Genomic DNA, 71,064 nt, shown 5'->3' on the forward strand with positions numbered 1-71,064 from the left:
CGCAAAAGAGTGGGACCGGAAAGATATACAATTTTCGCGATATTTCCTCGAAAGGGGATCATTTCCCGACCCCGAAACCACCATTACATTTTTGAGATCGAATTGCAAAACCGATTCAGAGGTTCTCAAAGTTGTGAAAATTGAGCACCTACGTTGTCATCTGTTTTTTGGCCAATAAATCCCATCCAAAAGGGGGTAGGGGGTGCGTGTGGTCTCAAATAACTCGTATTGGGTCACTCTTGAAATATCTACCCGCATGACCGTTCTCATTTAGTGATACCCCACATTTCAGTGGTTCCCAAAGTTGAACTTTTGTATTCCAAATTTTTAAAGTCACACATTCAAACGAATATTGTCAGTAAATAAATTTAGCAATCAAAAACTAGTCCAGATAAAAAGTTGCGAAATTTTACGAAGATTTCAAAAATGTGTCATTTTTTTTCTTAACATTGATAGGGGCCGAGCTGAGGGGGTTGGAACGTCAAAAAACGTGATGTAACAATAGTCCGCAGTGACTTATTAAGCAAAAAAATAGGGGGTATCGTGAATCTGTAGGTGGCAAGCTGATTTTTGGTATACTGATCCATTTTGATGGCCTGAAAACGAATCCGAGGAGTTCCCTGCTGTCCCGGGTGAGCTTTCCCCTAAATTGTGGATCTTAGCCCCCCAAAATCGGTCGCCATAATGTTGATGGTTAATATTGATTGTAATACCTTCAATCGTTTCAAAATGGTACAGGGGGTGGTTTTCGTTGTTTTTCTGAGGTACAGAGCGGAGCACAATGTCACCCCGCCTCCTCCTCCCCCTTCACTATTCAGTTATTTGCCTATATACGCACTGGGATGAATTGAAATGCACTAAAAAATGTAAAATTGTCGAATGGAATGTTGATACGAGTTTCAAAAACCAGTTTTAGCGTATTGTGACCATTTCTCCCCCTTTGTGGATCTTAGCCCCCCCCACAAATCGCTTTTTGACCAATATATCGAAAAGTATTGAGTCCAGCTCAAAAATAGTTAGGACGAATGCTGTTCTACATCTAATTTCTCATCAGATGACCCATTGATCAATTTTCCAGTCCCAAGGGGGTTGGACCTACCCCTTCTGGCCTCTCACCATTCAATTATTTGCCAATATACGTATATGAGGTGAATTGAAATTTACTTTAAAAAATGTAAAAATGTCGAATGGAAAGTTGATACGAGTTTTAAACGTATCGTGAACAATTCTCACCCTTTTTGTTTTACAAGCCCTCAAAACTTTTTCGTATGTCCCTCTGAAGTGGAGTCAACCTAAATCATCGAATACCTATGTACCTTCTCGTTCCTATACTTTTCAAGTCTGTGTGTATGAAATTTCCAATTCAATCGCCAATAGGCAAAGTAAAAATTTGAGAGTAGGTAATTTTATAAATTAGATGCATTAAAAAATTTCAAAATTTTATTGTAAATTCAATCAATGAAAAATGGAAACGGGTAACGAGAGAGAGGTGGGCGATGCAGCATCGTGTTCCTAGTTTAAATTCTGAACCAAAATGCCAAGTTTCGCTGTGCTTATGCGATATGCTCATGTTTCAAGTGTGTTAGAATGAATGGTACTTTTGGATGTTGGTCGGTGGAGCGAGCAATGAATTCTTTGAGCATTCACAAATCTGAGCTTCTAAACAGTGGTACTGACTCTCAGAAAATTGCAATTTTGGTTCAGCATTGAACATAGAACACAATGCTGTATCTCCCATATCTCTGCTGTTATGTACTTGTATCAAAGTGATGGGTTTGGAGGAGTTGATTTTTGGTAGCCCCTCGTAGGGAAAAAATCTGAGATCTGGTCACAAGTTGAGCTGTCTCAGGTTTGGGTACGATTTCGAATCTGTACATACGAAAAGGTATTTTACAGCCCAAAATTTTTCAAAAACTCTAAGTTGAGCTACATACAATTTCTAAAGTTCCAGCCCAATCGCATTTTTTGATCATTTTCGCACAATTCCATTCGTAATTTTTACATTTTTAAAAGTACTGTCAAAACCCCTAATTTCGGACAGGGTACGTAATTTCGGACACTTGATGTTTTTGCTATTTTATTGATAAGAACTAAGGGTACAAGTAAAAATGAACACTTCTTCTATTAGTTTAGATCACGGACAATCTCCCTGATGTAAGAATTTTCATTTTACACTATTTCTTTAGTCATCAAAATGGACTTTACAAAGTGCTTCATATAAAGAGTGAGGAAAAAGTTATTCACAGCGTCTATCCAAATGCTTTCATAACCATGAAAATCGCTCTAAAATATCAAGAAGTCACTGGTAATGGAAAATAAAATTCATTCCTCAAATTTCACGTTTTGTTTCTATTATTTAAATCCTAAAAACTGAAAAAGTCGCGAAACGGATCATTATTTCGGACACTTTGGTTCACGCATTACTCAGTTTGGAAGGGTAACACTGACGCACTTGCAAATGTGTTTTTTTCGAGTTCAACGGTATTTTATTCAAGTGTTTTCAGTTTTGATGAAGAATTGCACTATTATTTCACTCATTTTCCTAAAAACCATACTGAAAAGTAAAAGTCTGAGCCGTAAAATCATCAACAAGGAGTTTGATAAGAAATTTTTCAATGTTACCAACTTATTTTTCTAACAAGAAAGCGTAAAATGAGAGTGCTGAACATTTCCTTGTAAAATCTTTTTTTTCTACATTTCACATCATGATTCGAGCTGTTTTTGATCGTAGTCGTTTTTCAGGGGTAAATAATTTCTTTTCCAACTAAAATTTTCGAGTTCGCACGTTAAAGAAAAAGTGTCCGAAATTAGGATACCTTGGACCTAATTTCGGACACTTTTCGAATTCAAATTAAACAAGCAAACTCACGTAAAATTTATAAATTGATGCTCAAAAACTGTTCACACGGTGACATTCTATGAGAATGTGAAGACAAACACCAAGTTGAATCGCTCGTTTTAAAGCCTTTTACGAAAAACGTGAAAAAGTGTCCGAAATTAGGGGTTTTGACAGTAAATTTCAATTCACCTCACATACGTATATTGGCAAATAATTGAATGGTGAGAGGTCAGAAGGGGTAGGTCCAACCCCCTTGGGACTGGAAAATTGATCAATGGGTCATCTGATGAGAAATTAGATGTAGAACAGCATTCGTCCTAACCATTTTTGAGCTGGACTCAATACTTTTCGATATATTGGTCAAAAAGCGATTTGTGGGGGGGGGCTAAGATCCACAAAGGGGGAGAAATGGTCACAATACGCTAAAACTGGTTTTTGAAACTCGTATCAACATTCCATTCGACAATTTTACATTTTTTAGTGCATTTCAATTCATCCCAGTGCGTATATAGGCAAATAACTGAATACGTGAAGGGGGCGGAGGGGGCGGGGTGACATTGTGCTCCGCTCTGTACCTCAGAAAAACAAAGAAAACCACCCCCTGTACCATTTTGAAACGATTGAAGGTATTACAATCAATATTAACCATCAACATTATGGCGACCGATTTTGGGGGGCTAAGATCCACAATTTAGGGGAAAGCTCACCCGGAACAGCAGGGGACTCCTCGGATTCGTTTTCAGGCCATCAAAATGGACCAGTATACCAAAAATCAGCTTGCCACCTACAGATTCACGATACCCCCTATTTTTTTGCTTAAGTCACTGGACTATTTGTTACATCACGTTTTTTGACGTTCCAACCCCCTCAGCTCGGCCCCTATCAATGCTAAGAAAAAAATGACACATTTTTGAAATCTTCGTAGAATTTCGCAACTTTTTATCTGGACTAGTTTTTGATTGCTAAATTTATTTACTGACAATATTCGTTTGAATGCGTGACTTTGAAAATTTGGAATACAAAAGTTCAACTTTGGGAACCACTGAAATGTGGGGTATCACTAAATGAGAACGGTCAGGGGTAGATATTTCAAGAGTGATCCAATACGTGTTATTTGAGACCACAAGCACCCCCCTACCCCCTTTTGGATGGGATTTACTGGCCAAAACAGATGACAACGTAGGTGCTCAATTTTCACAACTTTGAGAACCCCTGTATCGGTTTTGCAATTCGATCTCAAAAATGTAATGGTGGTTTCGGGGTCGGGAAATGATCCCCTTTCGAGGAAATATCGCGAAAATTGTATATCTTTCCGGTCCCATTGTTTTGATAATTTTCACTTTGGTACCCCTACTACTCGGATTTGCGATTCATCCGCCTTAATCGTATCGGAATGTTGAACTTATGAAAAAATTAAATTTTCAGTTACCGATCTTGATTATCTACAACACCTTTTGGAGCAATTTAAAATTTCTGAAGAAAAATCAAATATCTCTAGATAAGCTGAAAAATGATGGCATTCAATTCGAGAGTTAAATTCTACTATTATAAACGGTGTTTCAGATTTATATCTCAGTGAGTGCTCTTTTTGCAAAAAAAATTAATAATCCCAATAGGCTGATTCCGCCATTTTTGAAAATTTTCCAAAAAATGAAACATCAACTTCAGCAGATGAAAATTTGGTTCTGAGGTTCGGGTGACATGCTGTTTCAGTGAGCCAAATTTAAGCTCGGTTGGAGTTGACAAGTTGTAAAGGTTCCCTTGTCAGTAATACTGCTTATTTCAATTTTTGCAAACTTTTTAAATTTGAACTTGATTTCTAAGAAGGTGCACATGTTTTCTCTTACACTTAACCTAATCATGTTTCAAAAAAAAATCTAAACATCAACCTACTCAAATAATAAATTTGCATAAAATTGTTTATCCCTCGTATCTGATCAAACCTAATAAACCTCGAGTATAACAGACATTTGATAGGACACCCTGTATAATTTAAACGACGTTACTATCTCGTATATACGAGCACGACTACGAATACACAACGACGAGTGCAGAAGAGAAGAGAATCAATCGAAATACGTAGTTTATTTTCGCTTAGTAGGGAAATTTATTCGTAGAGCTTAATTGTCATTGGGAAAACGTTTGGTTGGTAATTTTTTTCCCCGACCAAAGAGAAAAGGCGAAAGGCAGCGAACGCTATACTATATACACTGCGCGATGAGAAACTGAACCGTTAACTCTGAATAAATAACTGATAAAATATTCAATGAAACTTGCCAAGAAGTTTCTTAAATAGATGCAATATGATTAATTTTTTTCTTCTTTCTCTGCCTCTCTCTCTTTCTCTCTCTGTGTGTTTCTTCATCTTGTTGTGGCAATTTATTACTTGTAAATATTGATTTTTATTAAAGACTTTCGATGAATAAGAATGCTAAAAAAGAAAAAGCGATAGAATAAATCCGTTTCCCAGGCCCCAGCACCCCCCCCCTCTTTGCCTTTTTAGACTTTGTTCGTGGTAGTATATTATATTGGTCCAGTCTGGTATATGTACTTATACTGTACCCTGTATAGTTATATTAAGGTTTTCGTTATTATCGTAAATATCGAAAACGATATTGCTTTTCAACTTTTAGCCGTTATCGTGCTACATCTCACGGAGGCTTTTGAGTTTTCAGTTTTCCTATACATAGTACTACGTATAATATTAACATACGCGCTACTTCAGCGCTTCTGTTTTTAACAGCGTTCACATTCGTTTACTGTACCAGGCGTCCGACGACGAGTGATTTCCATTTCAAGTATAGGGATATGTACTAGACTAGGGGATCGCCTCACATAATACGAGTTGAAAATTAACGCCCTGCAGCCCACACGTATCCGCATTTTGGCTCAAATATTATACGATTCGGAATCATTAGTTTGTCGAAAAATTATATCTACTCGAACAAAAATACATAGAACGTAATGCAAATATTACCATGTGGGGGTGTTTGTGTTTTTTTAGCGAGCGAAATTATACGAGTTAAATGGTCCTTCGGGTCGGGTTCGATTTTAATTACACGATTAACAATAAATATTCGCTACAGGCTACCTATACGGTATACACCTATATGATATGGAAATAGTGTTACGAAAATGTACATTTTATAATAGGTACGTAGGTACTACGATGCAACACAACGGGACAATTACAAAACGGAGTAATTTTCATCGATGGTTTTTTGCATTTCGTATTAAATTTTTAATTATTATCGAATTCGAATCGCGTATCGTCGCGCTGTAAAAGAAGCAATAATTAAAAAGCTATCTTTCGAGGGCGAATTAAATTCGAAACTGAGAGATATAGGTGATAAAAAGGGCAACAGGGGGGTTAGGACAGGGCAAAAAACACGAATATTTAGATCGATCGTCGCGTTTACCATCCCTCCTATTTGGATTTCAAAAGCATAGGCACACATACGAAAGGCAAGAGGAAACTGGAAGTAGGATGAATATCGTTATCGGTATATAATTTTGAAAAGTTGGCAGGCAATTTAAATAGGTATAGCGTAGAGATGGAATTATTATAGTACAACGAGAGAGAGCGAGAGGGCGAGTTAATTCATCGAGAATCTATGTGCGTTTGAAAGATTAAAACGTAAATATGCGTGGGACTGTCAAAATACTCGATTTTTCCTCATTTTGTGTGTAAAACTCTAGCCCGGCTTCTTGTAATGGGAAAACTTTAAGCCAAGAGAAGTCATTAATGTTCGTTATATCGTAAATTTCTACCCTCAACGCCGATACCGTTCGGGGACTTTGCTATTTTGCATCCTCGCACTATATATGTACTATACTTGGTAACAGATTATACCTAAAACTGAATATACAACGTATATTTAGAACAACTATACCACCGTACTCGCGTATATTATGAGGAAAAAAAAGGGTAAGATATGCATATAGAAAAAAAGTTTTTATCCTTATGCGAGAACCCGATGCCAATCTTTTTTCTTGTATCGTCGTCGTCGTCTAACCCATCCTTTTTCTCTCTCTCTCTCTTTCTGTTCTAGGCTTGTATGTAGGTACTTCGCCAAACTACTGTCCTAAGTCTACCCCGTAGTACCAAAAAACACACCACACGTATTACTACAGCAATGGGTAAGTTATACTATACCTACCTTTTACAAAAAGGAAACAAAAATATTTGTTTTAGATAAATGTTTATTCGAGACGGCATTTCATTATAAAATACTTCGCGTGGTCATGGGCGTTTGTGTATATGTTATCTCGTACTCGTAGGCCTCCGACCAAATATCAGCTTCAGCCGATATTTATGCTTCCTCGTCGGTAGATTTCAATTTAACCAGAACCAGAATGCAGATCACGTTGGAAATATTTACGGCTTATGCAAGCATATGTGCGTAACCGGAGGGATAGAATGGGATAGAATTTTAGAAACGAACTAGCATCGTAAAATTAGGAGTGTTGGTTATTTGGAAGCTATTCGATTTCAAATGTTTGCTAAGACTTTCTTCAACCTTCCGATGCAATTTCTTTATCGTCATAATAAATCTGTGAGTCGATGTAAGTATCAGAAGTTTTCCATTTGACCTCTGGGACTGGTTCCTCTTGATGATCTGAGCTACTACCAAGAGACTACCTCTATTGACGACAACCCATGCCCTAGTCTATCTATCTATCTATCTATCTATCTATCTATCTATCTCCTTCTATAACTACTCATTTGGTTTGAAAATTCATGATTTTTGAAGAAGTGAGGAAATCTGAATAAAATGAAACAAAGGAAAAAGATAGCAATTGAGAATGAGAATATGAACTTCTAAGTGTAATAGGTAAGTAAATTGAGAAAGTAAGTAAACCAGAAAAAAACAGAAAGAATGAAGAAAATTAATATACAAAATAAAAAGTAACATCCAGCTTATACTTCGCAGCCAATTATTTCTCCTTTTAATTATACTCACAAAAATTTATAATCTTTGAAGAAGTGAGGAAATCTTAATAAAATGAAACAAAGGAGAAAGATAGGTAGTGATTGAGAATGAGAGCATGTATAGGCACCTATATAAATAAATTGAGAAAGTGGGTAAGCCACAAAATAGCCAGAAAGAAAAGGGGGAGGCCAGGGTTTGAGATTTTTTTGTTGAGTCATTCTAATGAGGGTTGAAAAATTTTACATAACCAAGGGGGAGGCCAGGGTTTTAGATTTTTTTGTTGAGTCATTCTAACAAGGATTGAAAATTTTTACATAACCAAGGGGGAGGCCAGGGTTTTAGATTTTTTTGTTGAGTCGTTCTAATGATGGTTGAGAAATTTTACATAACCAAGGGGGAGGCCATGGTTTCAGATTTTTTTGTTGAGTCGTTCTAATGAGGGTTGAAAAATTTTACATAACCAAGGGGGAGACCAGGGTTTGAGATTTTTTCGGTGAGTCGTTCTAATGAGGGTTGGAAAATCTTACATAACCAAGGGGGAGGCCAGGGTTTGAGATTTTTTTGTTGAGTCGTTCTAATGAGGGTTGAAAAATATTACATAACCAAGGAGGAGGCCAGGGTTTTAGATTTTTTTGTTGAGTCGTTCTAATGAGGGTTGAACAATTTTACATAACCAAGGGGGAGGCCAGGGTTTGAGATTTTTTCGGTGAATCGTTCTAACTAGGATTGAAAAATTTTACATAACCAAGGGGGAGGCCAGGGTTTCAGATTTTTAAGTTGAGTCGTTCTAATGAGGGTTGAAAAATTTTACATAACCAAGAGGGAGGCCAGGGTTTGAGATTTTTTTGTTGAGTAAATCTAATGAGGGTTGAGAAATTTTACATAACCAAGGGGGAGGCAAAAGTATGAGATTTTTTCGCTGAGTTGGTCTAATGGGGGTAGAGAAATTTACACAACCAAGGGGGAGGCAAGGGTTTTAGATTTTTTTGTTGAGTCGATCCAAATGAGGGTTGAAAAATTTTACATAACCAAGGGGGAGGCCAGGGTTTGAGATTTGGGGAGGCAAAGGTATGAGACTTTTTTGCTGAGTTGTTCTAATGGGGGGTTGAGAAATTTTACACAACGGGGGGGGGGGGAACAACGGTTTTAGATTTTTTTGTTGAGTCGTTCTAATGAGGGTTGAAAATTTGCTGAGTTGTTCTAATGGGAGTTGAAAAATTTTACATATCCGAGGGGGAGGCAAGGGTTTGAGATTTTTTCGTTGAGTCGTTCTAACGAGGTTTGAAAAATTTTGCATAACCAAGAGGGAGGCCAAGGTTTTAGATTTTTTTGTTGAGTCGTTCTAATGATGGTTGAAAAATTTTACATAACCAAGGGGGAGGCCAGGGTTTCAGATTTTTTTGTTGAGTCGTTCTAATGAGGGTTGAAAAATTTTACATAACCAAGGGGGAGGCCAGGGTTTGAGATTTTTTCGGTGAATCGTTCTAACTAGGATTGAAAAATTTTACATAACCAAGGGGGAGGCCAGGGTTTCAGATTTTTAAGTTGAGTCGTTCTAATGAGGGTTGAGAAATTTTACATAACCAAGGGGGAGGCTAGGGTTTTAGATTTTTTTGTTGAGTCATTCTAACAAGGATTGAAAAATTTTACATAACCAAGGGGGAGGCCAGGGTTTGAGATTTTTTTGTTGGGTTATTCTAATGAGGGTTGAAAAATTTTACATAATCAAGGGGGAGGCAAAGGTGTGAGATTTTTTCGCTGAGTTGTTCTACTGGGGGTTGAGAAATTTTACATAATCAAGGGGGAGGCAAAGGTATGAGATTTTTTTGCTGAGTTGTTTTACTGGGGGTTGAGAAATTTTACACAACCAATGGGGAGGCAAGGGTTTGAGATTTTTTTGTTGAGTTGTTCTAATGAGGGTTGGAAAATTTTACATAGCCGAGGGGGAGGCCAGGGTTTGAGATTTTTTTTGTTGAGTCATTCTAACGAGGATTGAAAAATTTTGCATAACCAAGGGGGAGGCCAGGTTTTTAGATTTTTTTGTTGAGTCGTTCTAATGAGGGTTGAAAAATTTTACATAACCAAGGGGGAGGGCAGGGTTTGAGATTTTTTTGTTGGGTCGTTCTAACTAGGATTGAAAAATTTTACATAACCAAGGGGGAGGCCCAGGTTTGAGATTTTTTTGTTGAAAAATATGAGCGCATTTGAACACGAAAATAAAAAGTAAGGTAAAAGTCATGAAACAAAGAACAAAAAGTAATGGAAAATAAATACATAAGGAATAAAAGAAAAAAAATTACTGAATTAAACAAAATCTAAATTGAAACCGCATCAATCTTGATAAAAACTGAATGAAAACAAAAGAAATCAGATCAAACCGAAACCAAAACCAGGAAATAGGTAATTGTAAGAAAAGAAAATGTAAAAACAAACACGATGAAAATGAATTTATGAAAAAATGAGCAAAAAATAAAACAATAAAAAATGATCAGAAAAATTATGGGAATTGATAAATCCAATAAAAAATGATCAGAAAAATTATGGGAATTGATAAATCCAATAAAAAATGAAATATATAAAAAAGGAATGAAAAAGAATAAATGTCAAAAATTGATGAATAAAAACAAGAAGAAAAATGATGATATAAATTTTAAAACAATTGGAGAAGAAAATTGATACAAAAATGGAACTGAAAACTAAAAATGGAAACCTTGAGATGAAGGAGTTTTTACATTGGAGAAAATTGTTGCCAGTTCATTAACAATTTTGAACCTTCAGGGGAAATATTTTCAACTTTTTTGTGGGGAGGGGCCCCAGCGGAGGTTAAACACAAAAACCAAAATCAATTGAAGAGCTCTATTCCAGGTCAAGTCATTTTTAAAAAAAGCACGTTTTACGGAGATTTTTACTTCAAAAGTGAGTTAAGTCATCGATTTTTCAAAGTGATTTTTTCCACAAGCAATTGTTCAATGTTCAAAGAAAGGAAAAGGTGCACCGACCTTTCGAAACAGAACAAATTTTAGCAACAAAAATTTTAAACGCATTTTTTGGTGAAAAAAATGACTTAACCCACTTTGGAATAGAGCTCTTCAATTGCACAACTTGCATCCAAGTATTCAAACCTAAGAAAAAAACAGGACGAGAAAAATTCTTGAAGCGGAGGGGATAAAATTGGGTGATTTTGGCAAAAATTGCCTGAAAAATTGTCTCTCAAAATTTGAGCTTAAAATTTTCCAGCAATAAAAATTTTCCAATTTCAAAATACAAGAAATAATTCAATTTTTACAAGGTAGGCTGTGTCCGTTTAATAATTAAAGAATTGGTATTAAAAAATTATTAAAACACACGCATAAACGCATCTGGAAACAGAAGATGGACCCCCTCCCCACTGGTAAATTTGATGAGAGCAATAAAAAAAAAGATTTTATTTTCAACGAAATTCATCGTTTTTTCATCATTTTGTTAGGTGACTTCACTGATTCTGTTTTACAAGTCTGAGACAGCTGCTAAGCTGCTGCAGAGTAAGTATCTCCTTTTACATCCGATAAATTTTTTGCTAGCTTGTTGAAAGTGCCCGCATACACCAACACTTTTGCCGGCCATGCAACCATTATCTCAAAATAAAAAAATACCCCAAGTTTGCATTGTGAATAAATCATTTGGTTTAAAAAATAAAACCTTTTTGGGAATTTTTTTTACAAAAAAATGACAATTTTCAGTTTATAGCAATTCAATGGCCAAAAAAAAGAAACGAGTTTTAACCAATTTTTAGTTTAAAAAAAGTGACACTTTTCACTTTTTCAGCATTTATTTTTGACATTTTGAGGTAACGAAAAAAGTTTAGAAGGCGAGATTTTCCACGGAGTATGGTAAAAAGCAAAAACTTTAGTTATTTTTTGGCAAAAATCGAATCTTTGTGGAAATTTGTGGTGAAAAATGTTATGCTTTTTTGCAATTTTTGTCGAAAAAAAAGGGGCCTTGGATTTTAAATAACAATAATGATCTAAGTCTAAGCAGAATCTCAAACACTATCTTTTGGAATTGCAGACCTACTATTTTTCCTAAAACAAGTTAGGTAAGGCTAGAGCGAGAAAACCAAATTTTTTTCAAAAATATCCTCTCTTCAAAGACCAAAATATCTCTCTTCACAGACACCTCTGGAGCCAAGTTTTAAACTGACAACAAAAAAAAATGCAAAAATAAAACTGAAGATGAAAAAATGAAAATAAAAAATAAAAACAAGAAAAAATGATGATGAAACTGAATTTAAACAAAGAAAATTGAACGACGTCTAAACAAAGAAAAACTAAAATTGAATCAAAAACTGAAAACTAAAAATGGAAACCTTGAGATAAAGGATTTTTTATATTGAAGAAAATTGTTGCCAATTTATTAACAATTTTGAGCTTCCAGGAGAAATATTTTCAACTTTTTTGGGGGGTAGGAGGAAAGGCGAGCAGCCCGAGCGAAGCGAGGGCGCGAGCCGGGGTTAGTAAAAATTAAAATAATTTTTTTTCTTTTAAAATTTTATTTGCTCAATTTTACTGAAATTCCACCAATTTTTAGTTCCTCAAGGAGGTTGCAAAACCCGATTTTTAGGCATAAAAAAAATCGAAATTAGGGGTAATTTTCTGAAAATTTTTCATGGTCTGTAATGATTTTATGAAAATGGGAAGGCAAAATTACTGCTCTAGCAAAAAGAGAGAGACAATTTTTCGAAAATCCAAACAACGAAAAACCCTCCACTTTTGAATGTTTAGAGTGTCCACTCATTTCTGGAAATGATTTTCCCTGACTTTTCCCGGTTTTCCAGACCAATTTTTCCATTTATCCAGACCTTTTTTTCAAAATAAAAACACCGTATTTCGATTTTAGTTGGTTGGAAATCATTGCACTTGAATGATTTCCAGAATCCATCACAGATCTGATTTAGGTATCTACTTACAGCATTTTTGCGTAGTCAGGAAATCTCTGGCAAAGATGAAGTTCTTATCAGAAATTAATTTTTTTTTGTTGCAAATACGAATAAAAAATCAATTCTGATAGCCAAAATTCCAATTCTGATCTATTGCCAATCTACACAACGAAAAAATCTAGCCTTAAAGCATTTTCCGAATCAGGTAAGAATTCAGTTTTGCTAAAAGTATAGGTACCTACAGTTTATCTTTCATCGAGCCATTTCGAAAAATTCGACACCACTCGATTGATTTTTTTTTGCCAATACTTTGAAATTTATGAAAACATCAGTAAATTTCGAATTAGACTTATTTTAGAAATGAATTGAAACGTTGAGTAAGTTTGACTTTTTTCTTCCTTTAGGAAATAACGACGACGGAACTCTTTTCGACGCTTTTGAAAGTTTTTTCAACTCTTTCACAGTTATGTTTTCATCTAGGTAAATTTCTCTTCGTGTTTTCTTTTCATCTTGGAAAAATGAAAATGTTCGAGCTGCCTACGTTCTTTGGTACAAATATAAAGCAAAGTATCGCCGTCGTGTCAGTCGCGGTCGTGTTTGTTGATTAAAAAATCAAAGTTTTCGAAAATTTACGAAATTTTTGACGCGTTTGAGAATAAATTCGAAATTCAGCTAAAGATAGCTTCATCGTCCTACACGTTGTTTGTGATATTTCCGAGCTTTTGTCAACTTTATAATAAATTAACGACGATGATTTTATAAAACTGACACTCCCAGCGTCATCCGCGTCTTATATGTACCTGTGCAATTCGCGTTTTGGAACTTATTTTTTAATTAATCTTAAAGTGACGAATTTATTCGTAGGTATGGAAAAACTTTCTCGTAACATCTTTATACTTTTATAGGGTGGTCCTTATTTTCGAAGTTGGAATTTTTCTGCTCCCACCCCCCAAAGTTGTTCCGTTTCACCCCCCCCCCCTATGTAAAAAAAAGTGGTGCCAGAATGCCCCCCTCCAATTTTTCAAAAAATTGAAAAATAGACAATGATGCAATTTTTTTAAATTTTTGATTGTTTTCAATCTATTGCACCCCAATATTCCCCCTTTGAACCAAAACAGCCCCCAGAAATTTTTTATCCCCTCCCCTGTGAGAAAACAATAATTTGCTATTTTGCTATACCTAGGTATTAGGGTGGAGCGGAAAAATTGATAGTCTCAATTTCGCTGAAATTGAAGTATGTTGGAGATTGTGAGTTGAAATGGCCCCAGAAAAATTGTCAGCCCCCGTGCTCCTGCGGTGGAACTGTGGGCCCCCCAAAGTAGGGCCATTCTGGGGAAAAACGCTGTCTTTTGAATTTAAAAGTACCAATACCCACATTTTTTCCGAAAACGGGTAGCCCTCAAAAGGTGCGATTTGAGATGATGAATCGAATGGCGTAATCTGTTTGATTTGACCCCCCCCCCACTAACCCCTCCAAAAAACGCTCGAAAAGTCGCGAATCGGCGTTTTTTTGCTATTTTACCTAATTGAAAATAGGCTACAGTCGATTCAAACTTTCAACGTGATTTTATGACTGATTATCACTTTTTACATTGAAACAAGTGAATTTAGCTCGTATTCCAATCTCCACTTCTCCCCCTTTCCTGAGGGCGCCCCCGTCCCAAATTCAAAACTCCCATACAACCTTGAATACCGTTCCAACAAAAAAAAAATCATGAAATATAAGTTGTTTCTTGGAGAGTTTTCTAAATTTTGGTTCTTACAAAAATTTCATTTGTCGCTACCCTTGGGCCCCACGAGTTTTTATTCATTTTTTGCACTGATGGCATCGTCTCGATAGGGAAATTCATCGATAGGAAATCGCAACAGAAAATTTTATGATGCAAATATTGATGATGTTGAATTGTTCAATAGAGGTTAATTTGATTTTTTAAATTAAGTAACTACTTAATACTTTGAAGTGTTATTTTCTTTGTGACCCGATCGCTGGAACACAGCTGAAAATCGTGATATTCTTTCTCATTTAGTTTTGTTTCATTTCATCGGACAATCGAACATCCTTATGCACTCACTCGTCCTTGAAAAAATGGTCAAACATGGTGGTCACATTGATTTTTGTAAATATTTCATAAAGCCGAGAGTTGAGAAAAAAAATCATTTTTTACCTTCCTTCTCCTCCCCCCTCCCCCACAGCAATCATACTATATAATTATAATATTACTTAAGCTTCTAGACGCTTATAACAATCTCGCTGAATTATTAACATTTGCGCTGCATTTCCATTATTTACTTAGACTAAATCTAAAATTTAAGAACCCGAGTCTAGGTAACGTAATAACCATCAAGAAAACAATATTGCTCGTCGTAAGACTCGCTTAGTTTAAATTTAGTCAGTAAAAAACTCGGATGTAACTTCGGTATAGTGTCGAATAACAACAGTGATTGAAAATTTCTACACAATGGAAGTGATCAAAGATGTGAAAAAATTGATAAATCAAGCGCTTGGAAAAGAGAATATGTTCGGATTCAAGACAACATTAGCTAATCAGATGTATTTACTATTCTGCCTCATCGGTAATGTATATTTCACTGAAAAAATACATCGAAAAACGAAACTGGTATGGTTCTGCTGCGCTAACGGAGTATTGCTATTTGTTGGCTTTTCATTCATATTTTGCCTAATATTTGCTAAACCAATGGAAGATATTTTATTACTGGTTTATATGGTGTACGAGGTCACATACACTTCGATGGAAGTAATTGTGAAGCCTGCAATCGCAATATTTTGGTACAGAGATGAAATAGAGCAAATGATTTCCATGGCTGATAAAATACTTTTGAAGCAACAATTAACCAAAGGAAGTTATGAAAATGACCTCGATGTAAATAAAATAATGAAGTATAGTTCTGTTGTACTCGTAATGTCAATTTTACTGTATAATACGATTACTTTAACAGATCTGATTTTATTTTATGAAGAAGAAAAGGTCAAAAATTATATGTATTACGTAACACCGCTTCCTGGACTCACAAAGTTCGGATCTATGACCCTTTACATGGCATATACAGTTTTATTTAGCAGTTTTTCATTTGGTGGCTTCATTCTTATCATATTGCATCGAGTTTTTGCGATACCTTGGGCAGTAATATGCCACAATGAGACACAACGTATAATTAAGGAGTTGAACTCGGTGAGTGAAGATGTTGACATAAATATCGACACTTTCAAACGTATAGAACCGAAATTCAGATACGTGATGAGAAAATGCATTCGCGATATAAACGATCTCAACAGGTAATTTCATTTTAGTTATCCACACCTTGAAGAAGAAAAAAAAATGCTGGAGACTTCCCAGATTGGCTTGAAATAATGGTGGCATTGGTAGCAATCAATTAGGAGAAGGGGGCGACTCGACTAGAGTACACAGCTTCCACGTGCTTTTGTCACGATGTCCTTACAAAATTACTTCAGGGGGATAGAAAAGCAAAATTCACATAAGAAAAATTAGTTCTTCTATTATTTCAGTGTCTAAAAAAAATTTCTCATAAATTTTTCTCAAAACTCAGCTGATTTTGACAAAAAACTGAATTTGCGGTTAATTTCATGTTTTATCCCCCAAATTTGGCCATTTATGAGGATTTCATCTGTGAATTAAGTAATTGTGATGTAACACTTGGTAGCTGTAACGTACAGGGTTGTTATACCGGTATTACCGGATACCAAAATACCGGGGATTTGTCCCGGTATTGGGGCGGTATTCCCAATACCAGCAGTTACCGATGGGAACTGGTATGTCTTCCCGGTATACCAATACCGTATACCGGGAACAATGGGATTTTTCCCAGTTTACCAATTCCGCATACCAAGTTCTGTAATGAGAGTACCAAATACCAAGTACCAATACCAATGCCAAAATCATAGATACCAAATACCGAATACCAATACCAATGCAGGGAACATGAATACCAAGTACCCAATACCACATACCAATACCAGAAACTCAATATGGGATACCCATTACCAAATACCAGTATCAGATATTAACTGCTGCATACCAATACCGCATAATTTACCGGTATTTTACCGGTATCCGTAATGTAATCTTCAAAAAATTTTTTTTTTGATATTTTGGAATTTTTGAAGGGTGTATGGTGCATGGTGGGACTTGTATTTCACTCGAGAGAGAATAAAAGACAATGCAAGATTTTTAAGTAGATTTTGTACTAATTATTTCATAAAAATGCAGGTAAAATTATTTCTAGAGACTGCTAGAGTGAAAATTTTCAAAAAAATTGAGTTTGCAAACAAAACGTGCCCCTATTTGTGCATTTTTATTGAATTTTCGTCACCTAGAGGATCCCTCCCCACTCCAAGTCACTGATTTCTGAAGAAAAAAAAATATTTGCCTCACTGTTACCGGACCGGATACCCAAAAACCGGGGATTTGCCGCGGTATTGGGATGGTATTCCCAATACCAGGAGATACCAGTAAAAAATGGTTCATCTTCCCGGTATACCAATACCATGTACCGGGAAAAATGGGATGTTTCCCAGTGTACCAATACCGGATACCAAGTTCTATGATGAGTGTACCAAATACCAAGTACCAATACCGAAACCAAAACCATAGATACCAAATACCAAATACCCATACCAATACCACTATTTTTCTATACCGATACCATATACCAATCCCCAATACCACAATTCAACAATACCAATACCATATACCGATCCCAATACCACAATTTAATTTTACCGATACCAAGTACCAATCCCAGTACCACAATTTTTTTTTGGTATACCAGTTTACCGCGGTACATACCGTGGTACGGTATAACAACCCTGGTAACGTACAAACCTACTTTTAGATTTTCATCGCCATACTCACTCTTTTTGTAGAATATTAGTACACCTTACCTATCAATAATGGACTATGTTGAATAACGTGTCATTTTTTCACAGGTTTGTTACAAGTTTCAGAGGATTTTTTGAAACCATAGCAAGTTTTGTTCTGCCTATCACACTATATGTATCAGTTACTCATGTTTTGATGGCTATATCGGTAAGTTTAATAAGATGCAAGTCCTTATAAAATTGGTGAATAATTTAGGATATGGCATGACTACAATTTTGTTAAAACTTATTCACATAACTTATATGCATAATTAACAGCCAGGTTTATCCTTCGTTATCAGAATGAGAGAACTTTTTCCTTTCTTCTACTCGATTATAGAAGTCTACTTAATATGTTGGGTTGGAGCTACATTGAAACAAACTGTAAGCTTCTAATCAATACAATTCAATTATTGTCTAATTTTATTAACCTGTGACTAATCGCCTTTGCTTTACTAATTCTCCTTTACACAGGTATCAGATTTGTCTTTTGCTGTATACTCTACACCATGGTATTGGTTGAAAAGCATTCGCAAAGATGTTTATATACTTCTATGCCAAACACAAGCTGAAATCAATCTGCGAGCTTTGAGCGTTTATCCGCTCACATTGTCAACATTTTTGCGGTTCTGCAACGTTATCAATTCTACAGTAAATGTTTTTCGTGCATATACAAATTAGTTAAAATAAGCTCTTTTTTTTAAGGGGACCCAAATCCCGACCTCCTGGTTTATTAGAACTCACATTTTTTCCCCCATCATCATCAACTTTTTTTTACTTTTACTAGCGATTGCTAAGTGTCTAAAGTTATTTTTAAATTTATAATAGATATTAGGTCATAATATATTTTATATAGTTTTAATCATCAAATTTGCAGTGCATCCACAAGCTGTCTTGCTTCAGTATTAGGTGGTCTGGCAGTCTCTAGTGGCATCGTATTGCAAATTTACAAACTTCTTCTACATGATCATGCTAGGTGTCTTGAGATCCCAATGGATTTGATCATTGTAAACATACAAGGGTGTACAGGTGACTTTATGCAGCCATTTGTTCTGACATACAGGGTGCCCAGAAATATCGAGCACCCCTAAGAAAGTTTTTCATTAAAAATATAGGTTGGCAACGTGAAATAGATGCATATGATTGGTGGAATGTTATCTCTCCAGTCCAACAACTAATCATGCGCTATCATTATTATCATTCACTGTGACCAACCAAAGTATTTTGGTAGAAAACTTTTTTAGGGGTGCTCGATATTTCTGGGCACCCTGTATGTATATTTTTTCAATGATACTTTTTTTTAGCTGTTCATGTTTCCTAGAATAAGAGTGCTCCGCAGGTCCAAATTAATTTAACGATTGTTTTATAAATCAACAGCTTTTTCTGAAGCGACGTTTTCTTACTCAGTAGCTATTGCATATTACACAGCTTTAGGTTGACTTCATCTCATTTCTTTTCGATACATGGGTTCTCCATACCTACACAAGATTTCTTACATGGTAGTTTATAAATTCATATGCACAAGAAGTTCTAATAACTAACAGATAAGGCTATCTTAATTTATACCTATTTTTTTAAAATACATAATATACCTAATTATTATATGCATGTACCTACTTATTTGTTAATGTACGCTGTAGGGACCTTATCTGCTGTAACCACTTACTCATATAACAGACTTTTTGAAGGTACCTATCACTGGTTTTTGAAAATCTAGTAAATTATTTATAACCAAGTACAAGTACCTACTACGTTGCGTCGATATTTTTATATGATGAATGGTAAATTTCTAGTTAGTTTTCAGAGGTTTTTAATTTTGCTGCTTTTATTTCAAAATTGTTCTACAATGCCACAGTGTACTCGTTTATTTTCTGTATTAATCGTTCTAATACCCCTTGTTTGAACATTCGTGTAGTTTCATCTTTAATTTATAATTAAGTACCTAAACCTATACATAATTGTGTACCATTTCAAGTGTAACTGTTACTTAATTATTTTTCACGAATAAACAAGTTGTGCACGTTCCATGTACATCAATTTGTTAACGTTCGTATGTGTCATTCCGCAGGTAAAGGGCCCATTTGGTCGATATTGAGTTAGGGGTGGGGGGGGGGGGGTAAAGTAGACCTCCGGAGCAATCATATGAGCTGGATAGAAGCCCAAAAAGTGCAAAAAAAAACTCCAAAAAAATCCAGAACTAAAAATTTGAAAAACTTAACTTTTGAGAAAATTGCCTTCAAAGTTTTCTTTCTGAAAAAAACTGAAATTTCACGTAATCCGAAAACCTTCATACCTAAAATTGAAGATTATTGTTTCTGATGTCAAATATTACTACCCACCTGCAATAGCGATTTTTTTTACTCAATATTTTCATGTTTATGAGTATTTTAAGCCTGAAAAACAATGATTAATAAATTTAAATTTTGCATAAAAATTCATTACTCTGTTCAAAAGCAGAAAAAAAATGATTAGGTAAATTACATTTTCTGTCAAAATTCAACTTGTAAAAATAAAAATCATGAAAAAAATTTTTCAAAAAATTTCTTCCCCGGGTTCGACCACCTACTCCGCAATCCGTTATCAGTGTCACACCGCTAACGCTGCACCAACGTAAAACGTGGTTTTGAATGGTATACATGTTGCCACTGGCAACTAGGTGCAGTATAATTTGTAGGGTATTTTTTTGGAAGCGAAAAAACGACCAAATGGGCCCTTTATAGAAAAACTTTAGTTCCGTTTTTCTCTGCTTGGGGCGCACCTGCGGCCTTGATACTTCGACACGAGATAGTCGGATATGTTCTACATCGAAATTCATCAAAACCTCGATTTTCGATTTTTTCAACTGTTTCACTAAAAACACAATTGAATAGAAACGACCAAATGGGCCCTTTACCTACGGAATGACACATATAGTGAATTTATATAGCTGTCCAGTCAGCGTTAACAAGAGTATAGTTACCCGACACTACATGTAGCAATTGTATCATTATTCGACCTACGTGGAAAGACAGGTGTCTCCACCCAACGCTACATCATTATAACAAATTATTGATCAGCTTCAAAATTGAAGGGGCGAACTTGATTCAAAATTTCAAAATTTGTTGTGGTCTTGAAATTGCGTATGCTCCTTCAATTTTGAAGATAGTAGATTTGTCATAAAAACTCTTTTTGTTTGTCCACTCGAATACGCACTAAGAGTTAGTGAAGTCACCGAAGTGATCCAAACATGTTCTCATTTCTGGCGAATTTTTCAAAATCGGCAAATTTTTGCCCACAAATGGTGTAACTTTTTCAATTCACTTTATGCTAAGAAAATTTTTGCAACATTAAAATAACTTCAATAACTCATAGCGCTGAAATAGACGAACAAAAAATGTTTTTATGACAAATTACTTGTCTTCAAAATTGAAGACGCAAACAGAATTTGAAAATTTGAAACTGTCATTTGAAGCATCCTAAATTTGGAAATTTTCAATCATGGTTATTGGTACTTGGAGAAAACATTCGCAGTCGCGGGTAAACTATACCTAGACAACTTATCTAAGTATATACGCCCATCTTTGAAAAACCCACGCGAGAGCAAAGCGAAATTTCAAATGAAAAGAATCGCTAGAGAAATTTTTGTGAACATTTGAGTTACCTCTTTTTTGACTGCTGGTTGTTGTACGTATTTTTATACGTCGACATGTAAGTATATTATAGGGACTGTGGACTATCTTGTACGCAGTATTGCATACCTATCTGTCTACCTATACCTACATACTAACCATGCGACTAAAAAACTCCATAAAATTTTCCGTCACTATGAGGGAATTGTCGGACGTAAGATTAAAAGCGTACAGTTTGACAGTTTTCAAGTAGAAGAAGAATAAGACGACGACTACGACGTTGAAAAAAAAAAGAGAGACGAAAAGCTTGGAAACATATAAAATTCAACAAGCTAGATGCTTGACTCATCGTCGTGTAATCAAATAGGTACCTACGATAAAGGTACAATAAGCTTACTACATACATGCATGTGTTTTCAATGTAATTTGCATACCTACCGAGACTACCGAGAGAGCTCTCTCAGTCGATTATGAAGATGAAAATCTAAGAGTATTTTTACGTTTTCCCACTTCATTAGAAATTTTAATCTGTCGGCCAACTGGTAAAAAGTGCTCTAGAAATTGAATTTGACAGCAATTTTTGAGGCCCGAAAAATTAATTTTGCTTTTTATAGATACCTAAAACATGGAATGTACGTATTTCGTATTTTACTAGAGTTGTTCAATAGTGATGAGGGGTGGGGGTGTATGACGTTTTTCAACTTTTTTCGAATTTTAATAAACCGTAGGCAAAAATCATGGCCAAATGACTTCAATAAGATGCAGGAAAAATTTCAAATTTTATATTCAACGTCTGAGACTCTCCCCCCATCCCCCGGAATGAGCTCAAAGTGTTGAAAATTTGAAAAATTTTGTAAATCTATTGTTCAGTGTTGAAATGTTACAGCAAGAAATTCAAATAATATATGTTTTTGAACATTTCTGAATTATTTTCAGCGTAAAACTAGGTAATAAATTTTGAGGGGTTCTGAAGAAGGTGCCATGCAACTAATAAGCTAAAACTATGCAGTTGGAATTTCGGCAGAAAGTAAAAAAAAAATCAAAATTTTTTGATCATTTCTGAAGAATTTTGAGTTCAAAATTGAGTTATAATTTTTGGCATTTTTGGATAAGTTTCATGAGACCTTTCAAAATGGGTTAAAAGTTTTATAGTACCAGAAATTCAAAATGTATTTCGACAAAAATAAGTAGGTACCTATTTTTGAGAATTTTTGAATAATATTGAGGGCAAAACTGGGTCACGTTTTTGAGGGTTTTTTAAAAAGTGCCATGCAACCAATTAAAATTTGTTAGAGTTTCAGCAAAAATAAGCACTTTTAAAAAATTTTAATCGAGTTGAAATTTGGAATTTTTGAAAAACTATCTCGCAACCTGCCTATCAAAGTGAGTTGAAATTGCGAGAAATTCAAATATTTCAACGAAAATATTTATTGAGCATTTTAGGATAATTTGAAGCACAAAATTGGGTTATGATTTTCAGAAGTTCTGAAAAAAGTGCTATTATGCAACTCAAACAGGAATTTTAGTTGAAACATTTTTGAGCATTTTCAAAGAATTTTGATCTCAAAAATAGGTCAATATTTTGAGAGGTTCTGAAAAAGGTGCCATGCGATCAATTAAAATAGGCACATAGATTAAAATGTTGGCAGAAAATCAAAATTTTCTACCAATTCTTTTCGAAAACTTTGAAAGAATTTGAGCTCAAAATGAAGGAGGTGGTGAAATTTCACGTAAAACCTACTTACTATGACGAAATTTTGTTTCCACAATTTTTGAATAATTTTGAGACAAATAGGTAATGATTTTTAGGGTTGCAGGTTGTTGAAAAATGCGTTATGTGAACTATCAAAATGGGCTACAATTTTCGTGGAGAACAACAAATTTGAAAAAAAAACTTTTTTTTAGCAATTTTCAATAAATTTTGAGTTCAAAACCTGGGTTGTGATTTTTGAGGTTTTTGGGAAAAAAAATCACTCAACAAGCTGAAATAAGTCGACATTTTTACAGAAATTTGAAAGTTTCCATCAAAGCTTTTTTTGAATTAGAAGAATTTTGAGCATTTTTGAAAAAGAAAGTCATGTGACCAATCAAAATGAATTTAAATTTTGTGAACAATTCAATTTTTTTTCAATGAAATACATAGTTTTTGACCCATTTTTGAATAATTTCCAGCCCATTATTTTGGTACCTACATAATTTTCCAGAGTTTTTGAGAAATGTAGGTACTACGCGACCTGTCAAAATGGATTCAAATTTGGACAGAAAATCAAAAAAAAATCAATTCTTCTTGAGCACTTTTAAAAAATTTTTGAGCACAAAATTGAGATCCAATTTTTGGGATTTTTGAAGAATTGTCTCGCAAACTATCAAAATGAGTTGAAAGTTTACGAGAAATTAAGCATTTCTGAATAATTTTGAGCGCAAAACTGGATCTTTTTGAGCAATTTCATAGAATTTCGAGCTCATTTCTTCTGGTCAGCTGGAATTCCAGCCAATCAAACTTTCTCTGCCGGTTGAACTGGAAGCAATTTGTACCACTTCCGTACATTTTTATCAAAATAGCCCAATTTTTATGAAAGTCTTCGATACAAGTTGTCAAAAAATTGTAATGAAATTGCTTCAAAATCGTTAAAGAAATTCGTGCTCTTCACATTCATTTTTCAATGTGTCTATTCTGCTCTCCACGATTAAATTTGAAATCCTACGTATAACTTCATTAATTATAATTACCTACCTTGGCGAAATTACTTCTTGATAAAATAATTTAATTACCAAGTGACTACGGGAATTTTATTTTTTTTCTCGGTTTGCTTTAATTGCTCATTATTCACACACAACTTCACATAGTCGTTAAACAAATCTCTAATTTCTGACTCAGTGCTGATGATCACAATTGAAACTCAGTACTGAAATCTTCGTTTACAGAGCTTGAATTTGTCACAATGCGTTTATTAACGACTTGGTTTATTTTTGAATTTGCATTAATTTTTTCATTTCTTTCGCCTCTATGCTCCGCCGAATCAATACCACCACACAGGTTGAAAGCGATTAATTATTTTTTAGATGGCATCCATCCAAGTGAACAATTCAAAACATCATGCCAGAGATTATTAAAAAAGACCTGTAAGTAAAAAGATAATTCAAAATTTGCGATAATGTAATCTTTTATGTACTTGAATTAAATAGCCCGAATACTGTCCATTTTTAAAAAGTTACGTTTCCTGGAGGAAGAACCGATGGGGATTACAACAGACCACAGGTATGTGAATTTGAAACATTTACCTAGATTATGTACCTATTGGTTTTAATGGTAGGTACATACCTAGACCTACCTATCCTATGTACCTATTTATGTGAAATTATTTTCATGTTTATTCTACAGTGTCGGCTGTATTGTGGCTTCGTAAAAATAGGATTGGTGAGTCTCGTAATAAGTAATACTTAGCTATACCTACACCACAGTATTTATAATTAGTAAAACCCTTGAAATAATTCATTTTTCACCGGAAGATGGACAGTAGTGGAGTCCCCCTGAGCACAGCCTACCTAGAGAGAACAATCCCCAATGCACACAATGAAAAAATTTCTTCAAAAATAAAACAATGTGAAAAACGTGGAAGTAAGCTACATAAAAACAAAAATTTCACTTCTCGTTTCACGAGTTGAAGAATATTCAACTTTCTTTAAATTACAAATTTCAGATTCACATGACCCATGTGAGGGTGCAACGTCATTCGCACAATGCTTTTCTTCTGATGAAATGGGTGGTCAGGCGATTAAATCGGATTTGCGGCTAGCTATGACGTGATTTGCTGCTGAGATAATAATCGTTTGTTTGCAGATTGAGAAGTTGTGGACTTCATTTATGAATGATGTAATAATCATTGTATTTACTCTTAATAGTACTGAAATTACCCTTGAGATTTAAATAAAAATATGTATTATAGATCTTCGTAGGTACGTACATACATCGGAGTATAAATCAGTATTGTGATTTTTTTTTTTTTTTTTTTAAATAAAAAACATAAGACAATCGGTTGTATTTTACGAAGTGTGCATTATGGATTATAAAAATAACAATTCACAAAGACAAAGAAACGGATTCACTTTATATGTACTTAGTATTCCTGTCCCTTGTAGGTACCTACTTCAACAAAAAAAAAAAAAAACAAAAAAAAAAATGATTCGAAAATTGCGTAACTCGAATCACTATTCAGAATCGTTGATTCTCAATGATAATTGATAAGTGAATCATTTTTTTTTATCAGTGATTCTTGATCCGTCATTCGAATGATTTTTCGTGAATATACCCAATACTGTGATTGCAGCACCATTAAATTGCAACCCCTGGAGTTACCTGTACCTAGTTGTACTTTCCAATTAGTTCAATCTAGAAATGTATAATTTCAACAAAATTCAAGAGGAAGGTTCAACTTCAATGCTGATCGAGTATTTTTACTAATTAAACACGATTTTCGGACAAAAAAAAGTCCACCAACACAGATTTAATCACATTCGAATTAGACCTATTATGCAATTAGACCACAACGTTTTGGAGGTCAAATGAGACAGCATGCTAGACTTCAAAAAGAATTTGTTTAGCAATCACGCTGATCAGAATCCCCTCCCCCCCAAATACATTTTCTTCTGATTTGTAGAGTTTCGAAAAGCTACATTGAAAAATCATTTTTTTTAGGTGGAAAATTTCGGCTATTAACTGTTTGCATTTTTCATCGTTTCCGCTTTCAGAAAGCAGGGGTTCCCAAACTTGTTAGTAATATGGACCCAAACACCCACTGTGAGGTATACTTAATTCATGCGGAGGCATTTCTTTACTTACCTTCAACAGCATCTCGTAAATACATATTTTACCAAATTCAGCAGAGACCTTCATTTTGAGTTGAAAATCACTCAGAGAACATTGTTCAGCTCCGGAGGTGCACCTGTAGGCGAGAAAATGGACCTTCAAAGAGAGGGGGGGTTGAAAACCGTGTTTTTTTCGCTTCTGTCGTTACTCAACATGTTTATTGTCTTGGGACTTTTCGGGTTCTTACTGAGCTGCTAAGAATTTGCAAATCGCTCATTCTTTGATAAATTTATGCTTTGAAAATTTTATTCTTCTCCAATATTTGGCAATGATTGAGCCAAAACATCGAAATATATAATTCCTGAAATTCGGGAAATATTTTGAAACGCAATGGTGCCAATTTTTTAGTCATCATTAAAAATTTCAAAAAAATCGAAAAAATTTTATATCTAAGTTTTTGTTTTTTTTTGAATTTTTGAAATTGCTTATAAAGATCCAAAAATTTGCACCATTTTGTTCCAAAATATTTTACCAATTTCAGAAATTATCTTTTGATGTTTTGGCTTGGCATGATTGATGCAAAATATTCTAGTAGAAAAAATTTTCAAAACACAAATAAGCAGGTTGGGTATAGGGACAGGAGCGAACAAAATGCCTCCTCTTTAAGAATGAGAGGGAGTGTGGTGCTCTCTGCTCCTGTCCAGCTCTGGTACAGGTGGAGAAACACAGGTACTTGGGCGTGTGGGTAGATCAGTGCTTGACGTGGAGGGAACACTGTTTGGTTTTGAGGGCAAAATTATCTAAAATTGTATATCTGATTCGCTACTTGAATGGTTTGGTGTCTGGTGTTCATCTTCGGAGGTTCTATGTGGCTGTGTTTGAGGGTACCTTGAGGTATGGGATCGCAGTGTGGGGGGGGGGGTGCGGCTACATGCTGGATCCGGCCACTACTGATGCTTCAAAACTCAAAAGTGAGCCGCTCGGTCAGTTGCTGGTGAACGCTGGGACGCTCCCTCTCAGCCAGTTTTCCGTTCTTTGGGTATCTTTAAGGTGAGGCAAATTTATTACATCACTGTGTTATCTCTGATGCACAGGTATAGAGACGCATTTGGCTATGCTGTGGGGGTGGGATGTACTAGACGTGCTGCGTCGGCTGTTGTTCCGCTTCCTGGCTGGAGAAAGTCAATGTCTAGGTCAGTTTTTCAATATTTTGCTGCCCATCTGTACAACAGTTTGCCAGTGGAATGTAAAAATGCGAGTGTAAATGGTTTCAAATGAATGATTGAGGAATATGTATTGTGTTATTTTTATTTTTTATTTTATTTTATTTTACAATTTAGGTCTCTCCAACAGCTAGAGCCAATTACAGGAGAGACCATTTATAATTATAGAGATAAGACTAAGATTTACTCCAGAGAAACAAGTTTGAGAAATACAAACATACAAAAGCAAGCAAAAAGGAGAAAAAAAACAAACAAAAACAAAAAAAAAGTAATATCTATAAAAGTAGTTCTTCCTATCTAAAAGAGAATGTAAGAAGTATGCAAAAAAGTATAACACCAAACAGAAGAAATACTTATTAAAAAAAAGAAAAGAAAAAAAACATAGAGAACTAAAAAGAATAAGATACAGAATATGAAATGGTTCACAAACAGCTCCCACTGCACCCCCACTCCTACTCCCATGCCACCCCCACCACACGCTTGAAAGCAGACCTACCCATACTAAAAATATCAGCATCTGCACACCTACAGAGGAAATTGTCAGAGATACCCATGACGTTGTTCATAGGAGATACCTTCATCCTAAATGTGTTGTAATTGTTTAAGGAGAATATTTTTTTCTGCCTGGAGTGGATTTTTGGGGCCCAGAAATTGATTTTTCCCAAAAGGTTACTGTCATTTATGTTGCAGTGGATAAGGTCATACAGAAACATTAATGCAATTGTTTCTCTTCTTTTTTCTAATGGATCCACTTCAAACCCTTCCAAAAGTTCTTTTTGTGATAAGTCATAAGGATAATATTCAAAAGTCCTCAAATATAGGTACTTTAAAAATCTAGTTTGGATTTTTTCAAGCTCTTTTATAAATTTTCTAGTATGAGGGAACCAAACTAGTACACCAAACTCCAGAATTGACCTTATGAAGGAGAAGTATAGGACTTTAAGTGTACTTATTCTCTTGAAGTGCACAGAATTTCTGACAACAAAATAGGCCATCCTCCTTAATGAATGTTAGTGTGGTGTACCGAGCTATTACAGCAAGTTGTTTGGAAATTATTAATTGTAGGGTACTGTTCGCTCTCTGGGTTTTCTATTTTCTAGTGGCTGAGTGTTGGTTAATTATCTATTTATCTACTTATCTATCTATTTGTTTCTTTATTTTTTATTATTTTCATATTTTTGTATTTTTGTTTCTGTCTGTGTAATGAGGAGAGAGCCGATCCCCCGCTCACCGAAAGGTACTGGTGGGGTCGTAATATGTATCTATTAATAAGATTGTATTGTATGAAAGAAAGAAATAAAATGTATGTATGTATGTATTTCCCGCCTCCAAGGACACCTCCAGAGCTAAAATGTTTTCTGAGTGACTTTCTTCCACTCTTAAGTGAAGCTGGTTTCTATTGAATTTGGTCAAAATTTGCTGACTTTTTTTCAGGAAATCCACCCTAACCTACATTCCTTTTTCCTTGAGACTTAAATTAAATTACAAGATACTTTTAATTAGAAAATTAAATAAGTACATGATATTCAAAGATAGGGAAAAATTGAAAATTTTTCGAATTCATTCTCAATAGATTAGGTATGAAGAAAATAAATTTCTCGTCTTGTCTCAAATTCTTAAAATGGGTTGGTTATTTCAAAATGACCAAGTTGAGTATTATAATATCAATTAAATTTTGTTACCCATTTCTGTTTTATTATTTATTTTATCATGTTGTTAAAACTCTAAAAAATACAAATAGGTAGGTATTTTGTGCAAAAAATGCAAAAAGGCAATTTTCCCAAAAAAATGACTTTAAATTTTGCAATTACTTACCTCAGGAGGGGGTAAATGTAAAATGAAAAATTAATTAAAAATTTGTAGTACTTATTATTTTTCAATTTCAGCGAAAAAATAGGACTGCGAGCAGAAACTTTTGTCAAATGTTGTAGGGGGAGGGGGGGTATCAAAATTTATTCAAGTTGCAATTTTATTTTAGAATTGAACGGAATGAATAATATGAAGAACAAAATTCTGAATTCTGAATTTTATTCTGAAGAGAATAAACTAAGCATTTAAAACTTTGATCAAAAAAATTAAAATGGTCGAGATTTTCCGAAATGTCAAAAAAAAACTAGACATTATGCTTACAAATTTCAATAAGTAATAAATGGCCAGAGATTAAAACATGCTGTAGATATTGGAATTCAAATTTCGCAAGCATCGTGATTATATTCAATCGATCGTTTAACGATACACGTAGGTATCAATTCATCAACTACCATAACGACTTAACTACTCGGCAAAACAATTACTTATCAAATGGCTACGGATTTAATTATTTTTTCTGTTTAATTACTCTTCAAATAGGTGCAAACGTCGTAAAAAAATTTCAAATTTTTTACGCAAGCCGCAGCTATTTAATAAGCTCATCAGATGACAAGATAAGGCAGTTCATTGACAAAGTCCAATTTGCCACAATGAGTTCAATTACTACGAGTTTGTTTCTCGAATTTGCCATAATTTTTCCATTTATTTTACACGCATGCACCGCAGATACCAAAACGCCAAGAATGGATGCAATAATACAGATCCAACCAAGCAGTAAATTCAGAGCAGAATGCGAGAAATCAATAGGAGCAGGCAAGAACCGTAAGTAGAAAAAGTACTTTCAGTTTTTACAAAAAGGCAATTAGATACCTACTTTAAGCAAAATAAACTAATTAATACATATCTAAATCATTTCTGTAACTTTTTTCAAGGCGATCTAGGCGGAACTTCCTGGGATTCCATAAGCCAAGAGGTATTCGAATTTTCTAAAAGCTGATAAATTCACCTCGCTAGGTACCTACTTGTATTGATCATACCATATTGAACATATTTTTTTCTTTTCCGCAGTGTATGATGTATTGTGCATTTAGAAAAATTGGAATGGTGAGTCTGCTAATCGATAAGTTTACCTAGCTGTGTTAAAATTTGGTGGTATTTCTGAGAAATAATCTACTCTTGACAATAAACAGATGGATGCGCATGCAGATCTGCACAAGGATTACGTAGAGTCCCACCTCAAATATCATAAACGTCATGGTAAAAGCAACAAAAAGGTTTATGAAAGTATTCGACGATGTTCAACCGGATCAGGTAGGTTAAATAAGAGTGAAAATAATATTTCTCCTTGTTTCACAAATTGAAAAAAATACCTACTCGATTTGTTTGATTATTAATTTCAGATAGACACCATGTCTGTGTAAAAGCAATGAGAAACGCATACTGCATGTTTGATTACCTCGGTGATGAGTGGGTTGAAGATGATATGGCGAATGTTATGAGGTCGTGGTAGATCCAACCGTAACAACTGAGATCTGAATAAAACATGAAAGACACGAAAAGCAAAGACTCGCCAGTAATGCAACAAATCATGTACAAAATTGATCAGCTGTCTTACGTGACAAATAATTTACAAGGCACAGCACTCGAATGCAGTGCAGTAGTGGTGCATTCTGGGTGCAAACTATCTTGTTAAATGGGGTAATTCAACATGTATTCGTACATCTACCCACTGATCGAAAAATTACAGATCAGAAATGAGTATTACTTCAGGTAAATTTGAATAAAAATATGCATATTGAAAATACATACAGATAGAAATTTATTTTTTAAATTAAAATCTAAGCGATCGAATGAATTTTTTTTGTACAATATTGTATGGGTAGGTACTCATGACCAAAAAAAAAAAAAAAAATGTTGAATAGAATGCGGGATGGGAGGTTAGATCAAAGAATCAAAAAATATCTACTCCCAAATGGGTAAGTATAAGATAGAAGAGATTGAAGTTGAGAATGAACTATACCTAGGCGAGAAATTCTTCCAACAAGCCCTGACAAATTGAACAGCTCACAAGGTCAATGTTCAATGATAATGATGATGATGATGACCTAATTTTTTTTTTAAACAACGAAGTGTGAAAAATTTTGAGGTTTCGGTAAAATGAGTCAGAAAACAAATTCACCCATCATGTACCATACCATCTAGAAACGGTCACAAGCCCCTCTACATAATCGTCCACCAATCATAATTCCAAACAAGACTCTTCCAAATTGTATTGGAAATAGTCTTGAATTATTTTAAGCAGTTCTGGAGTCTTCGAAAAATAAAAAACTTCACCCAATGAAATTGGAAAGCTAAAATATACTGTAAACGCTACCCACCAATACTACCATACTTTTAATATTCTGAGTTGGTTGAAAGTGGTTTCAAGCCATTCTGAAGTCTCTGATCAATTCCAGATTTGTAAAGGTGCCCTAAAAACTGTTCAAATTAACGTATGAGGCCATTATTGGCGATTGTTTTTGTAGTCTGTACTTGACCAATTACAAACCGTTTCCTCAAAACTAGTCTCTGCTGGTTCAGAACTTGATATTCAAGGGGGTTTCAATGATTTTGTAAAAATGTTGTGAAATTGTCAAGTAGGTCATCAACAAGCACAGATTGCGTTTATATGTAGTACATGGTAAAGCTAATTTGGACTGTTTTTATGGTACAGTACTTTTTAAAAATTCCAGATTTTTAAAATATTGGAGGCTTCAAAACAGCTTGGACAATTTATTTGGGGAAGAGGGGTCTATATTTGTACCCACACAAAAAATCAGCTCAAGGTTATGAAAAATTGAAAAAATTATGACTATCAATAAGCAAAGACAAGTAGTATCAAAGTATATTCTGAAAGTATACATTGAAAGCTAGGTACTTCCCACACAACAATTTGTTGATGTCGACATTTGCATGTATCAATCTTCTGTCTGTAAAGAAGCCAGATTAATATAAATTTCAAAATTTTCTCATTATTTCTGATATCTTGATGAGCCATCTCAACATGTTGATGTAAAATTGGATGCTCAAAATTTACATTCATAACTATAGGAATCTTGGCAGAGGTGTGCCGCGCTAATGTCGCCTTGTTTCTGATTTCTGATTGGCTGATGAAAGGTCCTGGGATGAACATTGGAATGTAAAGTTGTGAAAGTCGCTGATAATAACAGGACCCTTTGTTAATTTTGGCGGTTTTGACTTCCTAGAGCACAACAGTTGTCTTGTCAAATTTCTATGTCAACCACTTTTTCAGAATTGAAATTTCTGTTTTAGTGTTAAACAGATTATTAGAGACGAAGAGGACAAAGTTAAGACTGATGCAGAGGAGGTTGAGGAGACATGGAGAAAATACTGCAAGAGGCTATATGCCTAGGAAGAGGAGCTTCCTGATGATCCTAGATTCAACATTGTGAAAGAGAAGGAGACACCAATTCTACTTGATGAGGTCATCAATGCCATCGAGTACTTGAAAAAGAACAAAGCTCTAGGACCAGATAAGGTGACAGCTGAGGTCTTTAAAGCTGGAAGTGAAGAAGTCACTCACCAAATCCACAACATATGCAACTCGATATGGCAAGAGGACTGGGTACAAGTTGACACATGTCACTCTGTACAAAAAAGGATCTCCTGAGAATTGTGAGAACTACAGAACAATCTCTTTGATAAGTCATACCAGCAAAGTACTATTGAAGAATGTGTGTGACCAGTTATACTTACTCATGCACAGTCAAATCCCTCCAGAACAAGCAGGAGCAGATCCTCAACCTCAGGCTGCTGATTGAGAAAGCTCGAGAATACATTGTGCGTACTGTGCTGTGTTTTGTAGATTACAAGAAAGCTTTTGACTGCGTACAATGGCAAGAACTGTGGAGAATTCTTCTCGAGATGGGTGCTGCAATACATGTGGTGTGGCTGATCAAACAATTATACAAGGGGAGCATGGCAAATGTCGGAATCAACAGGGAGACAATGTCAAAGAAATTCCACCCAGAGAGAGGAGTATGACCAGGCTTCATTCTATCCCCACTCCTGTTTAATCTGTATGGAGAATATATAATTTGCAAAGCGTTGCAGCTAATTGTATCAGAAAGCACAATTAATGACAATGGCTCAAGTGAGTGGTAAGGAGGAGTATCAATTGCAGGTGTACAAATGTCAAACCTTTGCTACGCTGATGACACCACCCTCATCACCTCAAGTGTCAAATATATGACCAGTTTTCTGAAATTCCTGGAAGAGGTCAGTGCAACATATGGCTTGCTATTAAATAAAGCAAGGACAATGATATATATACATCAACACCCACCTCTACCAAATTTTCAAAGATTTCTCAAATTTAGAAAATGTTGTTAATATGTATTGTGTAAAGTGATTGTGGATGTAGGTATTTGTGGATGCATTTGTTGATGTCAAATTTCACATCAACATTAACATGTTGTTGTTGTTGACATGAAAATGTATTAGTTCAGTACTCTTAGATAAAGTATTGCACCTTTTTCAATAAGTGTAAAGATTTGATCCTGTGTTGAGCCAATTGTCATTGTTAACATGAACGCCGCGCCGATCAACATTGGTCGATAATTACATTGAAAATTGGCTCAACACAGAGTCGAAACTCACATCGAAATATGGGATCTTAATGTCATGTCATGGATACAGATGGGTCGACATTCACATCAAAATTGGCTTGCTAGCTGCGTCGCAGTCACATCAACGGATTTTTTGGTAGGTTCAAGGTTGAAAATTTTCGAATGTCGGAATAGGTAAATTTTAAAGAGTCAATGCATCGGAATTAATATTTTTCAAGGATCGTGCTTTTATAAATGCTTAATAGCAGTCGATTATTCAGAGATCTAGGTAATATCTCAATTGATTGCGATTTTGTATCCTGACGAAATAATAATCACAAACGCCACACGTGTTGACGATTTTTTCTAGTTCAATCGGTCATTATTCACACATAATTTCACATCGTCTTAAAAAAAAAAAAAAAACTTTCGAATTTCTTTCCTAATCGGTGGCTAGGTAAGTATAGGTAAGAATTATAGCCAGACCTGGCGCGTTGATAATTCAGTCTTGATCGTTTATTCTGAATCCACGAACAAACACCTTTTGTTCGTGAAATTCAATTTTTCACAATGCGCTCAGTCACCAGCTTGTTTATTGTATTTATATCTAGTTTTCCGTTTCTATTACAATTATGCACTGTGATCGAGTCCACGGAGACAAAGCCAGAAATGTCATCAAGGAATATAAAGCCGCCAAAGGAGATGTACCCAAAGATGCCAATGTCGAAATCATCAAAGCCGTCAGATATGGATGCATATATAAGTTTTGATCCTAGTTCACGATTCAAAAGGGAATGTGCATCCCGGTATGGTGAGTTGTTACGCGTTAAGTTTATACAAAAAGATGATTTGTTTAGGTCAAATGAACTAAATAATTTCTGCTACTTTCAGGTGTGGATTCCAGGAACAGAGAGGTAATTAAACGAATCTGATGAACATTTATGTGGATAAATAACTGTATGAATTGTATCTAGGTACCCATTTATAACCATATTCATTTTTTTTGTAGTGTTTGCGATTTTGCGGTTACGTACAAATTGGAATGGTGAGTCTGCTACTCAATAAGATTACCAATTATAGGCAGGTAAGTACATATAACAATAGAAATAAAATTTCTGATTCATGATTGACAGATGGATAGAAACGCAAATCTGGACAAGGGCTATGTATGGGAAAAAATCAAACAAGTCGATGGACTTCAACACATAAATAAAAGAAGAGCTTACAGTGGAATTTTCAATTGTGCAACTACAGGTTGAATGATCAATACAACAATTTTATTCGTCGCTTCAAAATTGAAAAATACATCAAGTTGTACTGCCTATTGATTTCAGCACATTATAATCTCTGTTCGAAGTCAAAGAGAAACGCGCAGTGCGTTTTCAACTACATTGACGATGAATGGATTGATCTAGATTTGATCAGCGTCATGGGTGTGGGCGCCTCGTGACCTCGGTGGAGGCTCCAACTGGGGTGACCTTCCATGGCCACTCAGGTCAACTGGCGTGGCGGGCTGATCGGATGAAAGGTGATCATTCTGAGAAACATTGAGATTTTCAATTCGAAATTTTATGCGGACTGGATTATGAATTTCACCAATAAATTTCAATCCTATTGTATCATAATAAGTGTAGGTATAAGTACCTATTAAAATTGCATAAAATTGAAATAAAAATATGTACATTGAAATGTGAAAATTTGTTTTTCAAATTGAAAATTTATCCAAGCACATAATTAAGTCGTTATTGTACTTTCAATAAACGAGAACACCTCTTTGTCTCACTCTCATGTAACTTGAAGGGAAAGTTGAAATTTCATCACAAAAAAGCTCATAGCTTCGAGCTAAAATTGTACCTACAGGACAAATTTCAAAATTTACAGCTCATTAAATAGGTAGTTATTTTGAAAATGGAATCTCCCAGAAAAAAACTTATGGTAAGTATTATACTTGGATGGGGAATTCGATTCTGTAATCATGTATTTTCATCGTGAAAACTTTCATTGAGCTGATTGTGAGTCTCGAAATGATACTTAATATGTATGTTGCGATTTTATGAGGACCAGAATTTTTGGGAAGATCGTGATCTGGAACCCCCACAAACAAAATTTCAAGTCACCCAAATTAATTTTTCAATTTTTGGACGATTTTTTGAAAACTCAATTGACTGTCTTCGAAAATTTTTGCTTTACCTACTTGAAAAAATATATATATTTTGGGAAAATGATGGAAATGAGTCCTGAAACTGGCATCAACTCTCTCATTCTGTATTGTACCTTTTCCAATTCTTCTGGATGGAGGCTCCAGCCCGACTTGCGATTTCATTCAGAATTTCAAAATGTCTCCAAAAGGCTTGTAAATTAATTTAGGGTGCTAAAAATGGAGTTGTGGCTCATCGACGACAGTGAGTTCTATCTTTGTTTAGCCTGATTTCCAGGCGGTGTCAAGTACGTTTTTTTTGACCAGGATATTCGTAAGGAAAAAATTCAAAAAATCAAAAATTTTATGTTCCTGGAAAACTTTTTGAAACTTTCTCGAATGGCTTCGTATTGTTTAAAACTAATCCCTCAATTCCAATTTTCACCATTTTGAGTCATTCCGACGTATCCAGAGTGATTTTCAATCTTTTCAGAATTTTAAAATTTCTTCAGAGAGAATGAAAATTAAAGCCAGCTAAAAATAGATCCAACACCACCTATAGTAGAAGGCCTAAGCACAGAATTGTTATCACCTTCTGACGTCACACCTAGTAGGAACTCGATTGTGTTTATCATTTGAACTTTAACGTATATTTAAATGGCGAGTTCGTGAAATTGAGTAAAACTTTCATTAAAAAAGTTATTAAAATGATGATATTATTTTAATTAATATTCGTTCTAAAATGTGGTATAGCTATGAAATATTGTTGTTTTCAACTATTGGCGGAGTTGGTTTACCTACTTTCTTTTTGTACAAAAGTGAATTTTTCGCAATCTGTTTGTGTTGTGACTGTTATGTGATTTGAATGTGTAGATCTTCATAATCTTGTGAAGTGGATTAAAAAAATGAAAACTGATCTGTACTAGTGCCTGTGCTTTAACTGGAATAACATCGCAGTGAAATGAATAGTGAACCATTAATCTACAATGCTTTTTAAATCTGCATCGTAAATACAACCATCCAACTACAATGGATATCTAATCAAGAAACCATCAACATCTCAAACCAATTAGCTGAAAGTGTTCAAGTCATTAATTTATCACTCAAGTTGGTCAGCAAAATCAGAGAAATTGTTTTTATCAATCACATTGCTGCTGAAGAAACTAAACAGTTACCTTTCATGTGTGGTTTTTTACCTGTAGTTGAAAATGGAAATGGAATACATACATTGGAATAGAGTTGATATCATTATATTTTAGTGGGATTTTGACAAGTTAACGAATATTTGACGATTATTTCATTCTATTTCACCAGTGAGTGTATCCTCCAGAAGGTATAATTTGTCAAGTCTATGCATAACTTTCATCTTTAATGTTGAAAAACAGTATAGTTTATAACCTCATTTTTTCATTTAAATCATTCCTACGTGATCTAAAATTCATTATTCATGTGAATAAAATATGAAAAATAAAATTTTTGCAGGATTTAATTCGTTCGAGTGCATTTTTCATTCATTTCTATAGTGTATTAAGATAAGTTAGATACGTAAGTACTCCCTACTAGTGGTGACGTCACAAAACAGAGCTCAGGCCTTTTACTATAGGTGGTTTTGATAGATCACGTTACCCCTTTCCTCTCTTAGAGATGAGTATGAGTACCATAACGACCACTTCAAGGACGTATTCTCCTAATATTCTCTAAGGCGGTCAGGGCATAATTGCTCATTACAATGTTGCCTATTCTTGACCTGTTCAAGGAGTTTATTCACATTTGCTCCAATTTCCAAGCAAATACCTCAAATGAGTTTTTTTGAGAAAAAATTCAAAAAATCAAAAGTTTTCTCGTAAATTACGCTGGGGCCTACAACATGACCAGAAATGGTGATAATTTTGATACAGAAGAGTCAATATTAGTTTCAAGATTAATTTCCACCTTTTTCACTGAATAAATAAGTATTTTTTTAAAAGCACGAATTGTCAAAAGTAATTGATTTTGAATTTTCAAAAATTTGCCAAAAATTAAAAATCAATTTGGCCAGCTGAAATTTCAGGTTGTGAGCCAAAAAGGGTGCCACCAGTCTCCATTGGAGTGGACCTCCCCCCCCTCCAAAAAAAAAATATATATATAAGAGGATTTTCACCAAATTTAATGGAGACTTTCATTTTGAGTTGAAAATAATTCAGAAAAACTGCGAGCTCCTGAAGTGTCCCTATGGGGTATGGGGGAGATATGGGTCCTCAAAGATGGAGCATTTTCGAACAAAACACCTGTGTTTTTTTCACTTCAGCTCCTACCCAACCTGTTTTGGGAAAATTGGTCCATTTTCAGAAAAATGTATACCTAGGAAGTTTTATACTTAGATATTAATTAGGTATGCCGAAACAAAAAAAAATATCATTTCTGAGACTGAAAAGTATTATATTCGAAACGCACCAATGCCAAAACTTTTTCATCATTTCTGCCAATTTCAAAAAACCTGGAAAAATTTGCCAAGTTTTTGGCTGTTTTTCTCGAGTTTGTGAAAAAGTCAAGTTCTATAGAGAGTCGATTATTAGCAGATCTAATCACTCGATTGATTACCACAGGGATTTTATACAAAAACGAACCGATCATAAAAGGCTCGCGAGTTGAATATGTATTGTTTCAGTTTAATTGGTCGTTATTCACGCATTATTACACATAACTAATCATAAAAAACTTTCGAATTTTCTTTCGCAAGTTGCGGCTATTTAATATAACCACACTCGATGCATTGATAATTCAGTTTGACTGTTCATTCCGGACTGAAATACACACCTGCATGAAAGTTCGATTTTTCAAAATGTGTTCAATTACTACCATGTTCTCTGTATTTGTATTAATTTTTCAATTTACCTTACAACTATCTAACGCGGAAATGTCAATGGCTGACAAGAAGATAGCAATGTCATCAAAAGATATCAAGCCACCGGAGGGGATGTATCCGATGATGCCAATGCCAGGTGGAAAGATGTCAAGTATGGATGCATTCATAGACATTAACCCAAATTCACAATTCAGAAAAAATTGCGCATCGTCATACCGTAAGTACCTTCTTAACCTACCCAATGCGTCAAGTTCTCACAAAAATGCGATTTGACCGAATCATTTTTGTTATTTCCAGATGTGAATTCAAACAACGAAGAGGTAGGCGAATTTGATGAAAATAAGTAATTGTATATTGATTGTACTTATATAACCGTACCTATTATTTTCTTTTTATAGTGCTTGCGATTTTGCGGTTATGCAAAAATTGGAATGGTGAGTGTGTTAGATAATTAATAGGTAAATTTATCAGAACTACATTGAGTAAAAAATGTATAATGTAACATTTTTGATTCGTGATTAACAGATGGATAGTGGCGCAAATCTGAGGTCGGACTATCTGCGGAAGAAAATTAAACAACTTCATAAGGTTCGAAAAATAAACGAAAAAGCAGTTTATAATGGAATTATGAGATGTGCATCTAGAGGTTAGATGAAAATGAAAATTTCATTCATCATTATTGATGAAATTGCAAAAATATTCATGTTGTTTCGCCGTTGATTTTGGTTTCTGTAGGGGCTTATGACATCTGCAAAAAGTCGAGGAATAACGCGGATTGCTTTTACGAATATATCAACAGCGACTGGGTTGATGGAGATTTGGCTTGGGCCTTGGGACCAAACCGTCCTGGTAGCGGTGGCGACTTCGATGCGGATGACCTTCCATGGCCGCCCAGGCCAAACTGGCGAGCTGATATGAAGAAAGGTGAACATACTAAAAAACATTAAGTTTTTTAATTCGAAATTCTCTGCGTAGTGGACGCAACGGGGAATTTCATCAATCAATTTCAATCCTATAGTGTCCTAACAATAATATAGTACCTATAAAAATCGCATAAAATTGAAATAAAAATATGTAAATTGAAATGTGAAAGTTTTTTTTTCCAAATTAAAAATTTATCCGAGTAATATTGAATCGTTATCGTATGTATAATCCAAAAAACGAGAATACCTCTCTGTTTCATTCTCATGTAACTTGAAGGGGAACTCGGAGTTTTACATGCTTACAATGTAAGAAAGAAATATTGAAATTTGACCACAAAAGAGCTCAAGTTTCGAGGTAAAAATATATACCTATAAGTGAAGTCAATAGGACAAAATTTTAAAATTCACAGTTAATTAAATAGGTAGCTATTTTGAAAATGGGATCTTCCAGAAATAAAAACTCATAGGTGGTAAATATAGCTAATCGACGTGAAAGCTTTCGTTGAGCTGATTGTAAGCCTCCATAGTGCCTCAAAGTTTTGAACAGATAATAATAATTATTATAACAATTAACTGGTTACATCAAAAATACCTAATAATAATTTGCGATTTTATCGAGATCGGAATTTTTGAGAAGATCATGATCTGAAACCGCCATAAACAAAATTTCAGCCACCAAAATTGATAGGTATTTCAGTTTTTGGGTGATTTTTTGAAAATTAAATTGGTCATCTTCGAAAATCTATGATTTTTCAAAAAAATGTATAAATATTCAGGGAAAATGATAAAAATTAGTCCTGAAACTACAAATATCAACGCTCTTGTTCCAAATTTCACCATTTTCAATAATTTTGAGGGCATCGGCGCGGTTTTCAATTTCATCTATGAGTTTCAAAATTTCTCCAGAAGGCGTGAAAATTAATTTAGGCTGCTGAAAATGGAGTTGTGGCTCATTCTATAGACTCTTATCAGGCGAGTTTATCTTTATTTAGCTTGATTTCCAGGCGATGTCTTCAAGTGCGTTTTTTTGACCAGAATATTTGTAAAGAAAAAAAATCAAAATGCGAGAATTTTTGAAACTTGCTCGAATGGTTTCGTATCAATTAAAACTAATCACCCCAAAATCCGAATTTTAACCTTATTTTGAGACATTCTGGCATCTTCTCAGCGATTTTCGATTTCTCTAGAAGGAATAAAAATTAAAGCCAGCTAAAAGTCGAGTTGAGGCTTATTCTCAACTTGTTTGAAGTGTTCATCCACATTGGACCCAGTTTTTCAAACGGATGACATCTCGAGCCCGTTTTTTCGAGAAAAAAATTCAAAAAATCAAAACTTTTCTATTAAGGAAATTTTTAAGTAATTATCCAGTTCAAAATTTCATCTTTTCAAGTCATTCTGGAGCCTCCAACGCGTTATTCGACTTCTGCAGAATTTTAGAATAAGTATAAGTATCTCCAGATGACATGAAAATTACTTTAGTCAGCTAAAAATTTAAATGTGGCCTGTTTTCAACCTGTTTAAGGAGTTTATCCACATTATTTTGATCCTATTTTCAAACATACACCTCAAGTATGTTTTTTGAAAAAAAAATTCAACCATTCAACATTTTTTTTTGAAAATTATTCTGGACTCTCCAAAATGACCAGAAATTGTGATGAAGTTCAGTTCGAAAGAGTAGATATTAGTTTCAGGAGCAATTTCCATCATTTTCACTGGATAAATAATAATTGTAAGTTGGTTTATAAAAGCGATCCAACTGTCAAACAGCCCGAATGTTTTAGTGACTCAGATTTTGCCAACTGTCTTACTACATGGGTCATTCCATGTCAACTCAACCAACGTTTTTGGGTCATGTCTTTCGATTTCGCTCAACATTTTTTTTACAATATCTACCCACCCAGCAAGTAAGAAAGCCGCAATCAGTTTGGTCCCAGCCCCCTCAGGGGGCGGGTGGAGGGGCTTCCATTATTTTCACATTGTCTCGAGGTACTCAACTTCAGCAGCCCATTCCTCCAAAACTATAATACTTTGATCAAAACTGATTTCACAGTTCGAAAGAGCATTGAATTTTGAACTTTTTAAGTATTTTGAAATTTTCAAAAGTTGAAAGTGGAACTTTCAATTTGAAAGTTCAAATTTCAAAATGGCGCTGTAAGTGGGAGCTACCATTTAAACTTTTGAAAAAATTTTCATAGATGTACATTTTGATACTTTTTTGAAATATTTAGGTTTCGAGATGGGACTCTTGACGGAAGGGGAGCACCCCCACCCCCAATTCTGGGTGAAACTTTCAAAAGAAAATCTGGGGCATGTGATATATCGAATTGCATGTTTTCGGCGACGCTGAACACGAATATGACGCTAGATTTTTGATAGGACCCCATCCACTGCCCCCAGCACCTCCCCAAAGGGGGTAAAAGTTCAAAAAAGTGTTTTGTTCGTGCGACACATGGAATAATATGTTTTTGTTGACGCTGAACACGAATATGACGTCAGATTTTTGATTGGACCTCATCCACGGCTCCCAACAATTTTTTTTGACGTTTACCTATTGGGGGAGGTTCTGGGGGCCATGGGTGAGGTCGATTTAAAAAACTATGGCTATATTCGTGTTCAGCGATATCGAAAACATACTATTTCATGTGTCACACGAATGGTACCATTTTTTTTTTTTTGGGTTACCCCCTTTAGGGAGGTGCAGGGCGCCATGGACGGGTCCAATTAAAAATCTGACGTCATATTCGTGTTCAGCGTCACCAAAAACATATTATTCCATGTGTCGCACGAACAAAACACTTTTTTGAGTTCTATAGAGAGTCGATTAATTAGGAGACCTAATCACTCAATCGATTGCCACAGCGATTTTATGTATCAACGAGCCGATCACAAACGGCACGCGAGTTGAATACTCGTATTTATAATTATCTTCAATTGATTAGTCGTTATTCACACTTACTTAATTTCATGTACTAACTAGTCATAAAAAACTTTCGAATTTCCTTTCGCAAGTTGTGGCTGTTTAATAACCATACCTGACGATGCATTGATAATTCAGTTTGACGATTAATTCCAGATTGAAATAAACATTTGCATGAAAGATCAATTTTTCACAATGTGTTCAATCAGTACCCTGTTCACTGTATTTGTATCAATTTATCCATTTTTTTTACAACTATCCAATGCGGACATGTCAAAGCATGAAAAGCAGACAGCAATGTCATCAAGAGATATTAAGCCACCAGAGTGGATGTATCCAAAGATGCCAATGTCAGAGCCATCAGAGTCAAAGCCTTCAAGTTTGGATGCATACTTGGAATTTAACCCAAGTTCACAATTCAGAAAAGATTGCGCATGGTCATACAGTAAGTACCTGCCTACCTACCTATCTAACCTACCCAATGCGTCAAGTTCTCACAAAAATGCGATTTGACTAAATAATTTTTGTCATTTCCTTTTCCAGATGTGAATTCCAACAATCAAGAGGTAGACGAATCCAATAAAAATGAGTAATTGTATAATTATTGATTGTACGTATTTATAACCGTGTTGTTTTCTATTTGTAGTGCTTGCGATTTTGCGGATATGTGAAAATTGGAATGGTGAGTGTGTTGGGTAATTAAATTAATAAATAGATAAGTTCATCAAAACTACATTAGAGTATAATGTAGTGTAACATATTCGTGATTAACAGATGGATAGTGTCGCAAATCTGAGGTCGAGCTATGTACGGAATAAAATTAAACTAATTCATGACGTTCGAAGAATAAATGAAAAAGCAGTTTATAATGGAATTATGAGATGTGCATCTAGAGGTTAGATCAAAACGAAAATTTCATTTATCATTTGATAAAATTGAAAAATATTTATGTTGTTTCGCCTCTGATTTTGGTTTATGCAGGGTATTATGACCTTTGCTCAAAGGCGATGAGAAATGCGAATTGCCTTTTCGAATATATCAACAGCGACTGGGTCGATATCGATTTAATACGGGTCATGGGGCCAGGCACTAGCGGCGGTGGCAGTGGCTCCAATTATGATGGCTTTCCATGGTAATCATGCTAAAAAACATTACGATTTTCAATTCGAGATTCTATGCGGAGTGGACGGTGAATTTCACCAATAAATTTCAATTCTATTGTATCCTAATAATATTAAAATCGCATAAAATGGAAATAAAAATATGTATGTACCTACATTGGAATATGAAAGCTTGTTTTCAGATTGAAAAATTTATCCAAGTATGTATTTAAATCGTAATCGCACTGTCCAAGAAACGAGAGAATACGTCTCTGTCTCACGCTCATGTAATTTGAAGGAGAACTCATGGAGTTTTACATATTTACAATGTAAGAAAAAAATATTCTTGGTTATGGCTCTCATGAACTTCTTTGGGAAATGCTTGATGACAAGGCGATTTGACTTTTTTGTAACACTCTAAATTTCACATCCATATGACCATGCAGGAAGAAATATGGTTTTGTAAATTACCCTCTTGTTAGCTAAGCTCAATTTTGAATGGCTTCCAATTAACCATTGAAATGTTCAAAATTGTAGGTTAGGTGAGACACGTTTCTTTCTAATGTGTTCTTGCTAATTCAGCTTACAATCTAGGTGTGAGCCCAAGTAGCGGGTGTTCTGTGCCACAGGGACTGGTTTGCTGTAAATGATAGTAGGAACATGTCTGTGCTTGCGGAGTGTAAAACCTACCCGTACTGATTTATTTTTATTCAGCTGGATCTTCCATTTTCTGGCCCATTTGACAATATTGTTTACAGCTGTTTGAAGACAACTTACAGCTTTCTCATAATTTTCATCACATGGTGATAGTATCTTCAGTAACTGGGAAGTCATTTGTAAAAAGAAGAAAGAGTTTAGGTCCCAGCACACTGCCTTGCAGAACACCAGTGGCAATTGCTATATGTTGTGATGAGCCAGGGGACCGGCAAACTGCACATATGAAATTGCACATAAGAAAATTGCACGTAAACAATTGAACGTGTGTGATAATTGCAAGCATGTGAAAATACATAGTAGAACGTCTGCAAATTTAACGTCTGAAAATGATTTAATGTGAGATTTTCACCAACCCAAAATACAGTTTCAAAACATTCTGAGCAGTTTTGGAGCCTCCAGCAGATTTTTGAAAGGTAGAATTTTTGCAAAATGTTACTCAAAGAAGGTGGAAAGCTAAAATTTACTTCAACATGCTGAGTCAATTGGAGACGGTTTCAAGGCGTTCTGGAACTGGAACCTCCGGTTGTATTTTGTAAATTTCAGATTTTCACAAAGTTCCATAAAAACCATCTAAATTAACTTTTGAACATTTGAAATACGGTTACCGGCTCCTGAATGGGTTGAAACCATCTGAAATCGACCGCATGTTAAATTTATAGTATTATGTACTTGAATTTTTTTCATTTTTTCTGGAATTTATGAGCAGATAAAAAATTTACTTTTGAAATCGATTTCATGGAATTTCGCGACAACTCCCTGAAACGGTCAAGAGGGTGCTCAATGTGCACTGACCAAAATTATAGGGGCTGAACTTCATTTTTAGCCTTTTCAGAACAATACAGATAGTTGAACATAATAATTGAACGCTGTAAACGTTCTATTTTCATATGCGTGCAATAATCACACACGTTTAATTGTATACGCGCAATTTCGCACGTTCAATTTTTCACGTGCAATTTGAAACGTTCAATTTTCACCAACCCGATGAGCCACAGCCCTATTGAACTCTAAAAGTGCAATGCTTGAGATAAGATATTAGTAGATTGCATAGACTGCTAGGAAGATAAGCTCTTAGTTTGATGATAAGTCCCTTGTGCAAGACCCTGTCAAAGGCACAACTGACATCTAGGAAGACAGCTGGTGTGAACGGCTTTTTCTCCAGCGCCTGAGTTATTGTATTAACTATGCGATGTACTTGTTCAATAGTCAAATGCTTTGCTCAAAAGCCAAATTGGATTGCTGGAATGACATTCTTCTTTATAATGACTTTCATCAGGCGCTTATGAACCACTTTTTCAAAGATTTTAGATATGATTGGTAGTAGCAAGAAAGGACGATGAGAGCTGGGTTCCTCATAGGGTTTGCCTGGTTTCAGAATAAGGATCATTTTGGCTAGCCTCCATGAGATTGACACATATCGTAGGTGAGTGCTGTGTTGAAGAGTGATGTCATGTACATATAATAACCCTGATCGAGGTAGTTCTCTGATCATAGAAGGTAAGACCTTATTTGAACCAGCTAATTTATGCAGCTTCAACTCATCAACAAGCTGAGCTACTTCAATATGAGATGCATGTTGTAGGTATGTAATTATGATCGACACTTTGCTCATTCAGGTGATTCTAGAGTAAGTATGGTCTTTTTGAATATTGTAATGCTGGAAAAAGGAGGAAAATGTGTTTGTCACGCTATTATTCACTTCTCATAAGAGAAAAGAAGGTCTTGGGGTACAGGTTCAAATCAATTTTTGAGCTAAAATGTTCAAGATCTCATTTTTTAAAATTTTTGTTAGAGACCTCCGGTTTGTCCCACACGTCATCATTTGATGATCTCTGCTGACATGAAAAAAAAAAATGCAGTAATCTATGACAAAATCGTAGGTCCCAATTTGGCTGATTAGGCATGGAATGACCCCGAAATGTGATTTAGATTCCAGATCGTCAAATTTCTGGCAAGTTTTCCAATTTTCGAGCTTGTTTGTCATTATAAAAACGAACAAACAAACAAACAAACATAACGCAAAGTAGACTTTTGTGTTAGAAAAAAAAACCATCCCCTCTTATCCGGACATTTTCATCTGAATCCGCTACCGGTAATCTGCGTCTTGCCAAGTAATTTCTCATTTGAAAATATAAAAGAAAAAAAAGCTAACGCATTAAATAAACAAAGTACATTCCCCATTAAACATTTTTTCCTGGTAATTTTTAATTTTAACGAGCAAAGCGTCGTGGTTTAGAGAGCAAAAAAAACACACACAAGCATCGTTAAACTATAAAAAAAAATTCTAATTTGATTTGTTCCTTTATTCCGGCGTTTATTGTTGTCGATACATGTCGAGTAAGTATTTCGTAGTAATTATATTTTTTTCCCCGCTTCGTATTCGGCGAATATGGGTGGAAAAAAAAGAACAAGGTATATTTATAATTTTATAACGCGCGTAGGAAAAAAAAATGCTTGAAAGAATCGTCTCGCCAAGTTTTACCGAAAACAATCTTTTCTTTAGAATATCGTGGAAAAATGTTTTAAGAACTGTAGAAGTGCTGTGAGCGAAAATAATTTTCTTCCATTTTGTTATCTGCGTCGAAAATTTTTCAAAACGATTATTACAACAAACTTCTTTTTAATAGTGGGAATAAAAAAAAAAGAGTAGAAAAAAAACCTTATAATTTTCTCTTAATAAAACTTTTTAATGAGTGAAACTAACGAGAATTTAGGAGCAGTACAAACGAAAATACGTGGAAACGGTAAAGAAAAGAGAAATTTACTTTCCTTCCGGGAGAAAAGTTTGGTAAAAGGAAACTGAACTAAAAAACGTGCCCGAATTGTAAAAATAAATAAAACGAAAAGGAAACTGGTGTAAAGTTTAATAACAATTTCGTCATGATTTATATTTCCACTTTTACCTCGATTATAATGAATATGCAACGCAACTCGATGCCAAATTAAAATACTAAAGCCCGAAATTACCAATTGAAACGTCGTTCTCCCTTTTGGATTCTCGAAACGCGAGCGAATGTAAAAAAAGAAAATCGCTAAACAAAAAAAAAAGAAAGAAGAACTTTACTACGATGAACCAAATTTTGCTACATTAGTAAACTAATTTCATTAAACGAAGCGTAAGCTGTGCCTTATAGGCCTATACTTCGACGCGAAGTATCAAATCATCTGCAAATACATAAATATATATCCTCCTTTCCTCTCTAGAAATATACTTATGTTCGTCGAGCGGGGTCTATTTTCAACGCCGAGCTTTCAATCTGCCCTCTTTCGTCCTTTGCTTCTGCCATTGCTAGACTAATACAAATATTGAATCGAAAATCGGCGTGTGTACACATCTTTTGATACTCTATCGAAATATGCCTTCGTTTATGGATTTTGTTTGTTCCCTTCTTGCGCGATGTTATCCTTCGCCTTCAAAAGGTCTCTCTTATTACTAAATCTCAAACAGAAATAGGCCTATGCCGATACGATTATTTAATTTACAAAATCAATATTTAGATCGAGAACAGATTTCAAAAAAGTAGCTTATGTAAAGCATAAAAATACCTTAGGGGGTTTCGAATTCAACGAGAGGTAGTTTTTCAAGGTTCGTTTTGCGTAGGTAGGTTGTGAAATTCGACATTTCTCAAAAGTTGCCACACTGCCACAGGTTCATTATTCTACATACCGGTACGGATTTTCGACCGGATTTTCATCGGAAAAGTACCGCTGTATGGATGATGATTCCGTATACTTTTATTCGAGGGAGAAAAATCCGGTGAGATGAGAATAAAGACTTGGTACGTATATGTAGTACTTGTAACATCTTGGAAAAAGTTATAGACTTGGAAAATATTTTCAACTTTTCATCGCAAAAAATCGATTTTCAGGAAAAACTAACAGTCCTGAGAGAAAATAAAAAAATTTCCACCTGTAGAATGCAATCAGTTTTTTCCTTAGAGGCTATGCGTCGAAAATATTTTGAGCAAAAAATCGAAAGTTCAACTTCACGAACAATTTTTTTCCTTCAAGTAAATTCTGATAGATATCTACGAGTACTATGCTTGATCAACTCCAGTGAAATTAGAAGTTTCCCCTGAGATCCGATTTTCAAAATTTTGGAGGCACTTAATCCCTCCTCTACCCTTTGTCAGCTCGCTTGAAGTGTTCTGAATTGAATGAATTTTGGTATTTTTGAGAATTTCTGAGGCACACAATCACCTCTTATAACTTCTTTCATTGGCCAGAGTAGAAGTAATTTTTTGAAATTTACTCTACGATTTCTTATTCCATATGGTTGAAAATGCGAACATAGCATCAATAAAATAGGCACTGATTTTTCAAAACTTGAGGTCAGCACCTTCAAAAATTGTCCAATTAGACGAATTTTCTCTGTTTTCAAAAATTTGGATCAAATACACTTCTTTTGCTTTTCTCCAATGAGTCTTTATTAGGTCAACATTAATAATTCGATTTTTTTTTGTTCGTGTTCTGGTATCATGATCGAAAAATTTCAGACTCCAGACGAGGAAAAAATTATCAAAAACGATGGTAAGTACTGAAATACTGATTGTTGGAGACATTCTCTCCTTCCAATTCACTCCAACTGCCTCAAGCCTCAAATACCTTAGGTACCTACAACCAGAGTATTTTCATTTACAAGTTGAAAGTTTCTCAAAATAAATAGTGGAATTCCAGCAAATTTTGGAATTTTTGTGACATATGTTTTTGGAACACGATGCCCCTTTTTCATAGCCCTTCTGGAGGTAAAAATTGTTCCTCTAATGTTTCTTTAGAGCTGAGAAAGTCAACATGTGTCAACAAAATGTAAATATGGATTTCAAATTTCAATGGTATAGTGCCTAATATCATGGCAACTACAATTTTACAGGCTCTAGTTGAAGTACATTAATTAGTAGTTCCAGATTTAGAACGAAAAAGGCGAGGAAAAAATGGAGTAGAAAATTTAGCTCGAGCTTTCAAATAAAGTCCAAACTTTGGCAATGATGATTCTGACCCCTCCTGGAGTCAAAATGTCATCATCATCATATTTATTTACTGTACCAGTACATAAAGTACTATTACAAACTTACGCGATTTAAAACTTAATGATATTATAAATTATTTTCTAGCATTTTACCCCTTCATAACTTTTTGGCCAAAAATTCTTTATTTGAGTGAGTTTTCTCTACTTTTAAAATGTGACCAAAAAAGTCAAAGCTATGAAAAAATGTTCAAAAATTACTAAAATACCTACTCCTGATTTTCGGGAGAAATGTACCTCTCTGTTTCATGCCTTAAATATGATCAGAGTAGATATTTCATTTATAAATCAGAAAAATTCTTTAGTTGGGACGAGTTTTTATCATTTTTATTATTTCTGGGGCAAAGTTGGAAAACACTTTCGAGACTCCTCCCCCTTTACAGCTCTTTCTTGAGGCTGAAATTATTCTCTGAAATTCACTTCTCTACAATACCTATTTTTGACGTTGAAAAAGGTCAACGAAGTGACTGTAAAGTTGTACGCGTATAATAACCTTAGTAGTTGATTTCGACCATAAAGAATGAAACTAACCAAATAAGAAATAAAAAAAAATATTCTTCAAGTAGGGCATCCTCCTCTCATCATATGCCCCACTCACTTCAAATCAAATGTCTGAAGATTATTCAATTATTCATACTGATTTTTTATAGAAAAAAACAGGTCTTTAACGGAGTGAATTTTTATTTTATTTGGAGTATCCAGGGGTCAAAAAAGCCAATGAGACCAGATTTTAACCCAAAATAGTTATTTTGGAATTGCTCGTAGTTGACTGAAAAGCGATGGTAACCCAACTAGCAAAAAATTTTGTGAACCAGACATGAAAATGAATCAACAAAACAGGCAAAAATAATCAAATTTTAGCCAAAAATGTCAAAAAAAAACAACAAAAATTTACCAAATTAACCAACATGTTACCTAGGTAGGTATCTAATGATTTTTTTTTTTTAGTTGAAAAAGTTACTACTTTTCACTACTTTTTTCATCACTTTTTTCAACCAAATTTTCAGAAAGCTCTCCACCCCCCCCCCCACCGGCCACAAAAAATTTAACATAGTCTTCTTTCACAAGAAAATTTTCGAAAAATTGAAACTGGAGTAAAATTTGTAGGTATAGGTACAGGGTGCCCAGAAATATCGAGTACCCCTAAAAAAAGTTTTATACTAAAATACTTTGGTTGGTCACAGTGAATGATAATAATGATACCACATGATTGGTTGTTGGACTGGAGAGATAACATTCCACCAATCATAAGCATCTATTTCACGTTGCCAACCTATATTTTTAATGAAAAACTTTCTTTGGGGTACTCGATATTTCTGGGCACCCTGTACCTCTACCTACTTTTAATTTTATCTGAAATAAACTCTTTTTTCTCAATAATTTGAAGTTTTTTTTTGTTGTGCGTTCGATATTTTTCATTTTTTCACTACCTTTTCCACTGAATTCACTACTTCTTCACTATTTTCACTACTTGTTTAGATATCCTGACCAAGAATTATGAAATTTGGTGTGATCCCTACGCTTGGACAGATTTTAAGACTTTTTTCCCCTCTTAAACTGGAATTACCGAATTCATTTTCCCAACTTTATTGATTGTGAGCATGATTTTATGGAAATTCCAACTTTCAAAAATTTACTGCAGGCTGCACAACTGCTCAAAACGATTCGAAACCATTTCCATTCAATTTGTGGAGTCAAAAACAGTGTACATAGCAAATTTCAACTTTCCTGGTCAATTCGGTGAAATTTTGATTTTTTTTCATTTTTTGGACCAAATCTGATTTTAAAGAATTCACTAAAAATCGAAAAATGCAAATTTGGCCCCTGAAATTTTGGATGGTGATAAACTCGTATTTTTGCATGCTCTTTCGATTTAGCTTTGTTTGGTTCAAAAAATGATCTGTCGTTTCCTTTGTGAGAAAACAAAAATTGTTTTTATTCCAACTTCCCATGTTGATCTTCACGTGACAAAAAGTGTTGAGCTTTGGACAAGGCTTACAAAAGCTTCAATTTTCAGTAGGTATCTTCTTTAAAAAAAAAAAAAAAAACAATTTACAGCTACTGAAAGCCAAAATAATAGTCCACTCTTGCCATCCTCCTCCTCGTCTTCCTCTTCCCTTCCCTCCCCTCCTCTTCCTCGTCCTATCATTTGAAAAGTGTTCTACACCACCGACTTTGGTATTATTTCCATTGTTGATTAAGTACCTACTTCCAAAAATAGGTACTACACTATTTATGACACGTAAACATAAGAGTCATATTGCTTCTGGCGCAGAACCCCCCTTACCGAACACAACAGTCCATCACCAACCAATGTTCGCCCCAATTCATGCAACTGGTTGGTTATGGACTGACTTGTTTAGTAAGGGGGGTTCTGCGCCAGGAGCAACATGAATCTTAGGTTGGTATGATAACAAGAAGTTTTAGTGTGATAAAGTAGTGTTTTAACAATTAATCAACGATGGAAATAGTAAGTCGATGGTGTAGAAAAATTATCTCATGAGTGGGGGAGGAGGAGGAGAAAGAGGAGGCAGAGAAGAATGGAGTTCTAGTTCAAAAAACAACCACAGGCAAAAAAAGGCAAACTTACCCCAAAAAATAAAAACAAACACATTAAATTATTCAACTACGATAGAAACAATTTATACGTCGCGTCGAATGTCGAGCAAAAAAAACCTACACACACGCACAAAAAAAAAAGAATTACGAGTATATATCCCAGGATCATCTCGGCTCACGTAGCATACACATCGAAAAGTTGAAAATTCACGCCTAAGAAGGACACCGGGATGAAAATTTAATTCAATTTTCCATCGGTAATAATGCGACCGAACGACTGGCGGCTGGCGGTAGAAAAAACCTAAATAATTTGAAAAACTACCTTCGTCGTCGCGATGAGATAGATAGGACGACGGTAGGTTGGCTAAATGGATTTTTTATTTTTGCCAAAACCTTTCGATAATAAATCGTCGCAATTATTCGGCGATTTATCACGGCCTTTTTGTCGAGCTTATCGTGTCAATAAATTTATAGGCATATACCACGTATATATATAGAGCTGGAGGTACACGTGGTATGACGATGGCGGTGTTTTTTGCCTTGCCTTTGTACGTACGCCTCCAAAATGCGTTTAATTTTCACTTTATACGCGTTTACCTATACTCTCGTATGTTAATAAAATTGCCTATACGAAACGACGAACGACACAACCGAACAAGGGGGCAGGGGGCGACCTTGTCGTAATGCATAAGCAATTCGAATCTGACTACGAGTATAAGAGTATACGATACGATAAATGCGTACTCGTGTAACTCAAAATTGGTAAAATTCGAACTCGAGCAAGTAGAGCATAAAGTATGAGATTTTTTTCCACACGTTTGTAGGTATAAAGATTAATCATAAATCAAAGTTTAAATTTAACGAAAAGATTTTCAATTACGTTGAAAAGTACGACGTGCGAGTTTCCTATAAGTATAAAAAGAGACGCGCGCGAGAGAGAGAGGCAGAGGCAGGCAGCTATCGCATAAATGTTAATGTCGAGCTCGTTTAATCTTTCTCTTAAATGTATACCTTTCGTGATGATTGGTTTTGCGGAAAATTTCAGCGGTAATTCAATTTGTTGATTATCCAAGAGTTGACAGGCAAGATAAATCAAGCAAGTTATCTAGGTTCTACTTGATACCGCAATTAATTGCGTGTAAAATTGTACAAACCTTACAGGTAAATTTTCCCATTCGATATATCATTTAGCCGCTTACCCGATCAAAGGATAACGTTGAAAACCCTATACGGCTGGCCTGGCTCAACCTACTAGATACATTATTTCCTCCATTTTCCATCTCATCGTGCTCCGAGCTCTGCGTCGTCGTCGGTATCTACACTCGTTAAAGATCTGCGAGAGAAAAAAAAAATCAAAGTTAATTTCGTCTTATATTCGAATACGAAAAAAGCGGGGCAGAAAAAAAAACTCGAAAGAAAATCAAACTTTCCGGTATCGAACCGAATACAAAAAACTTTTAAACACGGTTTAACTGCTAAACGAAAAAAAAAAGAAGCGAATTACCAATCAGATTGGCTTGTTTTTGAATGTATAAGAAAAAAATAAAATAAAAAATACAAAAAACTCGATACGTTTTACTTCGCTTTGAACGCAATTTCCGAGTAATTTATCCTGAAAGAGATATTAACCGAGTTGCAAATCGATATTAGCCTGCAAGAATTACATTTTAATGTGCTAAAAACATCCATTCGTACGGAATCGGCCAATAAAATCGGCGACGAAATACCAACTTCATCTATATACACGTGTTTAGCGGTAAAATTTCGTCGATATCTTTGTATTACGGATATATAAAGGTAATAGGTATTAGAGGTATACACACTCCATACAACCGTTTTCATCCCTTTCATTTTCAAGTTTAATTTCAAAGCGCCAAATACCTACTTAGGTAGGTATCTGCGTATAAATAAAACGAACCTACGAACAAAAAAAAAAAGAAAAACAACACATACAACACAGCTTTTGGGGAAAAGGTTCACGTACAAGTCACGTACTTGAATGTTGGCATTAATTTCCAACATTAAAATATCTACATGCGGAGGTAAAACATTTCCAGCAGTTTTTTTTAATTAGCGTAATATCGTATATCTTACATTTAAATTAAAACCGTACTAAAAGTCCACGTTGAAAACGAAGAGGAAAAAAAAACTTTATGTTTTCGCAGGTAGTACCTACGTACACTTAGATTATTTCCATGTCCGTTTTGTACACGAAATTTTCAACCAGTGGATGAGGGGGGGGGGGGTATGGATAGGTCAAAATGTAACGAACATATCTGTAGAAAAAAATCTGTCCGTGGTGTTTTTTTTTTCTCTGTTACAAATATATTAAATCTGTACCTAGATCTGCGTAGGTTATTTTCAACACACACGCGCAATATTTGAACTAAAAAAAAACCTCGCCAAGACGAGCCTTTTCAGCTGAAATTACACAGAAAATGTCCAAAATCATTGCTATTGTTTGTTAAACCCAACTTGGCACATTTGTTGGTGTGGTTTGAATGGGTATAAAAAGTGCTACACGTTTCGTAGTGTTTCTTAAAACCCTGGGCTTGGAAAAGCAACGTTGAATAATGTACTAGTTGCCAATTTGTGTATTTTGGTAAACACTGCGTTTAATCTAGGATACCCAAAAATGATGCGTGGTGTTTTAGCAACATCGAGGGTGCCTATTTTGTATGAAATTTTATTTTTTGGTGTGAGAGTATTTGGAAAGGTTTCGTAAGTGACAAAAAAATTGAAATTTCTTACGTCGAAATTTTGTAAATGAGATATCAAATTTTAGGTAGAGGATGGAATGTGGTGGGTGGGGGGGGGTGAATTGAGATTTTAAGGCACCATTCAAGCTTTGAGTTCATCCCTATAGGGCAGAATATCCCATTCAAACGCACTTTTTCAAAAATTCAGGTAAGTTGCACTGTTCGAAAAGTGCTAAAAAATCAGTACAAACGCCAAATAGGTATTTAAAAATATTTTGTAAAAAATAAAATTTTTGTCAACACGTAGTATGTAGTTTATTTTTTTAAAAATCCAACATGTAGAAATCTTTTTTTATTAATCTTCTGTGAAATGAAATTCCAATATTCGCACAAAATTGAATTTAAATCGCGTAAAATGAATTGCTGAATCTATACTGTTTCAAAGCAGCTAATGTATTTTCATAATTTCCAGTTCTTTCAAACGCGAGATATGGGCCTACTATGTAACCATCCTTCGTTATATTATGAACGTATTTCATAACATCATAAATTTATGGCGTGGAATAGATCTAGATGAAATAAAACAGCATATTATTACGCTTTAGGAAACAATAAAAAAATCAAACGACCATAATTCAAGTGCTTTCAGTTTTATGGAACTGCAATTACTTCGACAAAACGTGAAATAAGTTGCCAATTTATGTGTTCGAAAGAATTGGGTCATCTTCGGAGCATCCTGTATGCCTATACAAAATCTTTGAAACTTGAATATTGATATTTTAGAGGCACTAAATAGGAAAAATAAAAAATATTTTGCCCCTATACTTTTTCATTTCATAAATACCTAGATAATATTTTGATAATCTGAGTACTAGGTTATGTAGTCATGCACTCTTTTCTCATATAAGAGTAAGTGCTCGTTAGAGAAATGTAGAGTTTTGTAAACAGAACATTGAGTTGATTTTTATGGCTTACCTATTTGTTAATCATCTTTATAAAGAATAAATTTCATAAGTATTTGTACATACATACCTACCCACATAGTTTTTACATGCCTGTTTCCAATAATCATGTATACTGGTTTGCATAAAGAAAAAAAACAAAAACCTGTTTTGTTTTTTTTTTAATGTTTAAGTAAAGCAAATTTTTTGTTTTAAACTTTAATTCAAGTGTAAAATTATTGTCTGTTTTTTTATACGTGTTTAAAACGTTTTTAAAACACCTTTAATACAAAAAATTTCATTTTTTTCAATATGTGTAATGGTTTTAGATTCAGTTTTTTTCTTTTCATTTTCAGATTTTTTGGTGCTTTTTTTGGATTTTTTTTTGTTTTTGTTCAATCAAAAAATGTAAATAAAATTTGAAAAATGTTGCCTACAATGTTTTATGAGTTTGGCAGATATCAGATTCCTAAGTGATTTAATCATTTTTAGAAAAGTTATTGATAATTTTGTGGTCAAAATAATTTAAAAGAAGAAAAAAACAAGGACTGAAAAAAAACATATTATTTTAAACAGAAATTGTTTTTTTCTCAACGTTTATAATATCTACTTTATAGGGTACATTTCCCCCTACCCACCCATTTTGAGAGGGGCGGTAAAAAGCACCTAGAAGGATAGTGCTAGGTTAGTGCTGGTTAGTGCACGCATCCCCGACGTTAGTGCACGCCCCCTTCACCCCCATTTTTAAAAAAATATGTGGGGGGGTACAGGGAAACGTGGTACCCCCCATTCACGGAAGGGGGTTAAAAACCACCTAGAAGGTTAGTGCTAGGTTAGTGCTGGTTAGTGCACGCATCCTCGACGTTAGTGCACGCCCCCTTCACCCCCATTTTTTAAAAAACATGTGGGGGGGGGTACAGGGAAACGTGGTACCCACCCATTCACGGAAGGGGGTTAAAAACCACCTAGAAGGTTAGTGCTAGGTTAGTGCTGGATAGTGCACGCATTCCCGACGTTAGTGCACGCCCCCTTCACCCCCATTTTTTAAAAAATATGTGGGGGGTACGGAGAAATGATTTACGAAAAAAGGGGAAGAACGTCGTTGAAATGGTTAAAACCCACATAATTCGACTCAGTTTCGTTAGTGCTGGTTAGTGCACACACCTACACAATCACTCCTCCCCCCTCCTCTAACTTCCCCTCACCCTCACTATTACACGAAATGTTGGCATCTGGAAAAATGTGTGCTGTGTAAATATCGATGCTTCATTGTCTGTAAAACCACATACTTACGAGTAGGTATACCATAAGTTTCAATCAGTACAGATTCAATTTTGACTTCTTTATTACAGATACCCTATAAGAGGGCTAAAATTATTTTTTCGGCAAAAAGTTCAACTGGGATATTCTGAAACATCACTCAAAAAAAAATTTCCACCATTCCCGTACGTACCTATACCTACCTACTCGACAACTCATTTTTTGAAATAAGTTCAAAACTAGATTTTTTACCAGAGACTAAGAGAGAGGAAACATTAAAAAAAAAAAAAAGTTCAATTTGGAAAGTTCATGCATCATTCAACCACTAAAAACAGTAGAAAATTAAACAACTTCTTGAAAATCCCATTTCGAGCCAATGGGCAGTGGGCGCGCACCCCCCCCACCCCCCACCCTCCCTTATGGGGCGAATAAATTGACAATATGAGTATCGTTTTCATATGAATTGAACCTGTTAAACACGAATATGAAATTGGATTTGTAGTTGCATCCCCCTAAGGAGTTTCTTCGAATGTAGCTTTTATAGAAGGGTTAAAAATGACTTCATATTATTTGTGGATATACTGAAAGATATCATTCAGAAGACTGAAGAAATATTTTGGAACGCACGTGTGTCCAATGCTTTGGTGATTATTCCCAACTTTGAAAAATTGAAAAAATTCCTTAATTTTTGGCAAATTTTCTCGAATTTTTAAAATCAGAAGCTTTGGCACCGTTTCGTTCCAAAATATTCCCTCGGTTTTGAGGAAATATTTGCAAACGACCCCACTGAGTTGTAATTGACGAGAAAATTGTAAAAAAAAATAAAGAAACGTTTAATTTCTGCAAAATTGGTAGGTAGGTAGGTAGGTAGGTACACATAAAATTGTTTAAAATAAAGGAAAATTTCAAAAAAAGAAAGTATTAGTTGTGGGTTGTTGATAAATTACATTTTCAAACTGACTTTTTTTTTAAATGGGTAAGTAAATATGGCGTACCTCATAATTTAAAGAAATAGAAATTTTCAGAAACTTTCTGAAAATTTTTTGCAGGATTCCATAATACATTTAACTGTCTGGAAATTCATCATCTCTAATTATAGGTAGAACCAAGGTTGGGGGAGGCTCCAAAATGACTTGAAATCCGCTTGTAATCGACTTCATGAGTAGCGTATTGAGACGAGTTTGCAGAATGAATTTCGGCTTTCCAACTCCATTTGATGATGTTTTGTATTGGAGTTTCAAGTTTCAAAAATCTGGTAGAGGCATTTGGCAGTTCGAAAAAAGGATATATTCCAAATTTCAGCATGCAACTACAAATCCAATTTCATATTCGTGTTTAGCAGGTTCAATTCATATGAAAACGATACTCATATTGTCAATTTATTCGCCCCATAAGGGAGGGTGGGGGGTGGGGGGGGGGGTGCGCGCCCACTGCCCATTGGCTCGAAATGGGATTTTCAAGAAGTTGTTTAATTTTCTACTGTTTTTAGTGGTTGAATGATGCATGAACTTTCCAAATTGAACTTTTTTTTTTTTTTAATGTTTCCTCTCTCTTAGTCTCTGGTAAAAAATCTAGTTTTGAACTTATTTCAAAAAATGAGTTGTCGAGTAGGTAGGTATAGGTACGTACGGGAATGGTGGAAATTTTTTTTTGAGTGATGTTTCAGAATATCCCAGTTGAACTTTTTGCCGAAAAAATAATTTTAGCCCTCTTATAGGGTATCTGTAATAAAGAAGTCAAAATTGAATCTGTACTGATTGAAACTTATGGTATACCTACTCGTAAGTATGTGGTTTTACAGACAATGAAGCATCGATATTTACACAGCACACATTTTTCCAGATGCCAACATTTCGTGTAATAGTGAGGGTGAGGGGAAGTTAGAGGAGGGGGGAGGAGTGATTGTGTAGGTGTGTGCACTAACCAGCACTAACGAAACTGAGTCGAATTATGTGGGTTTTAACCATTTCAACGACGTTCTTCCCCTTTTTTCGTAAATCATTTCTCCGTACCCCCCACATATTTTTTAAAAAATGGGGGTGAAGGGGGCGTGCACTAACGTCGGGAATGCGTGCACTATCCAGCACTAACCTAGCACTAACCTTCTAGGTGGTTTTTAACCCCCTTCCGTGAATGGGTGGGTAGGGGGAAATGTACCCTACTTTATAGATCATTTAAAACAACCAATACTGGTATTAAGAAGCCAAAAAGACAGACATACGACCTTGTACACTTGTACCGTCACACAGGCACTCAGACGACCTCAAGAGACCAGCCAGGCAGACAGCTGACGGGTCAATGGCCTTAAGAAGCCAGGCAGACGACCATGAAAGGCAGGGAAGGTGAATCGGCGTGATGGTCCGATGACCTCAAAAAGACAGACAAGAAAGTCAGTGACCTTGAGAGGCTGGCCGGATAGGTCAATGACTCCAAGAGGTCAGTCAGACTGACGACTTTGAGAAGTTGGGCAGGTAGGTTAGTGACATTGAGAGCTCAGACACATCGGCCAATGACCTTGATGAGTTGGATACGGGGTCAATGACCATAATGGGCCAGACAAACAGATCAACCTTGAGCCACCACACATGCAGGTCAATGACTTCAAGAAGCCAGACAGATATCCATGAAATGCTGGGAAAGTGGATCGGTGACCTTATGAGACCAGTCAGACGAGTCAATGACCTCAAGAGGCCAGTCTGTAACTTTGAGAAGCAGGTTAGATGGGTCAATGACTTCAAGAAGCCTGACAGACAGACAAGCAGAATGATATACAGACGACCTTGAGAAGCCAGACAGGTAGGTCAGTGACCTTGAGAGCTTAGACACACAGGCCAATGATCTTGAATCTCGATCACGATGAGTCAGACACGCGGGTCAGTGACCCCAATGGGTCAGACAGACAGATCAACCTTGAGCCATCACGCATACAGGTCAATGACCTCAAGACGCCAGACAGAAGATCAAGAAATGCTGGGAAAGTGGATTGGTGACCTTACGAGGCCAGTCAGACGGGTCAATGACCTCAAGAGGTCAGTCTGTGACTTTGAGAGGCCAGTCAGATGGGTCAATAACTTCAACAGGGCTGACAGACAGACACACAGATAGATAGACAGACGACCTTGAGAAGCCAGACAGGTAGGTCAGTGACCTCGAAAGTCCAGGCTCGTGGGTCAATGACTTTGAGGGGACAGACAGCTAGATCAACATTGGCAAACCAGTGAGACGGGTCAAAGACCTTAAGAAGCCAGACATACAGACGACCTTGGGAACGTAGACAGGTTTGTAAGTGACCTTGAGAGTCTAGACTGGCAGGTGAAAGAGACTGCACCGGATCTCTCGAGGCGAGACTATAATAAAAGCTGAAACTGTTTCACAGAGGAGTAAAGGTACAGTTTTGAAACCGGTTTAAAACCATTTATTTTGAAACACTTCCGGTATTAAAATGATTTCTAGAGTGGTTTGAAACCATTATTTAATTATTTTCTGAAGATCAGGTAGGTAATGTCGAACTTATGACACGCCATTTTTCATTTCTGATCCAAAAAATCATTCTAAATACATAATTATCTAAAAAAATTGTAAAATTTGTTCAAAATTGAAATACTGAAATTCCTGATCCCATCGTACACTTATGGACTCAGAAAAATACATCACCTTACTTCACTCTCACCCTAATACGCTTCAAACACGACGGGAAATTCGACCAAAACGAGGAAAACGGCCGGCGATATAAAAACGTCTGAAAAAAATTGATTTTCAAAATTCGCAATTTGCTCCGCAATAAGGCTTCCTTTGTATAACACTAATGCATTTAGTGGTGTCTCCGCCTCACCCTTGCTGCTTCACGTCATTACTTAATGACGTCCATTTTCACGTGGTTTATTGTAGAAAAGTCATAGAGCGAAGTGCATTTCACCAACAGCATACAATTCCGAATCCGAACCGAACCATTTTAAAACGTTGGCTGGTTCGTTTTTCTCTTAGAAATGAATTTTTTTTCTCCCATCGCACACGTCAATTATTTTTCAAATGCAATGAACAAACTTAATCCTCGATAAAATGACGTAGAGCACGAGAAAACTACTCGGTTAGTCTTTGACAAAGAACAATTTTTATCTTCTTTTCAGCGCTCTTGCACACACATTCGAATAACATATGAAAACTACTATTCGTACCTACCTACATCTACGAGTATATAGCTAGGCACCTACCTATACTTCGTAGCAGCTAGAGATAGGTAGGTATACGGAGTTGTAGCGGAAAACGCGTACACTATACGTAATTTTCTTCAATTTATTCGACTTGTTCGGTTATTGAACTTTAATTTAATATTTTTCAAACTGCCAAGTACCTATATAGAGATATGAAATGGTAATTTATCGTGTATCGAAGCGAATTTCGCGAATAATTTCAACGTTAGTATAACCTACATTTATATTCCATAATTGGAATTTCAAACGTATATACGCGTTCACGAGGGCGAAAAAATCTCTTCTTTTATTACTATTTGAACAATTTCGCAAACTTTGCGCGCTGCTTCCATCATCGGTACACACTCGTACTCGAATATCGTTGGAATCTTTCGTTTTTTGAATTTCATGTTTTCAAATCATGTTCGCGGTGCGGTATAGCGAAGAATTTTTAAATTTCTGTTTATGAAATAAGGTCTTCTTTAAATAGGCGCGAGGAGATATAATTTAACGCTAGATGAGTAGAAATGGGTTGGGAAGCGGAGAATTTACTTGGAAATTACTTTAATAGGTATGGGAATTTTTTACATTTGTAGAAAGGGAGCTGCTATATCGATGTTATGATATGTATTAATTTTTGAGAATGATTTGAAAGTTACAAAATCGTAGGGTAAATAGCGAGATTGAAAATAAAATGTAGACTGAGGAAACATACTATTAGGCTCTGGCAAACGGACTGGGATGAAGCTGATGAAAATGATAATTTAGTCAAGGCAATGTTTCCTAGCTTAACAGAGCGCTTAAAAGTTCCTGATATTGCTTGTGATTACTGGTCTTCCCAGATTCTAACAGGGCATGGTTGCTTTAGAGACTACGTGTATAGAATTGATTGAAATTTTAGTCGTAATTGCCCTTGAGGTAGTAAGGTCCAAAACAATGATCACAGTCTACGAATATCTGTATTCTTTGCCTCTCGAGTAGCACAATCTGTTGACTTTATTGATAGTTAAATTTATTGAAAATAAATCGTTAGTAGTCAGATATTTTTACCATTTTTAACAGATATGAAAATTAGAAATAATGCATGGAATAATGAACCTTTTTTTCGACACATTCTTTTCAACAGATTTTCACTCTCACTTCACTTGAGCAGTAATCGCACCTTCATTTCCATAAAATTATCATACTTACATCACGAAGGGTTTCCATATAATTACCTCGAATTTCGATTTTTCATTCCAAAAAATCTGGTTTTGCCGTCTCTTTGAGAAAATTCTGGCTACACTGTACTGAACCCTTCCCCATCTTCACTTCAACTTTTTTACAAACAATGTTCCACCAAACATTTCAATTTGTGCTATTGAAATAAAATCCTAACCCAAAAATGATCTCAAGTGCAGAACCTCCTCTCCTTATTATTTTAACAGACATCACATACATTCCAGTTTTGTAAAAATTAAATACTTACTATAATTTAATTTTTTGATAATTTTATATTTTGATAATCTGTCGATTGCGCTGCTTGGGCTATTATATCCAAATGTGAGTTCATAGACTATACAAATAAGATTATTTTTTATGAAAGGTTCAACAATTTTAAATTTTGCTAGGGAATTGTTTACATGGCTTATTAGGTTCAACTTGGAATATGAGGCTTGTTTACGTAGATTAGCAAGATTACCTGACTCAGACAGTGACTAGTATCCCAATTAGGACTTAATATGGAATAGGTATTCTTCTCTTCTCCAAGTTGAGAGGTCACACCCATACTTTTTTATTTTGTTTATTTTATGTAGAGTGACTCTCCTTCTCTAATTTTCCTTCTTTATAACTGAGTGCAGAATGCGAGAAGAAAATATCTGCTTTTGAGATGTGGTGCTATCAAAGGCTACTACGGATCTCATGGAAGGACTTCATTACCAACCAGGAAATATTAGCAAGAATAGGAGAGGAGCCGGAGCAGAAAGTTGTAGTAGAAGATATAAAGAATAGAAAGAGTATTTAGCTCATAAAATACGAGAAAACCGTATTTTCATGCTAGCGGTACAGGGGAAAATTCAAGGAAGAATGACATGAGGGAGGAAACGATCAGAGATGTTAACAACAATCTCACTGGCAAACTCTCCCTGTAAGACCCTGAAAGAAACTATCAGATACGCTAGAAACCGGCTGATATAGATGGAAGTATACGCTATCTCCTGTAAAGGAGCGCAACCACAACGACGACGATACCTCGTTGATTCTACTTAGTTTTCCTTTGTTGGTCTGGCTAAGACTCTGGTAGGTTTTATGATTGGGAAGATAAGGGTGAGATCAGGTGAAAGATTAGCTTCATGATACAGCTTAATTTTGATGTACGCTGTCACACATACTACAACAATGATGTTGTAGGGGGGCTTACATCCTTCCTTATTATCTGTATTATCTGGGTGGTGCCTGGCGCTGCTGCAGTTATACTCTGGCTGTTTGGACCACACATTGATAGGCATTCACATCCACGAGTGTTGCTTTTACTCGTGGGACACGTGTGTCCTTGCAACAAATTAGAGGCTGATCTGCAGCACGAGACTACAGGATGCTGGAACTCACCATCCATTTTTTTCCATCTCAATTTTGACAACTCGTTGATTTACTTATTAATGTAAAACAGACTAGGACAAATACAAGAGTGCCTTGCCTAATGAAGCCTGTGAATCCACCTTGTGCTATATTACTATCGTATGTTGTATATTATCTACAATGCTTGAAACTAATGTACATGTCGAAGTGTTTCAGATACTCTTTTTAAGGTAATGTTGTGCAATGGTGTCCTTCGTGGTTGGTAGCCATCAAGTAGAGCCCCTGCTCCTGAACGTCTCTGCTGTGAACCTGATCAGGATTCATGCAGGCTCCTTCCCGTTCTAGTTTATGATTGTATGTTGTATATTTATTTAAAGAAAAAAAAAATGAATGTGGAAATGTATTAATCTGTCAGGGACATGTGAAGTGGGACTTGTAGTGATGGTGTGAATGGCTTTTTTCAGAGAGGCGTGTGTGGGGGTGAGGAGTTTGTAAAAATAAGTACTCAATTCTTACCTACTTGAAAGAAAACTTCCTTATTTCAATACAAATACTTTTATTTAAACCTGAGGTGTGAATATGAGTACAATGGATAAAATATCTACCAAGTTATTAATATGTATGAAGTTCTGCTTCGTTCCATAAATGAAATCTGATTTTGAAAAATTCTGTGACTTTAAAAGTAGATACTTGCACGATCGTTATGACATTATTTTCATCATTTCAGACTCAACGCTAAAATCAGAAACGTATTGCTCGATGCACCTAACGTTACGTCTTGCTTTTGAACAAACGCCACCCCAACTACCTGAAATTGATAAAAACACGACGTTTGATACTATTTCAATTCATAAAGTAAAAAAAGTAAAGATTATTTTGCTCACTGCCTGATGCACAATTCATAATTTTTGATGTGATTCTGTCTCTAGAACCTGCTGTAACTAAATCCCTTACATAATAACGGTTCAGATTTCCGCGCGAATCCGTCTATGAATCAATACTTAATTATTAATAAACAAGGTTTTTAAAAAGCATGGTTGGTTATGTGAGGCGAATCATTCCCCGGCTGGGATTTCAATGCGCCATTTTGGGAACCTCTGACACCCTGATTGGGTGACTTGAAAAGCTAAAATTCATGTCTATACTGATATCAGCTCGAAATACACCTTATACCGCAGTTTCAGCAAATTAATAAAATCACCGATTTTTTTCTTACTTATTTTCATCGGATGTGATTATTTTCAAATTTGAAAAATCTCACTCATCGATTGTAGGAAAAAATATAAGATTTCTAATTTTGCTGAAAGTGCAATATAAAATGCATTTCGAGTTCCAACGTTTATTGATCAATTTCAAAACCTCAACCGGGGGCTGATTCGTCTCACTGATTAACAGTCTTACCACTCCTACGTCTATGAAACCGCAAAAATACATGCACTGTGAAAAAAAAAACAAGTTCATAAATACGATTAATACCATGCAAGTACAAGTCGAGTATTTATTCAACATTATCTAGGTAGTTTACCTAAAAATCTAGGTAAAATAGGATTCGAATACTTACATCTTCGCTATCGATATAATCTCCTCTAACGTAACCTATGAAAATGACAAAAATTGTTCAGTTTATTAAGTAGATGGGCATTTGACCTCATTACTTCATTTTATGAAAATTTGAAAAAGTAAATGTATACCTAATTTGTCAACTTACCGCTAAGCCGACGCCGACATCGCTCTCTGTATCTGTTACTTACGTCAACATCTATCACTGCATCCATAGGCGACTTGGACATCTTCATCATCATATCTGGCGACATTGACGACATCATCATTGGTGGCATTCTGTCGGGCATCGGGTGATGTGGTTTCGGTTTCCCATGGTGAGATTCTTTCGGCTCTGGTTCCGAGGCGCACAGATGTAAGACAAATGCGGCAACTAACACGAAAGCAGTAGTGATTGAACGCATATTGACGAATTTAATTATATCCAGCAAGACTTTGGTTGTTGGTTTCGATTCTCAAGACTAAATTATCGGATCGCTAGTAATGATTTTTAAGTGTTCGCAGCTGGTGTAAGGAATTCGAAAGTGGTTGACGAAGATGTGAAGGTCAGCGTGAATATAATGAGCAATTAAATCGACAAAAAAAAACAATCGAATCTGTAGGTATGCTATTTGAAGATTAATTTTATTGATAAGAAAGTTAACGTTGTTTTAGTAATAAATGAAACGATTAGATCACAATGGACTGAATTTACGCCTAACACTTGCAAAATTATAATTCCAATACTCGTCGGAATTTATTTCAACGAGATACAATTTTTCATATGTAAAAAAAAAGATTCATTTTAAACCTTTTCAACAAGTTGAAGAAAAAAAATCAAATTCAGTGTTTAAGATCTCAGAAGCGTTCATTGAAAAGCATGGTTGGAAATAAATAGGTAATTTCATTGCCTATTTGCCTCCAAATTATAAATAATTTCGTTTCCAGAAGAAAAGATTTATAAAATAATTAGAGTGGATAACCAAAAAAAAATATATGTCAGAGGTTGACCAAATTCAGCAGAGGCCTTCATTTTGAGTTGAAAGTCAATAAGAAAAAAGGGCTGTGAAGTCTTTCTTTTCAAAGGAAGTTTCAAATTATGGATATGTTTTTTGGCCCAAGTTGACTTAATGCTCGATAGGTCTTCAGCTTGATCCGGATCAAACCAGAGTTTTATGTTCAGATCTTCCACAACCTGACACCCGCCCGCCACTGGTCAGATGGCTCCGTGCGAATACGAAAGTCATGAAACCAAACAGATCTGATCAGGTCTAATATACTCTGATGATCCGGACCGATTTTCAGTCTATTGACTTGTCTGTCTGGTTTCCCAAGGTCGGATGTCTGACCTATTAAAGTCATTGACCCGAGTGTCTGGACTCACAAGGTCACTGGCCTACCTATCTACCCTCTCATGGTCGTTTAATTGTCTGCCTGTCTGGTCTCTTAAGGTCATTGACTTGCGTGTTTGAGCTCCCGTCTGACTGAATTTTCAAGGTCGTCTATCTTTCTGAGTGTTCGTCCGGCCTCTCAAGGTCGTGTGTTTGAACTCTCACAATAACTGAACGTCAAATCCAGCCTCCCCTGGTTGTAAGGTCGGACTGTTTGGCCTCTCAAGGTCAGTGACTAGTAAAATATGGTTTTCCAAGGTCATGTGTCTGTCTGTCTGTCTGTCCGACCTCTGAAGGTCATTTATTTGTCAATCTGGCCTCCTGAAGTCGCTGATCTGCCCATCCAGCATCTCGAGGTTGTCTGCGTTCCTGTCTACCTTCTCAAGGTCATTGACCCGTCGGTAAATTAGTATGGCTTCTCAAGGTTGTCTGTCTGTTTATTCAGCATGAGGGCATTGACCCGTGTGTCTGGACTCTCGAGGCAACTGACCTACCTGTCTGACCTACCTAAATCGTCTGTCGGTCTGACTGGCCTGTTAAGGTCATTGACCCTACTGTTTGGTCTCCTTAGGTTGTTAATATTTTTGTCTAGCGCCTCATGGTTATCTGTCTGCGTGTCTGGCCTCTCAAGGTCGCAGCTCTTCCTGCCTAGGCTTTGAAGGTCAGGCCTCTTTAGGTCACTGATCCGCAGCTATCCAGCATCTCAAGATTGTCTGTGTTCCTGTTTGGCCTCTCCAGGTCATTGACCCGTCGATAATTCTGTATGACTTCTCAAGGTCGTCTGTCTGTTTATTCAGCATCTTAAGGTCATTGACCCGTGTGCCTGGACTCTCGAGGTAACTGACCTACCTGTCTGACCTTCCTAGATCGTCTGTCGGTCTGACTGGCCTCTTAAGATTATTGACCCTACTGTTTGGCCTCTTTAGATTGCTGATCTTCTTGTGTAGCCTCTCATGGTTGTCTGTCTGCGTGTCTGGCTTCTCAAAGTTGCATGTCTTCTTGCCTGGGCTCTCAAGGTCATTGACCTTCATGTCTGGTCTCTCAAAGTCATCTGCCTACATGTTGGTCCTCTAAGCATTTTCAATAAATACAAGAGTATGTAATTTCAAAAATTACTAATAATTGAAATCAACGAAATTCTTGAAATCTTTTATTTTTTGAACCTCTCCTTTTTCTAGGTGGTTTTTTGAAGAGGGATCAGTTTATCTTCAAAAATAAAATTGAATGAAAAAATCTTCATTAAAGACCTTGAAAACCTGTCTAGAGTCTACCTCTCTATTAGGGTGGATCGCGGCATGAGTTCAGCATGAACTGGCATGAGCTTACATCAACAATTACCATCAGAGTAGGGAAAACTCTTTTTGAAAATGAATAAACTTTTTAGTGGATTCAAATCATTTTGAAAAGAGTTCCAACTCAACTTTTTCGAAACTCTATCTCTTTAAAAAAAAACAATCCAATTCTGAATCAAGGACTTTTTTCGAGGAGTTTGATTCTTCTTGGCCTCTTTCTCAACTGTTTTGCCCAATTTTTGAAAATTATTCACCAATGCCATTCCACCTTGTAATTGAGAAGCACAATTCAGAGAAAAGTAGTCAAATTTAAAAATAAATTCAAAACTCTCTCTGAAGAAGTTTAACGGGCACGAAATGAAAAATCCAATGCCCCAAAACATGGTACCTATTTAATTTTTTTTTTTGACAACTTTGACAGCTCGAAAGGAAAAATCAACACATCACGTCGAAATTAGAATGAAACAGGGTCAAATATTGTGAGATTTTGGGTTTTGAAAAATTTTTACTCTGGAATTTTTGGAATTATGGTAGGTTGAAGTAAAAAAACGTATACTTACTCACTGCTTGCATGCAGCATCAACATTCTCTAGCAGAAAAATATTTCATTTTGGAAGACTGTTGGGAAATTCAGAGGTACCGAAATTCTAATATTTGACCTCTTGAATAATTATTTTTGGAATTCCATTCTGAAAATTTGGCGATTTTCTACATTTTTACTCTGAATTTTCCCTTTTGAATTCCAAAATGTTATTTCAAAAATTTTCAAGGTTTTTGAGATTATGGTGTATACTTAAATTTCCATTTCACCCAAAGTGGAAATGTTTTCCAATCCAAAAGCGTAAAATTTTCGGTAAAAAATTTCAATTTTTACACATTTTTACACATTTTTTCTTGAGGTGATTCGAGCTTCGAGCATTGAATGACAGTCATGAATAAAAATGATTAAGATTTCATTCGTCAGAAGGTGGAACTCCCTTTTTCAGAAGTTTAGTTACATATAATATTTGTACAATGTATTTTGTGAAACAATTTTCAGATGCTTGCTTTTCAACTTAGGCATGTAATAAGAAATTTCCATACGTGTGCACATTTTTATTAAAATTTGAAATAATTTCAGTGCTATCATACAACGACTGTAATACGTATTGAAATTCGCGTTTCAGGCCATCAAACAATTACACCTACTGCATACATTAAGAATCCAGTGATCACACGACATCCTCCAATTCCCATACGATTTCGCACTTGGCAACATGCTGACAAACGCACCATGCATTTTTCGTCGCTTTGGTACAAACCATTCGGCTTGCTGAAATCATTATTGAAACAATTTGAATTTTTTTTCAAATTCGTGATTCGTGAAACAATGAGAAAATTTTTCATTATTTTTGAGTACCTCCTTTTTTCTGTAAACATCTGCCAATGCTATCCATGGATCTTTTATAATTTCGTTCAGGTATTCTATACGTCAGGTACGACTTTAGCACATCCGCATTATGATTCAACTTTTAATCAAAAACAAATTGTGGTTTTAAAATTTTACTATTTGTATTGTAATTTAGATATGTATGTAGGTCTAGATATTTATTAAAAATAATCAACGAGCTCACCATTCCGATATCCATATAGCCACAAAATAGCAAGCACTGCGAAATAAAAACAAGATAAAAACGATTACAAATGCGATTAATTCAAGTACCCGTGTAGACAAAATCATATTTCAATAGGTACCTCTTCACTTTCGGGATTTTGGTTAACTCGATCTACATATAAAAAGTGATGGAAATTAGGAAGTTTATTTGACCATAATCGTAAAAGCATGAAATTGGTAGGTATACTTGATTGGTCCAAGTACTTACTGCGAGTTAGCGTATTGTGGCATTTACGTATGAATCCGCGACTTGGGTAAACTCCATCGCCCATCATTGCACTCATAGATGACTTATTTAACGGTTGCATCGGCTCTGATGAACGTGACATCATCATGGGCTCCATTATATCACCTGAGTCGGAGTGATGGTGTTTTTTTGCGGAGGTGTAGCATACATTCAAAAGAAAAGGTAAAATCAATGCGAATACAGTAAACTGAGTATTAATTAAACCCATTGTGATGATTTTAATTTTATTCACGCGGGTGTTAGTTCTTAATTTAAAATGAGAATAAACGTTTGCGGCTGTCTCATCGAGTGATAAGTGGCGATTCTTAAATAGCTACCTACCGCTTGGGTTGAAAATTAGAAGTGAAGTTGTGTGTGGATAATGAGCGATAAAATCAAAGAAAATAATTAAAACCTAATGCCATTTGATAAGTAGGCGATTATTTCACAAAGGAATAATTTCAGTATGGTAATTAATGAAGTTACGAGATCTCAAAACAATTGAATGATTTCAAATGTGATGCAGTAAAAGCTCGTTATACCCAACACTTTTTGGTTACAGCACTAATTTGGTTATAACGCTGATTTCTTCTAGTCCCTAGACAGCCCAATTTAAACCAATGTAAAATTTATCGTGATGTAACGCTTATGAGCAGTTTATAAATATCGTTGGAACGCTGTAATTAGGTATATTCAGGAAATTATCGTTCAATTTCGTAAATTTGAGACCTCAAGCAACCATTTTCTACGTACTTGTTTTCTTGTGAAAAATGTATCAAATCGTCATTGATGTTTCAATCAGTATGTAAGTTCTGACCCAAGGAAGGACCTGAGATAGACACTGTTTCAATCAGTGGGTGTGTTTAGACCCAAGTAGGGACCAGTGTTTGATACAGACACTGTTTCAATCAGTGTGCATGTTCAGACCCAAGTAAGGACCTGTGGTTGAGACAGACCCCAATTAAATCAGTGGGTGTTTTTAGACCCAAGTATGAACCTGTGGTTGAGACAAACACAGTATGTGTTTCAAATTCAATATTTTAAGGTGGTAGGTAGGGTTTTAGGTTTTAAAAAACCGTTTATTGAGTTATCCTCAAAAATGCATCAGAGACATGAACTGAACTTGATTGTGGAAGATAATCCATCAGAAACAAAAAGGGACGTAGGAATTTAGTACATATTAAAGTTTGTAAAATTGATACAGTTAAATGCAATTTTCTGAAAAACTTTTTTTCCTCCTATATGTCACTTTTCCTACTAATATTCAACGCCTATCCATGAAATATCTTGAACTCAATGTTCTCAATCTATAATCTAAATATCTAATTCCCCACGAGGTAATATTTTTTGTACTAATGGGAGAATTTTCTCAGGGTTGGAAATTTTTCTTAAATTGCTCACATTTTTTGTCTTTTGCTTTTTTGGGGAGATATTTTACTAATATTTGAAGAAA

The 71,064-nt window shown here is 35.3% G+C and overlaps 5 protein-coding genes and 1 long non-coding RNA gene across 10 annotated transcripts; 4 read left to right on the plus strand and 2 right to left on the minus strand.

Moving 5' to 3' along the window:
• The first annotated feature begins 15,017 nt into the window (after nt 1–15,017).
• Nucleotides 15,018–19,610, plus strand: LOC135850024 (uncharacterized). Its single transcript, XM_065370713.1, has 4 exons — nt 15,018–15,983; nt 17,655–17,754; nt 17,865–17,969; nt 18,060–19,610. Exons 1-4 carry the CDS (start codon nt 15,148–15,150, stop codon nt 18,264–18,266), a joined length of 1,248 nt encoding a protein of 415 aa, XP_065226785.1. The 5' UTR covers nt 15,018–15,147; the 3' UTR covers nt 18,267–19,610.
• A 4,401-nt stretch (nt 19,611–24,011) lies between these two features.
• LOC135850053 (uncharacterized) lies at nt 24,012–25,139 on the plus strand. The gene is made up of 5 exons (XR_010559642.1): nt 24,012–24,316; nt 24,406–24,452; nt 24,576–24,611; nt 24,704–24,812; nt 24,895–25,139. It is a non-coding gene; the product is annotated as an uncharacterized LOC135850053 (long non-coding RNA).
• Nucleotides 25,140–29,629: 4,490 nt separating this feature from the next.
• On the plus strand, nt 29,630–39,750 carry LOC135850047 (uncharacterized). 5 transcript variants are annotated; one of them, XM_065370754.1, is made up of 5 exons: nt 29,630–29,854; nt 29,965–30,005; nt 30,101–30,136; nt 30,223–30,343; nt 30,433–30,883. In XM_065370754.1, the coding sequence occupies exons 1-5, from the start codon at nt 29,683–29,685 to the stop codon at nt 30,540–30,542; spliced, it is 480 nt and encodes a 159-aa protein (XP_065226826.1). In that variant the 5' UTR covers nt 29,630–29,682; the 3' UTR covers nt 30,543–30,883. The 5 variants fall into 5 exon arrangements, with proteins under 5 accessions (XP_065226826.1, XP_065226823.1, XP_065226824.1 ...); XM_065370751.1 differs by lacking the exons at nt 30,223–30,343; nt 30,433–30,883 and adding exons at nt 39,147–39,267; nt 39,357–39,750 and having other exon boundaries at nt 29,639–29,854; XM_065370752.1 differs by lacking the exons at nt 29,630–29,854; nt 29,965–30,005; nt 30,101–30,136; nt 30,223–30,343; nt 30,433–30,883 and adding exons at nt 34,083–34,450; nt 34,531–34,553; nt 34,649–34,684; nt 34,773–34,893; nt 34,974–35,336.
• Nucleotides 39,751–42,522: 2,772 nt separating this feature from the next.
• On the plus strand, nt 42,523–43,737 carry LOC135850048 (uncharacterized). Its single transcript, XM_065370755.1, has 5 exons — nt 42,523–42,906; nt 43,005–43,027; nt 43,108–43,143; nt 43,236–43,356; nt 43,443–43,737. The coding sequence occupies exons 1-5, from the start codon at nt 42,636–42,638 to the stop codon at nt 43,595–43,597; spliced, it is 606 nt and encodes a 201-aa protein (XP_065226827.1). The 5' UTR covers nt 42,523–42,635; the 3' UTR covers nt 43,598–43,737.
• Nucleotides 43,738–64,045: 20,308 nt separating this feature from the next.
• Nucleotides 64,046–65,581, minus strand: LOC135850025 (uncharacterized). The gene is made up of 5 exons (XM_065370714.1): nt 65,218–65,581; nt 65,071–65,105; nt 64,911–64,946; nt 64,394–64,496; nt 64,046–64,317 (listed from the first exon to the last, which is right to left on the minus strand). Exons 1-5 carry the CDS (start codon nt 65,471–65,473, stop codon nt 64,211–64,213), a joined length of 537 nt encoding a protein of 178 aa, XP_065226786.1. The 5' UTR covers nt 65,474–65,581; the 3' UTR covers nt 64,046–64,210.
• A 3,230-nt stretch (nt 65,582–68,811) lies between these two features.
• LOC135850049 (uncharacterized) lies at nt 68,812–69,991 on the minus strand. Its single transcript, XM_065370756.1, has 5 exons — nt 69,594–69,991; nt 69,466–69,497; nt 69,345–69,380; nt 69,131–69,239; nt 68,812–69,043 (listed from the first exon to the last, which is right to left on the minus strand). The coding sequence occupies exons 1-5, from the start codon at nt 69,838–69,840 to the stop codon at nt 68,943–68,945; spliced, it is 525 nt and encodes a 174-aa protein (XP_065226828.1). The 5' UTR covers nt 69,841–69,991; the 3' UTR covers nt 68,812–68,942.
• Nucleotides 69,992–71,064: the final 1,073 nt, after the last annotated feature.

The sequence above is a fragment of the Planococcus citri genome, chromosome 1 (genome assembly GCF_950023065.1).
Source record: "Planococcus citri chromosome 1, ihPlaCitr1.1, whole genome shotgun sequence".
NCBI classification, from domain to species: Eukaryota; Metazoa; Arthropoda; class Insecta; order Hemiptera; family Pseudococcidae; genus Planococcus; species Planococcus citri.

What these genes read in the sequence shown, in the direction of transcription:
- LOC135850047 (XM_065370749.1), top strand. Translation starts at nt 38,577, where the DNA reads ATGAAAGTTCGATTTTTCAAAATGTGTTCAATTACTACCATGTTCTCT. An exon ending in AAATTGCGCATCGTCATACC is followed by an intron (nt 38,839 to 38,918) that starts GTAAGTACCTTC and finishes TGTTATTTCCAG; the next exon opens with ATGTGAATTCAAACAACGAA. An exon ending in TGAATTCAAACAACGAAGAG is followed by an intron (nt 38,942 to 39,019) that starts GTAGGCGAATTT and finishes TTCTTTTTATAG; the next exon opens with TGCTTGCGATTTTGCGGTTA.
- LOC135850049 (XM_065370756.1), bottom strand. Translation starts at nt 69,840, where the DNA reads ATGGGTTTAATTAATACTCAGTTTACTGTATTCGCATTGATTTTACCT. An exon ending in CCACAATACGCTAACTCGCA is followed by an intron (nt 69,498 to 69,593) that starts GTAAGTACTTGG and finishes TTTTATATGTAG; the next exon opens with ATCGAGTTAACCAAAATCCC. An exon ending in AAAATCCCGAAAGTGAAGAG is followed by an intron (nt 69,381 to 69,465) that starts GTACCTATTGAA and finishes TTTATTTCGCAG; the next exon opens with TGCTTGCTATTTTGTGGCTA.
- LOC135850024 (XM_065370713.1), top strand. Translation starts at nt 15,148, where the DNA reads ATGGAAGTGATCAAAGATGTGAAAAAATTGATAAATCAAGCGCTTGGA. An exon ending in GATATAAACGATCTCAACAG is followed by an intron (nt 15,984 to 17,654) that starts GTAATTTCATTT and finishes ATTTTTTCACAG; the next exon opens with GTTTGTTACAAGTTTCAGAG. An exon ending in GAGCTACATTGAAACAAACT is followed by an intron (nt 17,970 to 18,059) that starts GTAAGCTTCTAA and finishes TCCTTTACACAG; the next exon opens with GTATCAGATTTGTCTTTTGC.
- LOC135850048 (XM_065370755.1), top strand. Translation starts at nt 42,636, where the DNA reads ATGAAAGATCAATTTTTCACAATGTGTTCAATCAGTACCCTGTTCACT. An exon ending in TGAATTCCAACAATCAAGAG is followed by an intron (nt 43,028 to 43,107) that starts GTAGACGAATCC and finishes TTCTATTTGTAG; the next exon opens with TGCTTGCGATTTTGCGGATA. An exon ending in TATGAGATGTGCATCTAGAG is followed by an intron (nt 43,357 to 43,442) that starts GTTAGATCAAAA and finishes TGGTTTATGCAG; the next exon opens with GGTATTATGACCTTTGCTCA.
- LOC135850025 (XM_065370714.1), bottom strand. Translation starts at nt 65,473, where the DNA reads ATGCGTTCAATCACTACTGCTTTCGTGTTAGTTGCCGCATTTGTCTTA. An exon ending in ATTATATCGATAGCGAAGAT is followed by an intron (nt 64,947 to 65,070) that starts GTAAGTATTCGA and finishes TTTTTTTCACAG; the next exon opens with TGCATGTATTTTTGCGGTTT. An exon ending in TATGAATTGTGCATCAGGCA is followed by an intron (nt 64,318 to 64,393) that starts GTGAGCAAAATA and finishes TATCAATTTCAG; the next exon opens with GTAGTTGGGGTGGCGTTTGT.